Source organism: Triticum urartu, chromosome 7 (assembly GCF_003073215.2).
Source record: "Triticum urartu cultivar G1812 chromosome 7, Tu2.1, whole genome shotgun sequence".
Classification (NCBI taxonomy): domain Eukaryota; kingdom Viridiplantae; phylum Streptophyta; class Magnoliopsida; order Poales; family Poaceae; genus Triticum; species Triticum urartu.
Genome location: NC_053028.1, coordinates 446,041,769 through 446,113,857, shown reverse-complemented (window position 1 = coordinate 446,113,857; position 72,089 = coordinate 446,041,769). Strand labels below are relative to the sequence as shown.

The 72,089-nt window shown below is 46.3% G+C and overlaps 1 protein-coding gene across 2 annotated transcripts; it reads left to right on the top strand.

Annotated features, from left to right (window-relative positions):
• Positions 1 to 44,547: 44,547 nt before the first annotated feature.
• On the top strand, positions 44,548 to 48,037 carry LOC125523645 (beta-1,6-galactosyltransferase GALT31A-like). 2 transcript variants are annotated; one of them, XM_048688695.1, is made up of 11 exons: positions 44,551 to 44,789; positions 44,949 to 44,988; positions 45,071 to 45,129; positions 45,205 to 45,410; positions 45,487 to 45,550; positions 45,645 to 45,723; positions 45,800 to 45,920; positions 46,002 to 46,089; positions 46,477 to 46,602; positions 46,695 to 46,804; positions 47,591 to 48,037. In XM_048688695.1, the coding sequence occupies exons 1-11, from the start codon at positions 44,680 to 44,682 to the stop codon at positions 47,743 to 47,745; spliced, it is 1,158 nt and encodes a 385-aa protein (XP_048544652.1). In that variant the 5' UTR covers positions 44,551 to 44,679; the 3' UTR covers positions 47,746 to 48,037. The 2 variants fall into 2 exon arrangements, with proteins under 2 accessions (XP_048544651.1, XP_048544652.1); XM_048688694.1 differs by having other exon boundaries at positions 44,548 to 44,789; positions 45,800 to 46,089.
• Positions 48,038 to 72,089: the final 24,052 nt, after the last annotated feature.

The following is a 72,089-nucleotide window of genomic DNA, read 5'->3' as shown; positions in this document are numbered from 1 at the left end:
CCTAATGTATTCCAACTTCTCTGTGGTTTATAAACTCTTTTACTAGCCACAGATTCATCAAAATAAGCAAACAACACACGAAAAACAAAATCTGTCAAAAACAGAACAGTCTGTAGTAATATGTAACTAACGCAAACTTATGGAACCCCAAAAATTCTAAAATAAATTGCTGGACGTGAGGAATTTATCTATTAATCATCTGCAAAAAGAATTAACTAAATATCACTCTCCAATAAAATATGGCAGCAATTCTCGTGAGTGCTAAAGTTTCTATTTTTTACAGCAAGATCAAAAAGACTTTCCCCAAGTCTTCCCAACGGTTCTACTTGGCACAAACACTAATTAAACACAAAAAACACAACAAAAACAGAGGCTAGATAATATTTTTATTGAATAATAGCAAGGAAAATATTGGATTGTCTCCCAACAAGCGCTTTTCTTTAAAGCCTTATAGCTAGGCATAAGATTTCAATGATGCTCACATGAAAGACAAGAATTGAAGCACAAAGAGAGTGTCATAAAACACATGACAAACACATCTAAGTCTAATATACTTTCTATGCATAGGCATCTTATAGGCAAACAAATTATCAAGGCAAGCAAAAACTAGCATATGCAAGGATCGGAAAGAAACAGTAGCAATCTCAACATAACGAGAGGTAATTTAGTAACATGAAAATTTCTACAACCATATTTTCCTATCTCATAATAATTACATGTAGGATCATAAGAAAATTCAACAATATAGCTATCACAAAACATATTCTTAACACGATCCACATGTATGCAAAGTTGACACTCTTCCAAAATAGTGGGATTAACATTAACTAAAGTCATGACCTCTCCAAACTCACTTTTATCAAAAATTTCATAAGATTGAACATTATCCAAATATGTGGGATCTAAAGTTGACACTCTTCCAAACCCACTTTCAATAATATTGCAAACATTATTATCAATCTCATATTCATCATGGAGAGTAAATAAATTTTCAAGATCGTAAGAAGAATCACCCCAATCATGATCATTGCAACAAGTAGTGGACATAGAAAAACTAGCATCCCCAAGCTTAGGGTTTTGCATATAAATAACACAATTGACACTAAGATAATTTATAATAACATCATTGCAATCATGCTTTTCATGGAAGGAACTATCAAGTATGGGTGCAATAGCAACGATCTCATGTTTAACATAAGGAACTATAGCAAACTCATCTTCATAAATAGCGGCATCATGGTCACAAGAATAGCAAGCATCATGTTCATCAAGGGATATTTCAATCAAATCATCGGAATCATAATTATCTATAGATTCATGCATATCATTATTTTCTTCCAAAGCAACGGTCATTCTTTCAGTAAATTCTTTGACATACACATTATGAGCATAGTTTTCATAGCAATATTTAAGTATATCCAAATTTTCAGATTCGTAGAGAGTAATATCGTACTTTTAAAACAAAGAAGCAACTTCATAAGCACCCTTAACAGCAACAAATTCTTTCAATTTGTTTGATATCGTAGTAACTATAAACACCCTTTGCATAAGAAGATAAGGTTTCATTATCATTAAACTCACATAGGTAGGGGAGCTGTTTTTTAGGGTTCTTAGAGCAACAAGTAAGATCAATAATTTCACAAAGATTCCAAGAATAACATAGCAATCTTTTTATTTGATCTCATAAGAGTCTCCCTTTTTCAGAAAAACAGTGACGCACAAAATGAGCATGCTCATCTAAAGATTTCCCATCAACTAGGCTAGTTGGGGTTTCAGCACGAGCACATAAGGATCGAAGATGATCCAAGTAGAACACTTTAAGTGGATCCATATCAATAGATTTTTAGCAAGGAAAGATGCAAGCAAAAAGAAGGCACATGGAAACACAAAGAAACATACATATGGGAAGAAGGCGAACGGAAAAAATGGCAAATAAAACGGCAAGGGAGAAGTGGGGGAGAGGAAAACGAGAGGCAAATGGCAAATAATGTAATGCGAAGGATAAGAGTTGTGATGGGTACTTGGTATGTCTTGACTTGGCATAGATCTCCCCGGCAACGGCGCCAGAAATCCTTCTTGCTACCTCTTGAGCACTGCGTTGGTTTTCCCTTGAAGAGGAAAGGGTGATGCAGTAGAGCAGCGTAAGTATTTCCCTCAGTTTTTGAGAACCAAGGTATCAATCCAGTAGGAGACCACGCGCGAGTCACCTCGTACCTACACAAACAAATAAGAACCTCGCAACCAACACGATAAAGGGGTTGTCAATCCCTTCATGGCCACTTGCAAGAGTGAGATCTGATAGAGATGATAATAATAAGATAAATATTTTTGGTATTTTTATGATATAGATTGAAAGTAAAGATTGCAAAATAAAGTAGATTGGAAACTTATACGATGAAGAATAGACCCAGTGGCCATAGGTTTCACTAGTGGCTTCTCTCAAGATAGCATAAGTATTATGGTGGATGAGGGAGTCCTGGATTAGGGGGTATCTGGACAGCCGGATTATATCCTTTGGCCGGACTGTTGGACTATGAAGATACAAGATTGAAGACTTCGTCCCGTGTCCGGATGGGACTCTCCTTGGCGTGGAAGGCAAGCTTGCCAATACGGATATGTAGATCTCCTTCCTTGTAACCGACTCTGTGTAACCCTAGCCCCCTCCGGTGTATATATAAACTGGAGGGTTTAGTCCGTAGGACGAACATACAATCATACCATAGGCTAGCTTCTAGGGTTTAGCCTCTCTGATCTCGTGGTAGATCAACTCTTGTACCACTCATATCATCAAGAACAATCAAGCAGGACGTAGGGTTTTACCTCCATCAAGAGGGCCCGAACCTGGGTAAACATCGTGTCCCCTGCCTCCTGTTACCATCCGCCTAGACGCACAGTTCGGGACCCCCTACCCGAGATCCGCCGGTTTTGACACCGACATTGGTGCTTTCATTGAGAGTTCCTCTGTGTCGTCATTGTTAGGCTTGATGGCTCCTTCAATCATCGATAGTGATGCAGTCCAGGGTGAGACTTTTCTCCCCGGATAGATCTTTGTATTCGGCGGCTTCACACTGCGGGCCAACTCACTTGGCCATCTGGAGCAGATCGAGAGTTATGCCCCTGGCCACCAGGTCAGGTTTGGAAGCTTAAACTACAAAGCCGATATCCGCGGAGACTTGATCTTCGACGGATTCGATCCCCTGCCGAGTGCGCCACACGGTCACGATGAGCATGATTTAGCTATACCATCAGACAGTGTTCAGGAGATCGCACCGGCAACCGCTCCGACGCTCAATTCGGAGCCAATTACGCCATCCATGGACAGGTGGATAGACCCCGCCATGGAGGCCGCATTCTCAGCGGTGATCGAGCCGAGTATCGACCTTACCCTTCACGGGAGCCGTGACGCCGAACTGCCGGATTCTTCCCCGGCCACGGACTCCGAACCACCTGCGCCCGTGCCTATCAAATCCGACTGGGCACCGATCATGGAGTTCACCTCCGCGGATATCTTTCAGCACTCGCCCTTCAGCGACATACTGAACTCATTAAGGTATCTCTCCTTGTCAGAAGAGTCCTGGCCGAACTATGTCCGGCAGGATTGGGATGCGGATGACGAAGAAATTCGCCGCCCACCCACCACCCACTTAGTAGGCACTGTCGACGATTTGACCGACACGCTCGACTTCGACTCCGAAGACATCGACGGTATGGACGATGATGCGGGAGACGAACAGGAACCACTGCCCACAGGGTACTGGACAGCCACCTCATCATATGATATATACATGGTGGACACACCCAAAGAAGGCAATGTCGACGGGACAGCGGAGGATGACCCCTCCAAGAAGCAACCCAAGCGCCGACGTCAGTGGCGCCGCTCTAAGTCTCGCCAAAGCAAAAGCGGTGATACCAGCACAGGAGATAATAGCACTCCGGACAATGCCGAAGATGACAACAATCCCCTCCAGCAAGATTTAGAGCAGGAGGATGGAGAAGCCAGCCCCCCCCCCCCGAGAGAGCGGCAGATGGATAGGCGGAGGATGATAATTACATGCCTCACTCCGAAGACGAGGCAAGCCTCGACGATGACGAATTAGTCGTGCGTGAGGATCCCGTCGAGAAAGAGCGCTTCAAGCGCCGGCTTATAGCCACAACAAATATCCTTAAGAAAAAGCAACAGCAACTTCAAGCTGATCAAGATTTGCTAGCTGACAGATGGACTGAAGTCCTTGTGGCCGAGGAATATGAACTCGAAGTCCAGGTTGCTACCCCGACTGGAGGAGGAAGCATTAAAACCTACATCTCCAACGTATGACGCGGCTGATCGGCCACCTCGTGGCCGCGACAGAGAGGCATTTCAGCCAAAAGCTCAGCCCGCGCCCCGATGCCACTCAAATAAAAATGTCAAGGCACAGGGAAACATGCTAGACCTGCGAGACGTATTGGAGGACAAAGCAAAACACGCAAGATCGATCTATGGATCGCGAGGGCGCGCCACTACGCGAGACGATAACCGTCACACCGGATACAGTAAAAGTAAATCCGGCCGGGCCGAAGACAGCGGACAAGACTCATTTGAGTTGCATCGTGACATAGCCCAGTACAGAGGCGCCGCACACCCCCTATGCTTCACAGATGAAGTAATGGATCACCAAATCCCAGAGGGTTTCAAACCCGTAAATATCGAATCATACAACGGCACAACAGATCCTGCGGTACGGATCGAGGACTTCCTCCTGCACATCCACATGGCCCGCGGTGACGATCTACACGCCATCAAATACCTCCCACTTAAACTCAAAGGACCAGCTCGGCATTGGCTCAACAGCTTGCCAGCAGAATCCATTCGCTATTGGGAAGATCTGGAAGCCGCATTCCTCGACAACTTCCAGGGCACTTATGTGCGACCACCAGATGCCGATGACTTGAGCCACATAATTCAGCAGCCAGAGGAATCGGCCAGGCAATTCTGGACCCGGTTCCTGACAAAGAAAAATCAAATAGTCGACTGTCCAAATGCAGAGGCCCTAGCAGCTTTTAAGCATAACATCCGCGATGAGTGGCACCTTGGCCAGGAAAAGCCGAAATCTATGGCAGCCCTCACGACACTCATGACCCGCTTTTGTGCGGGAGAGGACAGCTGGCTGGCTCGCAGCAATAACATATCAAAGAACCATGGTACTTCGGATACCAAGGATGGCAATGGCAGGTCACGTCGCAACAAACACAAGCGCCGCATCAACAGCGACAATACCGAGGATACGACAGTCAATGCCGGATTCAGAGGCTCTAAACCCGGTCAGCGGAAAAAGCCATTCAAAAGAAGCACTCCGGGCCCGTCCAGTTTGGACCGTATACTCGATCGCTCGTGTCAAATACACGGCACCCCCGACAAGCCAGCCAACCACACCAACAGGGAATTGGGTGTTCAAGCAGGCCGGCAAGTTAAATGCCGAAAACAAAGATAAGGGGTTACATAGCAATGACGAGGAGGAGCCCCGGCCGCCGAACACCGGAGGACAGAAGAGGTTCCCCCACAAGTGCGGACGGTGAACATGATATACGCAACCCACATCCCCAAGAGGGAGCGGAAGCGTGCGCTTAAGGGACGTATATGCGTTGGAGCCAGTCGCCCCAAAGTTCAACCCATGGTCCTCCTGTCCGATCACCTTCGATCGCAGGGACCACCCCACTAGTATCCGTCATGGCGGATTCGCCGCACTGGTCCTAGACCCAATCATCGACGGATTTCACCTCACTCGAGTCCTTATGGACGGCGGCAGCAGCCTGAACCTGCTTTATCAGGACACAGTGCGCAAAATGGGTATAGACCCCTCAAGGATCAAACCCACAAAAACGACCTTTAAAGGCGTCATACCAGGTGTAGAGGCCCATTGCACAGGCTCAGTCACACTGGAAGTGGTCTTCGGATCCCCGGATAACTTCCGAAGCGAGGAGTTAATCTTCGATATAGTCCCGTTCGCAGTGGCTATCATGCACTGCTCGGGCGAACCGCATTTGCGAGATTCAATGCGGTACCGCATTATGCATACCTCAAGCTCAAGATGCCAGGACCTCGGGGGGTCATCACAGTCAATGGAAACACAGAGCGCTCTCTCCGCACGGAGGAGCACACTGCGGCCCTCGCAGCAGAAGCACAAAGCAGCCTCTTCAGGCAATCCACCAGTTCGTGATTAAACACCCGGACACCGTCAAGCGCGCCCGGAGTAATCTGCAACAAGACCGCCTGGCACGTTCCGAGCTCGCATAGCAATGCGGCCCCCACCCCAGTCCCAGCCAAACGGCGAAATCGTGCCATGCGTACATAATTACGCATTGAAAATACCATGGGCATAGGTGGGGGCACGACTAGGCACGCCCCAAAACGCGGCTCAACCGCACTAGGGGCTTCCCGCTTTGTTATTTTTTCTCTCTTTCAGGACTTTACTCTCTGGAAACCCCGTCCGGCAGTACGATTGCCGGACACACGATACAACAACCAAGGAGGCAGAAAGCTACGTCGCACCATGGACTCCCAGGTGGTCTCTGATAACGAGTGAAATACCTGCTTTAAATACCATTCCTCAGCTTGCCCTTGGAGGGGACATGTCAAATAGTCCTACTTTTTGCTTATCGCACTACTTGTATCATTATGCTTCGACGCACCTTTTTGAATAAACAATGCATAGCACTAGACTATTATCGCATTCTCTATTCTTTTTTATATATATGTTCATTCATGACATTCAGCACCCGTACACTCTGGTACGGCCAATACGCTAGGGGCTTAAGCATACCCCATAATAGGCATGAGAAGTCCGAACACTTTCGACAGTGCGGCACCCCGAACTTATAGCATTATATGCATCAGCTCCGAATCATGTCTTGGGTCAATAGTTGGGTTTGCCCGGCTCCCATGTTTTGGTACCTTACGTTCCGCTATATCGGCTAAGGTAGCACTGGGAGAACTACTGCGATTGTGCCCCGGTTCATCTGGGCAAAGCACCTCAGTAGAGAAAGCTAAAACTGACTGTCATGATAAGGCGAGAGCTGGTCGCTGTTCGAGAGGTCTCGAGTCCCTAAAGACTTATGCCGCTTAGAGCGAGGAGTCGGCTTTGTCCGGCTTAAGGCGTGTATAGCGCCCCGAATTCGGCCTTCCGAATACTAGGGGCTTCGCCAAAATTTAAAATTGTAGACTTCTATGGCTAAGTGAGAGTGATAAAGCATTATAGTCTGATTGCCTTGTTCGTTGTGCTGAGCACCTCCCTCGAAGGACCCAACAATGGGAACAAGAGTGCTCAGATTATCCGAACACCCCAGCACTCATGGCATGGGGGCAGAAGCCGACGACTGGCCATCTCTCAGATTTAATAAACAGCCGCATAGAAGGTAATATTTTAAATTCAAACAAGCGTTGCATAGCGCATATGAACAAGTTTTCATAATACAGGATCACACGAGCAAGTTCATTCAAAAATTACATCCTTCGCACACTCGTCCGCCACAAGACGGGCACCCTTCAGGACACCCTCATAATACATTTCGGGGTGGCGATGCTCCTTGCCCTGCGGCGGCCCCTCCTTCACCAGCTTCTCGGCGTCCATCTTGGCCCAGTGCACCTTCGCACGGGCAAAAGCCCGGCGTGCACCTTCGATGCAGACGGACCGCTTTATGACTTCCAGCCGTGGGCAGGCATACAAGCCGCCTCACCAGGCCGAAGTAGCTGTTGGGAAGGGAGTCGAGGCCACATCCGGACTATAAGGCCCCTCATGGCCTGTTCGGCCGCCTTGTGCAGCTCGACCAGTTGCTTCAGCTGGTCGCTCACAGGCATCGGGTGTTCGGTCCCAGTATACTGAGACCAGAACAACTTCTCCGTCGAGCTTCCCTCCTCGGCCTGGTAATACTTTCGCGGCATCCGACACGCTGCGGGGCAAATCTGCGAATGCTCCTGGAGAGCTCCGGACTCGGGTAAGTAACAAGTAATTTACTTTCACATGCTTGCTTTGCATATTGAAGGCCTTACCCCGCTATCTTCCTCATCGCCTCAATTTCCTGGAGGGCCTTTTGGGCTTCAGCCTTGGCATGCTTTGTGCTCTCGAGGGCCGCGGCAAGCTCGGACTCTCGCGTCTTCGAGTCAAGCTCCAAAGCCTCGTGCTTCTTCACGAGAGCCTGGAGCTCTTGCTGCACCTCGCCCACCCGTGCCTCTTGTTTTTCCCGCTCGGTGCGCTCCTTGGCCGCTTTGTTTTCGGCCTCGGACAGCGCTTGCTTCAGGGTCGCCACTTCGGTCGTGGCCCCTGGCACATCCATGATGATCCTGTCATTTTGCAACCGCATCTTATATATATATATAATATATATATAGGACAACACTATTCTAATCCCAGGATTAGAATAGTTATTTGGATCACTGCGTCCTGATATAGGCGCGAGTAGATTCTCCCGAACTCCCGAACCGGCAGCGACAAAAAAAAATTCCAACCCAGCTCGATCCGCCACCTTCCCCGACCCTGATGCCCCACCTTCAGCATCTCCTGACCCAACCAGCGACATGCTCCCCGCCCCGCCCCAACCGCCGTCGCCGCTGCCACTTGCCCCCTTACCTGCGACACAGTCGACGCCCCGCCCCCAATCGGAGACGCCGCCGCTGCCCCAGGATCCCACCACCGCCGCCGTTGCCCCGGCCACCAACCGCGCCGCCTCCGCGTCCTTCCTCCCCCTGCTTCAACCGCAGCAGCAACCTCCCTTCCCCTTGCTTCAACGACGGCGGCGTCTCTTCATCCCCGACGACGCGCGACGACGGCTCTTCGTCCCGGACCGGCACGGCGGCTGCCCCCATCCCACCCGTGAGATCTGCAGCAGATGCCCCCATCCATCCAGCGGGATCAGCCGCCATCGGAGCCGCGTGCGCCCTCCTTCCTGCCCCGAGTTGCATCCCCCGCTTCGGCGCATCGCTGCCTTGGACCACCCTGGTGATTAAGGGCTTTGCCATGTCACCGACCCCTACACGGGGACCTCTGCCGATGGGTATGTAGATGCCTGCACGATGGGATGCAGCAGGTTAATGCAGCCCCTCCATGCCATTCAGCTCCTACAGCCAGCTCACTCAAAAGCCGACAACGACCTCCATCGAGTGCATGTGCTACGTCCTCTCCTCTGCTTCCATCAACCTTGCTCCAAGCAGGGCTCCACCTCCCGCCGCCAACAATGGTGAGACTCCTTCCCTCATTGTCCTTAATCTGTTGCATCACTGATGAACAACCGACAAAGAGGGTCACCACACCTATCCTCGTCCCGGTTTGCTCGGGGATCCAGCACCTCGATCCCCGACTCCATCGTCTCAACTGATGAGAAGTTCAAAGACAGCGCCGCGTGCAGGAATTTCTCATCACAAGCGATGAGAAGTTAAAAGACAAGGTCGCGTGCAAAAATTGCTCATCACAAGCGACGAGAAGTTCAAAGCCAAAGTCACGTGCAAGAATTTCTCCTCGCCGGCGACGCGTTTGGGGCAGACTACCCAGACGCCGCCAGCTGCTGCACCAACAGCCGAGTGCGCCGCCAACTGCAGCGCCAATAGATGCACCCCTACAATCTCTCAATCACCGATGTTCCAATGTGCCGGTGACACTTTCTGTCATCCAGTTCATTTTTTAGTCGACAAGTGCTGGCCCGTTAGTCTGATGAATTCCTAAACGGTTGTAGTTTCTAGAATCTGGATGGTGTTGATCAAGTGTGCAATTTGCCGGGTGTAGATGGTATTCATGTGCGATCCATGTAGCTACATGGAATTATTTGTCAGTGTATTCTCTGCATTTGCTATCTCGCTCCTTGCTAAAACTGATGCAGGTGATGAGTAAAATTTGGTAACGCTAGAGTTGCTTTGGCATAGTGTTGAGTATATGCATGCAGTGCATACCCTAATGCATTGACCAAAAATGTTGGATGGCCTTAAGGCCCATTTATTTAGCGTAAAAGAAATTAGTTTTAAAAATTTCAAGAAGTTCTACTCAGCAAGTCTAGAGACGTACAGTGAAGTTCTACTAAAAAAATATGCCACGTACTATGGCTATGCGTTGGTGAAGTTCTACTATGACTGTGTGCCAAGCTCAACTACATGTATATGCTAAAAGACATCATTAGACAAAACTACAGGACGCAACCGTGCCCCTCCGCAGCACAGCCCATCATTATGCCCGTACACAGCCAGCCACCAAGCAACTCCTCCAGCGCAGGTGCAGCACCACTGCTGCTCACATCCTCGGCCCCATCGTTGCCGTCTTCCAAACTCTGGGTGTTCGTCGTGGCAGGCAGCGAGAATTATGCGCTACAAATGTTTGGAAATTTAGAGAAGGAATTGAGAGAAAAGTTCAATTTTTAAGTGGATTTTCCCTGTTTTGAAAAAAAGCTAGTGGTTCAAATTTAAATAACGGAGAAGTTCAATATTTATTACAAAACCAAGATGGTTAAAAAAAGAACAACGCATCTCAATATTTATAAAAAACTGAGGTCAAAATTTTCAACAATCAATTCAACAAAGTTTATAAAAATGGGGTTTTTCGAGGTTGATTATAAAACCAGAGTTCAAATTTAAATAATTGAGTGCTTCGATGTATATTACATAACTTAGATTTTCCATGTTACTAAAAGAATAGCCCAAGGAAGTTTGAATTAAAAATAGAGCAGTTAAAAAACTTAAATGCATTTTCCCTTTAAAAAACTGGAGGTTCAAGATTAAACAACGGAGAAGATTAAATGTTTATTACAAAACCAAGAAGGTCAAATTAAAAAAAGTGCAGTCCAACATGAAAACAACCGGAAGTTTTGCTACTACACAGTGTGTGTATCATATTAGATAAAAAATAGGACAACATTATTATGGTCATGAGATTAGAATAACTATTTGTTGCTATCAGAAGTTCAACGTGAAAACATGAGGAAGTTTAACTACTACACTGAATGAATTTCTGATGAAAAACTTTTAAAACCGTCGCGAGTATGAAAAAATGATCAGAAGTTCAAAATTTGGGAGCAATTTGATTTCAGAAAGCAAATAAAAAACTCAAATTATAAAAAGGAAAAAGTTGTACTACATGGTGTGTGTTTAATATGAGAAAATGAATAAAAGGGCAAGGTCCAAATTTTTTGTTGCTATAAGTTCAAGTCCTCAGTCGGAGAAAGTTAAAAAAAATTAAGAGAGGTTTGTACAAAAAAATACCATTAAAAAATATGGAGTTCAAATTAAAAACAAAATCTAAAATAAGAAGTTCAAATTAAAAAGACGAAGAAGTTCAATGCTTGTTACAACCCAAAAAAAGGTAATTAAAAAAAGCATCTTCAACAATTTTATTAAAAAAGTTTTTCTCTCTTAAAATAAACGTAGAAGTTCAAATTTTGAAACGGAGCGGCTCGATGTATTTTTTCTATTACTAAAAGAAATAAAAACAATAAGTCCAAATTAAAAAGATGGAGAAGTTCGATGATTATTGACACTCGGATTTTCCTCATTATTAAAGAATGGAAACAAGAAGTTTAAAAATTAAATAACAAGAAGTTCAACATTTAATAATAGAGCGCTTCAAAATTTCATTAAAAAGATGAAGAAATAAAACCAGGAAATCCATATTAAAAAGATGGAGAGGTTCGATGATTATAGAAAAATCAGATTTCCTCATTATTAAAGAATGGAAAAAAGAAGTTCAAAATTAAAATAACAAGAACTTCAACTTTTAAAAATAGAGCGCTTCAGAATTTCATAAAAAAGCATTAAGAAAATCAGATTAAAAATTCATAAAAAAACTCATATATTTTCACGTAACCAAGAGAAGTTCAGATTCATAACTGCCAGAAGTTCACGTACTACACGGTGCGCATTTTGTATTAAAAATGAATAAAAAAGCAAAGGCTAAATTTGTTGTTGTTATGAGTTCAAGTCCTCCATCGGAAAAGTAAAAAAATTATTGTCAGAAAGGTTTGTACAAAAAGAATATCATTTGTGTAACACTGACGAATGGATAAGAAATTACAAATGAAAATACGTCACAGAAGTTCAACGTGAAAACAGCAGGAAGTTCAGCTACTATAGTGAATGAATTTCAAATGAAAATTTTTTAAAATTGTCGCGAGTATGAAAAAATGACCAACACGGGAAAGTTGTGTGTTTACAGTAGCTTTCCACCGGTATATTATTTGCTCAATTCCGGTGAGTGTTCCGACGAGTGGATGAAGAGCTACGGAAAAAAAGCACGTGAAAAACAGAGTGAAGTTCAAGTAAACATGCTGAGAAGTTCAAGTTCTTCAGGCGGTGCATTTTTGAAGAATCTGTTTCGCGATAAAGGCAGAACGAATGATCCTGCCGTTTTTGAAATTACTTGAAAACGGCTAGGAATCAGAGAAAACCATCAGCATGAAAAAGTTTCGCATTTTCCATAGCTTTTCAACGGTATATTATTTGCCCCATTCCGATAAAGTTTGTAGAAATTACGGCAAAAATACGTTTTTAACCATTTTCAAAACTGACATAAAACCGTAATGAATTAGGAGAAACAATATATACAAAAAAAATCGTGTTTCTTCAAACTTTCCAACGCCATATCATTTGCTGCATTTGGACGTACGGTTAAAAAATTAGCTCGAAAATACGAACTCGGTGGATCTTGTACCGTTTTCTAAATTACTTTTAAACCGTTAAAAATTAGAAAAAACTTTTAACATGAAAAGGTAGCGCATTTTCATAAGCTTTCTAACGCCATATTATTTGCCTCAATTGGATTAGCCGTTTAGAAATGGCATCGAAAATACAAACTCGGCTGTTCGATTTGCAAAATTCTACGATTTTCCAAATTACTCTTTAACCGTAGGGAATTAGAGAAAACTTTCAACATGTGGAAGGAGCGGTTTTGCAGCAGCTTTCCAATGCCATATTATTTGCCTCATTCCGATAAACAGTTTAAAATGCGATCGAAAATACAATTCACGTTTTTTGTATGAAGAAAAAACGGTTTTCAAAACTGCTCTTAAACCGCTTACATTTTGCCAAAAATTTAACTTGGGTCATGATACTGATGTCAATAGCTATCCAATGATATATCGCAAGCCCCATTTGGACACCTTTTAGCTGAAGTTCAACCTAGTACTCGGGGAAGGTCAGGTGCGTTACTCGGGAAGTTCATGTTGTGATCAGAATATTATTCTGATCCCGTGATCAGAATAGTGTGTATGTGTGTATGTATATATATAGACAAGGCATTACTTACCTTTGTTCTCCTCGAGCTGCCTCTTGGCAAGACCGAGCTCTTTCTCAGACCGCTCGAGGTTCTGCCTCGGTGCAGCGACCTCCACAGTCAGTGCGGCAGAGGTCAGCAACGAAGCCTGCATACACATATAGACATACTTATATTAGACTCCTGCAGATATTATTTGATCCTCTATTCGGCTTTTCTTTGAACACCAAACAGAGCATCGGGGGGCTACTGTCTATGCGGTAATATTTTCCTATATTTTAAATACTTACCTCAAAGCCTGTTAGAAGGCTGGCACAGGCTTCAGTCAGTCCGCTCTTGGCGGACTGAACCTTCTTGATCACCGCACTCATAATAGTGCGGTGCTCTTCGTCGATGGAAGCGCTGTGAAGCGCTCCCAGCAGGTTGTCCGGTGCCTCTCGATGGACAGAGGTCACCGGCACGGGCGTCTTGCCCCTCTTGGAAGGGGGCCGCCTGCCGGAGTCCAGAACCATTGGAGGTTCCGGTGCGGCGTTCGGCTGGGGGCCGAAGTTGGAGCCCTTGGGAGTCTTGCTCCCTTCGCGCCTGGAGTCCGGAAGGTCGCCTTGAGGCACCTCCGGGACTGTCTCCCCCCGGCTCGGTGCCCCTTGAGACAGTACCTCGACATCGTCCGTAGGGCGAGGAGAGGAGGCGGTTGGAAGTGTATCACTATCCATATCCGATGAGTCCAAGGAACCGTCCGACGAGGATACGTCGATACGGGCTCGGGGCGGACTGCATAATCATATTCGATGTTAGGAGAAGCAGTGCAACAAAAGTATGCTATGAGTTACTCTGGTATCCAAATACTTACGACTTCGCTAGGGGCTTGGCCCTGAGTAGCCACTCATCTTCGCCGTCGGTGGCGGTAGTGGAACAGTCCGGAAGGAGAGTCCTTCCCTTCTTGGACCCTTCGGCCTCCCCGGTTGGGGCGGCCTCCCTTTTCTTGTCTCCCCCGGCTGGAGGGGGAGAATCTTCATCTTCCTCCTCCTCATTTTCACAGGAGGAGTGTGTCTCGGAGTTATCGGACGATGTGTCCGATACCACCTGGCGCCGGGAACTCTTTTGGGTTCCCGTGGCCTTCTTCTTGGTCTTCTCCGGCACCTCATAAGGAGTCGGAGTCCGCATCTCCGTCAGGAGAGCGTCTGCAGGGTCTTCGGGCAGAGGGGCCGGACAGTTAATCTGCTCCGATGTCTCCACCCAGTCCTGTCAAATGCATGGGAGCTCAGACCCTGCACATGGTTAAGCTATGGGAAATAAATACCCTACCAGATGTACAGAACTTACTGGATTCGCAAGGCGCTTCACGCTTAGCCCGCGGTCCTCGGTAAGAGAAGGGGGGACCTCGGCGCCCTTGAACAGCACCTTCCAGACGTCCTTATGCGTCGTGTCGAAGAGCTCGCATAGAGTTTGGTGCTGGGCCGGGTCAAACTCCCATAAGTTGAAAGCCCGTTGTTGACACGGGAGGATCCGGCGGAAGAGCATGACCTGGACTATGTTGACAAGCTTAAGTTTCTTGCTTATCATGTTCCGGATACACTTTTGGAGTCCGTCCAGCTCCACCACTGAGCCCCAGGACAGGCCCTTCTCCTTCCAGGAAGTGAGCCGCATGGGGATTCCGGATCGAAACTCGGGGGCCGCCACCCAGTTGGTGTCACGCGGCTCGGTGATGTAGAACCACCCCGATTGCCACCCCTTTATGGTCTCCACGAAGGAGCCCTCGAGCCATGTAACATTGGGCATTTTTCCCACCATGGCTCTGCCACACTCTGCTTGTTGGCCGCCTACTACCTTCGGCTTGATATTGAAGGTCTTCAGCCACAGGCCGAAGTGGGGCCGGATGCGGAGGAAAGCCTCGCACACGACGATGAACGCCGAGATGTTGAGGATGAAATTTGGGTCCAGATCATGAAAGTCCAGCCCATAATAGTGTTGCGGAACGTTGCAGAAAACAAAAATTTTCCTACGGTTTCACCAAGATCCATCTAGGAGTTCATCTAGCAACGAGTGATTAGATGCATCTACGTACCTTGTAGATCGCGAGCGGAAGCGTTCAAAGAACGGGGATGATGTAGTCGAACACGACGTGATTCAAATCACCGATGATCTTAGCACCGAACGGACGGTGCCTCCGCGTTCAACACACGTACGGAACGGATGACGTCTCCTCCTTTCTTGATCCAGCAAGGGGGGAAGAGAGGTTGATGAAGATCCAGCAGCACGACGGCGTGGTGGTGGATGCAGGGCGTCACAGTAGCAGGGCTTCGCCTATACTGCGAGAGAGAGACGTAACGGGGAGAGAGGAAGCACCAAAGCCTGAGGTATGAAATCCCTCCTCTCCCCCAGTATATATAGGAGGGCCAAGGGGGGGTGGTGTGCAGCCTAGGAGATCTGATCTCCTAGGTGCGGCGGCCAGGGGAGGGTTTCCCTCCCCCCCAAGGCACCTCGGGGTGCCTTCCACCACTTGGACTCCTCCGTGGTGGAAACCCTAGGCGCATGGGCCTAGTAGGGCTGGTGCCCTTGGCCCATATAGGCCAAGGCGCACCCCCTACAGCCCATGTGGCCCCCCGGGACAGGTGGCCCCACCCAGTGGGCCCCCGGGACCCCTCCGGTGGTCCCGGTACAATACCGATAACCCCGAAACTTGTCCCGATGGCCGAAACAGCACTTCCTATATATAATTCTTTACCTCCGGACCATTCCGGAACTCCTCGTGACGTCCGGGATCTCATCCGGGACTCCGAATAACATTCGGATTACTGCATATACATATCTTCATAACCCTAGCGTCACCGAACCTTAAGTGTGTAGACCCTACGGGTTCGGGAGACAAGCAGACATGACCGAGACGACTCTCCGGTCAATAACCAACAGCGGGATCTAGATACCCATGATGGCTCCCACATGCTCCACGATGATCTCATCGGATGAACCACGATGTCGAGGATTAATCAACCCCGTATGCAATTCCCTTTGTCAATCGGTATGTTACTTGCCCGAGACTCGATCGTCGGTATCCCAATACCTTGTTCAATCTCGTTACCGACAAGTCACTTTACTCGTACCGTAATGCATGATCCCGTGACCAACCACTTGGTCACATTGAGCTCATTATGATGATGCATTACCGAGTGGGCCCAGAGATACCTCTCCGTCATACGGAGTGACAAATCCCAGTCTCGATCGTGCCAACCCAACAGACACTTTCGGAGATACCTGTAATGCACCTTTATAGTCACCCAGTTACGTTGTGACGTTTGATACACCCAAAGCACTCCTACGGTATCCGGGAGTTACACGATCTCATGGTCAACTAAGGAAAAGATACTTGACATTGGAAAACTCTAGCAAACGAACTATACGATCTTGTGCTATGTTTAGGATTGGGTCTTGTCCATCACATCATTCTCCTAATGATGTGATCTCGTTATCAATGACATCCAATGTCCATAGTCAGGAAACCATGACTATCTGTTGATCAACGAGCTAGTCAACTAGAGGCTTACTAGGGACATGTTGGTGTCTGTTATTCACACATGCATTACGATTTCCGGATAACACAATTATAGCATGAATAAAGACAATTATCATGAACAAGGAAATATAATAATAATGCTTTTATTATTGCCTCTAGGGCATATTTCCAACAGTCTCCCACTTGCACTAGAGTCAATAATCTAGTTACATCGTGATGAATCGAACACCCATGGAATTCTGGTGTTGATCATGTTTTGCCCTAGGGAGAGGTTTAGTCAACGGATCTGCTACATTCAGGTTCGTGTGCACTTTACAAATCTCTATGTCTCCATCTTGAACATTTTCACGAATGGAGTTGAAGCGACGCTTGATGTGCCTTGTCTTCTTGTGAAACCTGGACTCCTTGGTAAGAGCAATAGCTCCAGTGTTGTCACAGAAGAGCTTGATCGGCCCCGACGCATTGGGTATGACTCCTAGGTCGGTGATGAACTCCTTCACCCATATTGCTTCATGCGCTGCCTCCGAGGCTGCCATGTACTCCGCTTCACATGAAGATCCCGCCACGACGCTCTGCTTGCAACTGCACCAGCTTACTGCCCCACCATTCAAAATATACACGTATCCGGTCTGTGACTTAGAGTCATCCAGATCTGTGTCGAAGCTAGCGTCGATGTAACCCTTTATGACGAGCTCTTCGTCACCTCCATAAACGAGAAACATTTCCTTAGTACTTTTCAGGTACTTCAGGATATTCTTGACCGCTGTCCAGTGTTCCTTGCCGGGATTACTTTGGTACCTTCCTATCAAACTTACGGCAAGGTTTACATCAGGTCTGGTACACAGCATGGCATACATAATAGAACCTATGGCTGATGCATAGGGGATGACGCTCATCTCTTCTATATCTTCTGCCATGGTCGGACATTGAGCTGAGCTCAATTTCATACCTTGTAACACAGGCAAGAACCCCTTCTTAGATTGATCCATATTGAACTTCTTCAATATCTTATCAAGGTATGTACTTTGTGAAAGACCTATGAGGCGTCTCGATCTATCTCTATAGATTTTGATGCCTAATATATAAGCAGCTTCTCCAAGGTCCTTCATTGAAAAACTCTTATTCAAGTAGGCCTTGATGCTATCCAAGAGTTCTATATCATTTCCCATCAAAAGTATGTCATCTACATATAATATGAGAAATGCTACAGAGCTCCCACTCACTTTCTTGTAAACGCAGGCTTCTCCATAAGTCTGTGTAAACCCAAACGCTTTGATCATCTCATCAAAGCGAATGTTCCAACTTCGAGATGCTTGCACCAGCCCATAAATCGAGCGTTGGAGCTTGCATACCTTGTCAGCATTCTTAGGATCGACAAAACCTTCCGGCTGCATCATATACAATTCTTCCTTAAGGAAACCATTAAGGAATGCCGTTTTGACGTCCATTTGCCATATCTCATAATCGTAGAATGCGGCAATTGCTAACATGATTCGGACGGACTTTAGCTTCGCTACCGGTGAGAAAGTCTCATCGTAGTCAACCCCTTGAACTTGTCGATAACCCTTAGCGACAAGTCGAGCTTTATAGATGGTCACATTACCATCCGCGTCTGTCTTCTTCTTAAAGATCCATTTATTTTCTATGGCTCGCCGTTCAACGGGCAAGTCAGTCAAAGTCCATACTTCATTTTCATACATGGATCCTATCTCGGATTTCATGGCTTCTAGCCATTTGTCGGAATCCGGGCCCGCCATCGCTTCTTCATAGTTCGAAGGTTCACCGTTGTCTAACAACATGATTTCCAAGACAGGGTTGCCGTACCACTCTGGTGCGGAACGTGTCCTTGTGGACCTTCGAATTTCAGTAGGAGCTTGATCAGAAGTATCTTGATCATTATCATTAACTTCCTCTCTAGTCGGTGCAGGCACCTCAGGAACATTTTCTTGAGTTGCGCCATTTTCCGGTTCAAGAGGTAATACTTCATCAAGCTCTACTTTCCTCCCACTTACTTCTTTCGAGAGAAACTCTTTCTCTAGAAAGGACCCATTCTTGGCAACAAAGATCTTGCCTTCGGATCTGAGGTAGAAGGTGTACCCAATAGTTTCTTTTGGGTACCCTATGAAGACGCATTTTTCCGACTTGGATTCGAGCTTTTCAGGTTGAAGTTTCTTGACATAAGCATCGCATCCCCAAACTTTTAGAAACGACAGCTTAGGTTTCTTCCCAAACCATAATTCATACGGTGTCGTCTCAACGGATTTAGACGGAGCCCTATTTAAAGTGAATGCGGCAGTCTCTAAAGCATAGCCCCAAAAAGATAGCGGTAAATCGGTAAGAGACATCATAGATCGCACCATATCTAATAGAGTGCGATTACGACATTCGGACACACCGTTACGCTGAGGTGTTCCAGGCGGCGTGAGTTGTGAAACTATTCCACATTTTCTTAAGTGTGTGCCAAACTCGTGACTCAAGTATTCTCCTCCACGATCTGATCGTAGAAACTTGATTTTCCTGTCACGTTGATTTTCAACCTCACTCTGAAATTCCTTGAACTTTTCAAAGGTTTCGGACTTGTGTTTCATTAAGTAGATATACCCATATCTACTTAAATCATCAGTGAGCGTGAGAACATAACGATAGCCACCGCGAGCCTCAACACTCATTGGACCGCACACATCAGTATGTATGATTTCCAATAAGTCGGTTGCTCGCTCCATTGTTCCTGAGAACGGAGTCTTGGTCATCTTACCCATGAGGCATGGTTCGCACGTGTCAAATGATTCATAATCAAGAGACTCTAAAAGTCCATCTGCATGGAGCTTCTTCATGCGTTTGACACCTATGTGACCAAGGCGGCAGTGCCACAAGTATGTGGGACTATCATTATCAATCTTACATCTTTTGGTACTCACATTATGAACATGTGTAGTATCACGTTCGAGATTCATAAAGAATAAACCATTCACCATAGGAGCATGACCATAAAACATATCTCTCATATAAATAGAACAACCATTATTCTCGGATTTAAATGAGTAGCCATCTCGAATTAAACGAGATCCCGATACAATGTTCATGCTCAAAGCTGGCACTAAATAACAATTATTAAGGTTTAAAACTAATCCCGAAGGTAGATATAGAGGTAGCGTGCCGACGGCGATCACATTGACCTTGGAACCATTCCCGACGCGCATCGTCACCTCGTCCTTTGCCAGTTTCCGCTTATTCCGCAGCCCCTGCTTTGAGTTACAAATGTGAGCAACTGCACCGGTATCAAATACCCAGGAGCTACTACGGACACTAGTAAGGTACACATCAATTACATGTATATCACATATACCTTTTGCTTTGCCGGCCTTCTTGTCTACTAAGTATTTAGGGAAGTTCCGCTTCCAGTGACCGCTTCCCTTGCAATAAAAGCACTCAGTCTCGGGCTTGGGTCCATTCTTTGGCTTCTTCCCGGCAGCTTGCTTGCCGGGCGCGGCAACCTCCTTGCCGTCCTTCTTGAAGTTCTTTTTACCCTTGCCTTTCTTGAACTTAGTGGTTTTATTGACCATCAACACTTGATGTTCCTTCTTGACTTCTACCTCCGCTGATTTCAGCATTGAGAACAACTCAGGAATGGTCTTTTGCATCCCCTGCATGTTGAAGTTCATCACAAAGCTCTTGTAGCTTGGTGGAAGCGACTGGAGGATTCTGTCAATGACCGCATCATCCGGGAGATTAACTCCCAGCTGAGACAAGCGGTTATGCAACCCAGACATAGTGAGTATGTGCTCACTGACAGAACTATTTTCCTCCATCTTACAGCTGAAGAACTTATCGGAGACTTCATATCTCTCGATCCGGGCATGAGCTTGAAAAACCATTTTCAGCTCTTCGAACATCTCGTATGCTCCATGTCTCTCAAAACGTTTTTGGAGCCCCGGCTCTAAGCTGTAAAGCATGCCGCACTGAACGAGGGAGTAGTCGTCAACACGTGTCTGCCAAGCGTTCATAACGTCTTGGTTCTGTGGGACGGGAGCTTCACCTAGCGGTGCTTGTAGGACATAATCTTTCTTGGCAGCTATGAGGATGATCCTCAGGTTCCGGACCCAGTCCGTATAGTTGCTGCCATCGTCTTTCAGCTTGGTTTTCTCTAGGAACGCGTTAAGTTGAGGACTACGTGGGCCATTTGATCTACAAGACATATTGTAAAATATTTTAGACTAAGTTCATGATAATTAAGTTCATCTAATCAAATTATTAATGAACTCCCACTTAGATTAGACATCCCTCTAGTCATCTAAGTATTACATGATCCGAGTTAACTAGGCCGTGTCCGATCATCACGTGAGACGGACTAGTCAACATCGGTGAACATCTTCATGTTGATCATATCTTCTATACGACTCATGCTCGACCTTTCGATCTTCTGTGTTCCGAGGCCATGTCTGTACATGCTAGGCTCGTCAAGTCAACCTAAGTGTTTGCATGTGTAAATCTGTCTTACACCCGTTGTATGTGAACATCTGAATAAAACACCCGATCATCACGTGGTGTTTTGAAACAGCGAACTGTCGCAACGGTGCACAGTTAGGGGAAACACTTCTTGAAATTATTATGAGGGATCATCTTATTTACTACCATCGTTCTAAGTAAACAAGATGCAAAACATGATAAACATCACATGCAATCAAATAATAAACGTGACATGATATGGCCAATATCACATAGCTCCTTTGATCTCCATCTCGGGGCTCCATGATCATCTTGTCACCGGCTTGACACCATGATCTCCATCATCATGATCTCCATCATCGTGTCTCCATGAAGTTGCTCGCCAACTATTACTTCTACTACTATGGCTAACGCGTTTAGCAATAAAGTAAAGTAATTTACATGGCGTTTCTCAATGACACGCAGGTCATATAAAAGAATAAAGACAACTCCTATGGCTCCTGCCGGTTGTCATACTCATCGACATGCAAGTCGTGATTCCTATTACAATAGCATGAACATCTCATACATCACATATAGATCATTCATCATTCATCACAACTTTGGCCATATCATATCACAAACCACTTGCTGCAAAAACAAGTTAGACGTCCTCTAATTGTTGTTGCAAGTTTTACGTGGCTGAATTAGGGTTCTAGCAAGAACGACTTCTTACCTACGTTAAAGCCACAACGTGATTTTTCAACTTCTATTTACCCTTCATAAGGACCCTGTTCATCGAATCCTCTCCAACTAAAGTGGGAGAGACAGACACCCGCCAGCCACCTTATGCAACTAGTGCATGTTAGTCGGTGGAACCGGTCTCACGTAAGCGTACGTGTAAGGTTGGTCCGGGCCGCTTCATCCCACAATGCCGCTGAAGCAAGAAAAGACTAGTAGCGGCAAGAAAGTTGACAAATCTACGCCCACAACAAATTGTGTTCTACTCGCGCAAGAAGAACTACGCATAGACCTAGCTCATGATGCCACTGTTGGGGAACGTTGCAGAAAACAAAAATTTTCCTACTCGTTTCACCAAGATCCATCTAGGAGTTCATCTAGCAACGAGACATCGGATGCATCTACATACCTTTGTAGATCGCGTGCGGAAGCGTTCAAAGAACGGTGATGATGTAGTCGTACACGACGTGATCCAAATCACCGATGACCAAGCGCCGAACGGATGGCACCTCCGCGTTCAACACACGTACGGGACGGGAGACGTCTCCTCCTTCTTCATCCAGCAAGGGGAAGGAGAGGTTGATGAAGATCCAGCAGCACGACGGCGTGGTGGTGGATGCAGGGCGTCACAGTAGCAGGGCTTCGCCTATACTACGAGAGAGAGACGTAACGGGGAGAGAGGGAGGCGCCAGGGGCTGGTGTGTCAAGTCCCTCCTCTCCCCCACTATATATAGGAGGGCCAAGGGGGGGTGGTGCGCAGCCTAGGAGATCCAATCTCCTAGGTGCGGCAGCCAAGGGGAGGTTTCCCTCCCCCCCCAAGGCACCTAGAGGTGCCTTCCACCACTTGGACTCTTCCTTTAAGTGGAACCCTAGGCGCATGGGCCTTTGGGGCTGGTGCCCTTGGCCCATCTAGGCCAAGGCGCACCCCCTACAGCCCATGTGCCCCCCGGGACAGGTGGCCCCACCCGGTGGGCCCGCGGGACCCCTCCGGTGGTCCCGGTACAATACCGATAACCCCGAAACTTGTCCCGATGGCCAAAACAACACTTCCTATATATAATTCTTTACCTCCGGACCATTCCGGAACTCCTCGTGACGTCCGGGATCTCATCCGGGACTCCGAACAATATTCGGGTTACTGCACATACATATCTTCACAACCCTAGCGTAACCGAACCTTAAGTGTGTAGACCCTACGGGTTCGGGAGACAAGCAGACATGACCGAGATGACTCTCCGGTCAATAACCAACAGCGGGATCTGGATACCCATATTGGCTCCCACATGCTCCACGATGATCTCATTGGATGAACCACGATGTCGAGGATTCAATCAACCCCGTATGCAATTCCCTTTGTCAATCGATATGTTACTTGCCCGAGATTCGATCGTCGGTATCCCAATACCTCGTTCAATCTCGTTACCGGCAAGTCACTTTACTCGTACCGTAATGCATGATCCCGTGACCAGACACTTGGTCACTTTGAGCTCATTATGATGATGCATTACCGAGTGGGCCCAGTGATACCTCTCCGTCATACGGAGTGACAAATCCCAGTCTTGATCCATGTCAACCCAACAGACACTTTCGGAGATACCCGTAGTCTACCTTTATAGTCACCCAGTTACGTTGTGACGTTTGGTATACCCAAAGCACTCCTACGGTATCCGGGAGTTACACGATCTCATGGTCTAAGGAAAAGATACTTGACATTGGAAAACTCTAGCAAACGAACTATACGATCTTGTGCTATGTTTAGGATTGGGTCTTGTCCATCACATCATTCTCCTAATGATGTGATCTCGTTATCAATGACATCCAATGTCCATAGTCAGGAAACCATGACTATCTGTTGATCAACGAGCTAGTCAACTAGAGGCTTACTAGGGACATATTATGGTCTATGTATTCACACGTGTATTACGATTTCCGGATAATACAATTATAGCATGAATAAAGACAATTATCATGAACAAAGAAATATAATAATAATGCTTTTATTATTGCCTCTAGGGCATATTTCCAACAAATAGAACATACGGCCATGGACGAAAGGATGGAGGGAAAACCCCAGTCCGCGGACGAAGTGGGGGAGGAAAACCACCCTTTCGTAAGGTTCCGGGGTAGGGACGATCTGCCCCGCGGCTCGCAGCCCGTGCGCGATATCCGTGGCTAAGTATCCGGCCCCACGCAGTTTTTTGATGTGTCCCTCCGTGACGAAGGAGACCATCCACTTGCCTCCCGCTCCGGACATGTTCTCATAGTAGTAGATATATACATGATCATACCTAGATATTCTCATAATTTTTCGCTTTTCTATCAATTGCCCGACAGTAATTTGTTCACCCACTGTCGGAAGCGGGAGGGACACATCAAAAAACTGCGTGGGGCCGGATACTTAGCCACGGATATCGCGCACGGGCTGCGAGCCGCGGGGCAGATCGTCCCTACCCCGGAACCTTACGAAAGGGTGGTTTTCCTCCCCCACTTCGTCCGCGGACTGGGGTTTTCCCTCCATCCTTTCGTCCATGGCCGTATGTTCTATTTGTTGGAAATATGCCCTAGAGGCAATAATAAAAGCATTATTATTATATTTCTTTGTTCATGATAATTGTCTTTATTCATGCTATAACTGTATTATCCGGAAATCGTAATACACGTGTGAATACATAGACCATAATATGTCCCTAGTAAGCCTCTAGTTGACTAGCTCGTTGATCAACAGATAGTCATGATTTCCTGGCTATGGACATTGGATGTCATTGATAACGGGATCACATCATTAGGAGAATGATGTGATGGACAAGACCCAATCCTAAGCATAGCACAAAGATCGTGTAGTTCGTTTGCTAGAGCTTTTCCAATGTCAAGTATCTTTTCCTTTGACCATGGGATCGTGTAACTCCCGGATACCGTAGGAGTGCTTTGCGTGTATCAAACGTCACAACGTAACTGGGTGACTATAAAGGTGCATTACAGGTATCTCCGAAAGTGTCTGTTGGGTTGACACGGATCGAGACTGGGATTTGTCACTCCGGATAACGGAGAGGTATCACTGGGCCCACTCGGTAATGCATCATCATTATGAGCTCAAGGTGACCAAGTGGTTGATCACGGGATCATGCATTACGGTACGAGTAAAGTGACTTGTCGGTAACGAGATTGAACAAGGTATTGGGATACCGACGATCGAGTCTCGGGCAAGTAACATACCGATTGACAAAGGGAATTGTATACGGGGTTGATTAATCCTCGACATCGTGGTTCATCCGATGAGATCATCGTGGAGCATGTGGGAGCCATCATGGGTATCCAGATCCCGCTGTTGGTTATTGACCGGAGAGTCGTCTCGGTCATGTCTGCTTGTCTCCCGAACCCGTAGGGTCTACACACTTAAGGTTCGGTGACGCTAGGGTTATGAAGATATGTATATGCAGTAATCCGAATGTTGTTCGGAGTCCCGGATGAGATCTCGGACGTCACGAGGAGTTCCGGAATGGTCCGGAGGTAAAGAATTATATATATGAAGTGCTGTTTCGGCCATCGGGACAAGTTTCGGGGTTATCGGTATTGTACCGGGACCACCGGAGGGGTCCCGGGGGCCCACCGGGTGGGGCCACCTGTCTCGGGGGGCCACATGGGCTGTAGGGGGTGCGCCTTGGCCTATATGGGCCAAGGGCACCAGCCCTACTAGGCCCATGCGCCTAGGGTTTCCACCACGGAGGAGTCCAAGTGGTGGAAGGCACCCCAAGGTGCCTTGGGGGGGAGGGAAACCCTCCCCTGGCCGCCGCACCTAGGAGATCAGATCTCCTAGGCTGCGCACCACCCCCCCTTGGCCCTCCTATATATAGTGGGGGAGAGGAGGGATTTCATACCTCAGCCTTTGGTGCTTCCTCTCTCCCGTTACGTCTCTCTCTCGCAGTATAGGCGAAGCCCTGCTACTGTGACGCCCTGCATCCACCACCACGCCGTCGTGCTGCTGGATCTTCATCAACCTCTCTTCCCCCCTTGCTGGATCAAGAAAGGAGGAGACGTCATCCGTTCCGTACGTGTGTTGAACGCGGAGGCACCGTCCGTTCGGTGCTAAGATCATCGGTGATTTGAATCACGTCGTGTTCGACTACATCATCCCCGTTCTTTGAACGCTTCCGCTCGCGATCTACAAGGTACGTAGATGCATCTAATCACTCGTTGCTAGATGAACTCCTAGATGGATCTTGGTGAAACCGTAGGAAATTTTTTGTTTTCTGCAACGTTCCCCAACAGTGGCATCATGAGCTAGGTCTACGCGTAGTTCTCTTGCACGAGTAGAACACAAAGTAGTTGTGGGCGTTGATATTGTTCAATATGCTTGCCGTTACTAGTCTTATCTTGATTCGGCGGCATCGTGGGATGAAGTGGCCCGGACCGACCTTACACGTATTCTTACGTGAGACAGGTTCCACCGACTGACATGCACTAGTTGCATAAGGTGGCCAGCGGGTGTCTGTCTCTCCTACTTTAGTCGGATCGGATTCGATGAAAAGGGTCCTTATGAAGGGTAAATAGCAATTGGCATATCACGTTGTGGTCATTGCGTAGGTAAGAAACGTTCTTGCTAGAAACCCATAGCAGCCACGTAAAACATGCAAACAACAATTAGAGGACGTCTAACTTGTTTTTGCAGGGTATGCTATGTGATGTGATATGGCCAAAAGGATGTGATGAATGATATATGTGATGTATGAGATTGATCATGTTCTTGTACAAGGAATCACGACTTACATGTCGATGAGTATGACGATCTACAAGGATGATCATGGAGCCCCAAGATGGAGATCAAAGGAGCTATGTGATATTGGCCATATCATGTCACTATTATTATTTGATTACATGTGATGTTTATCATGTTGTGCATCTTGTTTACTTAGTACGACGGTAGTAAATAAGATGATCCCTTACAACAATTTCAAGAAGTGTTCTCCCCTAACTGTGCACCGTTGCTACAGTTCGTCGCTTCGAAGCACCACGTGTTAATCGGGTGTGATAGATCCTTTCATTCACATACAACGGGTGTAAGAAGTTTTACACATGCAAAAAACACTTAGGGTTAACTTGACGAGCCTAAGCATGTGAAGACATGGCCTCGGAACACAGAGACCGAAAGGTCGAACACGAGTCGTATGGAAGATACGATCAACATGGAGATGTTCACCGACGATGACTAGTCCGTCTCACGTGTTAATCAGACACGGCTTAGTTGACTTGGATCGTGTAACACTTAGATGACTAGAGGGATGTCTAATCTGAGTGGGAGTTCATTAATAATTTGATTAGATGAACTTAATTATCATGAACTTAGTCTAAAATCTTTACAATATGTCCTGTAGATCAAATGGCCAACGTTGTATTCAATTTCAACGCGTTCCTAGAGAAAACCAAGCTGAAAGACAATGGCAGCAACTATACGGACTGGGTCCGGAACCTGAGGATCATCCTCGTAGCTGCCAAGAAAGATTATGTCCTACAAGCACCGCTAGGTGATCCACCCGTCCCACAGAACCAAGACGCTATGAACGCTTGGCAGACACGTACTGATGACTACTCCCTCGTTCAGTGCGGCATGCTTTACAGCTTAGAGCCGGGGCTCCAAAAGCGTTTTGAGAGACATGGAGCATATGAGATGTTCGAAGAGCTAAAAATGGTTTTTCAAGCTCATGCCCGGATCGAGAGATACGAAGTCTCCGATAAGTTCTTCAGCTGTAAGATGGAGGAAAATAGTTCTGTCAGTGAGCACATACTCACTATGTCTGGGTTACATAACCGCTTGACTCAGCTGGGAGTTGATCTCCCGGATGACGCGGTCATTGACAGAATCCTCCAGTCGCTTCCACCAAGCTACAAGAGCTTTGTGATGAACTTCAATATGCAGGGGATGGTAAAGACCATTCCTGAAGTATTTGCTATGCTGAAATCAGCAGAGGTAGAAGTCAAGAAGGAACATCAAGTGTTGATGATGAATAAAACCACTAAGTTCAAAAGGGGCAAGGGTAAAAAGAACTTCAAGAAGGACGGCAAGGAAGTTGCTGCGCCCGGCAAGCAAGCTGTCGGGAAGAAGTCAAAGAATGGACCCAAGCCTGAGACAGAGTGCTTTTATTGCAAAGGGAAGGGTCACTGGAAGCGGAACTGCCCCAAATACTTAGCGGATAAGAAGGCCGGCAACACCAAAGGTATATTTGATATACATGTAATTGATGTGTACCTTACCAGTACTCGTAGTAACTCCTGGGTATTTGATACCGGTGCGGTTGCTCATATTTGTAACTCACCACAGGAGCTGCGGAATAAACGGAAACTGGAAAGGGACGAGGTGACGATGCGCGTCGGGAATGGTTCCAAGGTCGATGTGATCGCCGTCGGCACGCTACCTCTACATTTACCTACGGGATTAGTTATAAACCTCAATAATTGTTATTTAGTGCCATGTCTGAGCATGAACATTGTATCAGGATCTCGTTTAATACGAGATGGCTACTCATTTAAATCCGAGAATAATGGTTGTTCTATTTATATGAGAGATATGTTTTATGGTCATGCTCCGATAGTCAATGGTTTATTCTTAATGAATCTCGAGCGTATTAATACACATGTTCATAGTGTGAGTACCAAAAGATGTAAGATTGATAATGATAGTCCCACATACTTGTGGCACTGCCGCCTTGGTCACATAGGTGTCAAACGCATGAAGAAGCTCCATGCAGATGGACTTTTAGAGTCTCTTGATTATGAATCATTTGACACGTGCGAACCATGCCTCATGGGAAAAATGACCAAGACTCCGTTCTCAGGAACAATGGAGCGAGCAACCAACTTATTGGAAATCATACATACTGATGTGTGCGGTCCAATGAGTGTTGAGGCTCGCGGTGGCTATCGTTATGTTCTCACCCTCACTGATGACTTGAGTAGATATGGGTATGTCTACTTAATGAAACACAAATCTGAAACCTTTGAAAAATTCAAAGAATTTCAGAGTGAGGTTGAGAATCAACGTGACAAAAAAAATCAAGTTTCTACGATCAGATCGTGGAGGAGAATACTTGAGTCACGAATTTGGCACACACTTAAGAAAATGTGGAATAGTTTCACAACTCACGCCGCCTGGAACACCTCAGCGTAACAGTGTGTCCGAACGTCGTAATCGCACTCTATTAGATATGGTGCGATCTATGATGTCTCTTGCCGATTTACCGCTATCTTTTTGGGGCTATGCTTTAGAGACTGCCGCATTCACTTTAAATAGGGCTCCGTTGAAATCCGTTGAGACGACACCGTTTGAATTATGGTTTGGGAAGAAACCTAAGCTGTCGTTTCTAAAAGTTTGGGGATGCGATGCTTATGTCAGGAAACTTCAACCTGAAAAGCTCGAACCCAAGTCGGAAAAATGCGTCTTCATAGGATACCCTAAAGAAACTTATGGGTATACCTTCTACCTCAGATCCGAAGGCAAGATCTTTGTTGCCAAGAATGGGTCCTTTCTAGAGAAAGAGTTTCTCTCGAAAGAAGTAAGTGGGAGGAAAGTAGAACTTGATGAAGTATTGCCTCTTGAACCGGTAAATGGCGCAACTCAAGAAAATGTTCCTGAGGTGCCTGCACCGACTAGAGAGGAAGTTATTCATGATGATCAAGATACTTCTGATCAAGCTCCTACTTAAATTCGAAGGTCCACAAGGACACGTTCCGCACCAGAGTGGTACGGCAACCCTGTCTTGGAAATCATGTTGTTAGACAACGGTGAACCTTCGAACTATGAAGAAGCGATGGCGGGACCGGATTCCAACAAATGGCTAGAAGCCATGAAATCCGAGATAGGATCCATGTATGAAAACGAAGTATGGACTTTGACTGACTTGCCCGTTGAACGGCGAGCCATAGAAAATAAATGGATCTTTAAGAAGAAGACAGACGCAGATGGTAATGCGACCATCTATAAAGCTCGGCTTGTCGCTAAGGGTTATCGACAAGTTCAAGGAATTGACTACGATGAGACTTTCTCACCGGTAGCGAAGCTAAAGTCCGTCCGAATCATGTTAGCAATTGCCGCATTCTACGATTATGAGATATGGAAAATGGACGTCAAAACAGCATTCCTTAATGGTTTCCTTAAGGAAGAGTTGTATATGATGCAGCCGGAAGGTTTTGTCGATCCTAAGAATGCTGACAAGGTGTGCAAGCTCCAACACTCGATTTATGGGCTGGTGCAAGCATCTCAGAGTTGGAACATTCGCTTTGATGAGATGATCAAAGCGTTTGGGTTTACACAGACTTATGGAGAAGCCTGCGTTTACAAGAAAGTGAGTGGGAGCTCTGTAGCATTTCGCATACTATATGTAGATGACATACTTTTGATGGGAAATGATATAGAACTCTTGGACAACATCAAGGCCTACTTGAATAAAAGTTTTTCAATGAAGGACCTTGGAGAAGCTGCTTATATATTAGGCATCAAGATCTATAGAGATAGATCAAGACGCCTCATAGGTCTTTCACAAAGCACATACCTTGATAAGATTTTGAAGAAGTTCAAAATGGATCAGTCCAAGAAAGGGTTCTTGCCTGTTTTGCAAGGTATGAAATTGAGCTCAGCTCAATGTCCGACCACGGCAGAAGAGATAGAAGAGATGAGTGTCATCCCCTATGCCTCAGCCATAGGTTCTATTATGTATGCCATGCTGTGTACCAGACCTGATGTAAACCTTGCCGTAAGTTTGGTAGGAAGGTACCAAAGTAATCCCGGCAAGGAACACTGGACAGCGGTCAAGAATATCCTGAAGTACCTGAAAAGGACTAAGGAAATGTTTCTCGTTTATGGAGGTGACGAAGAGCTCGTCGTAAAGGGTTACGTCGACGCTAGCTTCGACACAGATCTGGATGACTCTAAGTCACAAACCGGATACGTGTATATGTTGAATGGTGGAGCAGTGAGCTGGTGCAGCTGCAAACAGAGCGTCGTGGTGGGATCCACATATGAAGCGGAGTACATGGCAGCCTCGGAGGCAGCACATGAAGGAATATGGGTGAAGGAGTTCATCACCGACCTAGGAGTCATACCCAATGCGTCGGGGCCAATCAAACTCTTTTGTGACAACACTGGAGCTATTGCACTTGCCAAGGAGCCCAGGTTTCACAAGAAGACAAGGCACATCAAGCGTCGCTTCAACTCCATTCGTGAAAATGTTCAAGATGGAGACATAGAGATTTGTAAAGTACATACGGACCTGAATATAGCAGATCCATTGACTAAACCTCTCCCTAGGGCAAAACATGATCAACACCAGAATTCCATGGGTGTTCGATTCATCACAATGTAACTAGATTATTGACTCTAGTGCAAGTGGGAGACTGTTGGAAATATGCCCTAGAGGCAATAATAAAAGCATTATTATTATATTTCTTTGTTCATGATAATTGTCTTTATTCATGCTATAACTGTATTATCCGGAAATCGTAATACACGTGTGAATACATAGACCATAATATGTCCCTAGTAAGCCTCTAGTTGACTAGCTCGTTGATCAACAGATAGTCATGATTTCCTGACTATGGACATTGGATGTCATTGATAACGAGATCACATCATTAGGAGAATGATGTGATGGACAAGACCCAATCCTAAACATAGCACAAGATCGTATAGTTCGTTTGCTAGAGTTTTTCCAATGTCAAGTATCTTTTCCTTAGACCATGAGATCGTGTAACTCCCGGATACCGTAGGAGTGCTTTGGGTGTACCAAACGTCACAACGTAACTGGGTGACTATAAAGGTATACTAAGGGTATCTCCGAAAGTGTCTGTTGGGTTGACACGGATCAAGACTGGGATTTGTCACTCCGTATGACGGAGAGGTGTCTCTGGGCCCACTCGGTAATGCATCATCATAATGAGCTCAAAGTGACCAAGTGTCTGGTCACGGGATCATGCATTACGGTACGAGTAAAGTGACTTGCCGGTAACGAGATTGAACGAGGTATTGGGATACCGACGATCGAATCTCGGGCAAGTAACATATCGATTCAAAGGGAATTGTATACGGGGTTGCTTGAATCCTCGACATCGTGGTTCATCCAATGAGATCATCGTGGAGCATGTGGGAGCCAACATGGGTATCCAGATCCCGCTGTTGGTTATTGACCGGAGAGTCGTCTCGGTCATGTCTGCTTGTCTCCCGAACCCGTAGGGTCTACACACTTAAGGTTCGGTGACGCTAGGGTTGTGAAGATATGTATATGCAGACCCGAATGTGTTCGGAGTCCCGGATGAGATCCCGGACGTCACGAGGAGTTCCGGATGGTCGGAGGTAAAGAATTATATATAGGAAGTGCTGTTTCGGCCATCGGGACAAGTTTCGGGGTTATCGGTATTGTACCGGGACCACCGGAGGGGTCCCGGGGGCCGGGTGGGGCCACCTGTCCCGGGGGGCCACATGGGCTGTAGGGGGTGCGCCTTGGCCTAGATGGGCCAAGGGCACCAGCCCACAGGCCCATGCGCCTAGGGTTTCCACTGGAAGAGTCCAAGTGGTGGAAGGCACCTCTAGGTGCCTTGGGGGGGAGGGATTCCTCCCCCTGGCCGCCGCACCTAGGAGATCAGATCTCCTAGGCTGCGCACCCCCCCCCTTGGCCCTCCTATATATAGTGGGGGAGAGGGAGGACTTCATACACCAGCCCCCTGGCGCCTCCCTCTCTCCCCGTTACGTCTCTCTCTCGTAGTATAGGCGAAGCCCTGCTACTGTGACGCCCTGCATCCACCACCACGCCGTCGTGCTACTGGATCTTCATCAACCTCTCCTTCCCCTTGCTGGATCAAGAAGGAGGAGACGTCTCCCGTCCCTTACGTGTGTTGAACGCGGAGGTGCCGTCCGTTCGGCGCTTGGTCATCGGTGATTTGGATCACGTCGTGTACGACTACATCATCACCGTTCTTTGAACGCTTCCGCACGCGATCTACAAAGGTATGTAGATGCATCCGATGTCTCGTTGCTAGATGAACTCCTAGATGGATCTTGGTGAAACGAGTAGGAAAATTTTTGTTTTCTGCAACGTTCCCCAACACCGCTCCCTACAGCCGCTGGAAAATAGAGGAGGGCAACGAGCTGAGCGGCAGTTGGAGCGGACGTAGTAGCGGTACTACCGCTAATAAGCGGTAGTACCGCACCCTACTGCCGTCCCTACTACCGCTCCCCTGCGTGGTCCTTTACGGAAAGCCGACACGAAAAATCGATACCACAGCAGGGGCGGTAGTACCAGCGGCACTAACAAGCGGTACTACCGCCCTGACCGCGGTACTACCGCTTAGCACTCAACACCCCTTGTTTTGCACAACACGGATACTCCAAAGAAGCAGGAAGGAGGCAAGGGTGCAAGGAGAGTGTGTATGTGATGATTCCACCCATACTCTTCCGAAGCGGATCCCCTCTTGATAGTACGTTTATCTCTACGACTCAATTCCATCGAAAAGAAACGAGGGAAAATAATCTGTCTAAAATGAAGTCCTCGAGGGGAAACAATCTCATAGTGCCCTTATATTAGATAACCTGGAAAGCTTAATGCACACGATTAGCCCGCAAAAGTATTGTCATCAATCACCAAAACAAACCAGGGAAAATTATGTCCTAACACTATATGGGCCTAATGGGCCAAGAGAGGGACAGAACAGCCCCTAAGGGGCTGGTGAGCCCCCTATAGGCCGAAATAAGGGGGAAAGGAAAGGAGGGAAGGGAGAAGGGAAGGGGAGGATTCTGCCTCCCCCTCTGACACTTATGGAAGGGGGGAGGCAGACTTGTAGGAGGCGCCCAAGTAGGATTCCTCCTACTTGGGGCGCCTTTTGCTGCCCCTCTCCCTCTCCCACCTATATATATGTGGGGGGCACCGCTAGAACACACAATATTGATTCCTAGCCGTGTGCGGCGCCCCCTCCATAGTTTACGCCTCCAGTCATATTATCATAGTGCTTAGGCAAAGCCCTACGCGGATCACTTCACCATCACCGTCACCACGCCATCGCGCTGACGAAACTATCCCTCGACACTTTGTTGGATCAAGAGTTCGAGGGACGTCATCGAGCTGAACATGTGCAGAACTCGGAGGTGCCATACGTTCGGTGCTTCATCGGTCGGAATAAGAAGAAGTTCGACTACATCAACCACGTTGTCAAACGCTTCCGCTTTCGGTCTACGAGGGTACATGGACACACTCTCCCCCTCTCGTTGCTATGCATCTCCTAGATAGATCCTGTGTGAGCATAGGAATTTTTTGAAATTGCATGCTACGTTTCCCAACAATCCTTGTCGGAACTCTAAGTCTCTGTCACCTCCAGCGTTCCGGCCAGATTCCATCCCGCTTCTCCTCCATCGCCGTTCAACCCCTGTCCTCCGATCGCCCTGCTAGGTACCATCTACTACTCCTGTGCTCACCACGCCCGGCAACTGTTCAATGAATTGCCGAAGCTAAAAGCAGTTTCCATTCTTTCTAGCAATTGTGGCAGGCACCGAGAGGCTATTGGCAATCTCAGAAGTAAGAGGGTGGCAAGGTTTGCTTGGATCTCTTGACTGCATGCATTGGAAATGAAAGAACTGTCCAAAGGCTTTATAAGGGAAATATCAGGGTCATGTTAAGAAGCCCACCATCATTATTGAAGTTGTTGCGTCACATGATCTTTGGATTTGGCGCGCTTTCTTTGGCATGCCTGGGTCTCACAATGACATCAACGTGCCGCAGGGATCACCATTGTTTCCGAGGTGACTGACGGTGTCCTAGACTAGGGGGTACTCACCACGTCATCTCCCGATCTGTTAGATTGGGCCGAGGACCCCCATGGCCGTATACTCATGGACCAGTTCGGACAGCTGCCGCATACAAGGAAGATTCCACAAGACTTGGCGATCAAGACAAGGACTCCTCCCCACCGGCGTATTCGGCTAGGACTCTTGTTATCCTAGGCCTCTGGTGCATTATATAAACCGAGGCCAGGCTAGTCGATAGATCATATACATACAATCATACCATAGGCTAGCTTCTAGGGTTTAGCCTCTTCGATCCCGTGGTAGATCTACTCTTGTACTACCCATATCATCAATATTAATCAAGCAGGACGTAGGGTTTTACCTCCATCAAGAGGGCCCGAACCTGGGTAAAACTTCGTGTCCCTTTCCTCCTGTTACCATCCGGCCTAAACGCATAGTTCGGGACCCCCTACCCGAGATCCGCCGGTTTTGACACCGACATTGGTGCTTTCATTGAGAGTTCCGCTGTGTGATCGACAAAAGGATCGATGGCTCGCCTGCACAACTGCGACTTCGGCATCTTCGTCACCAGCTCAACTGGTCACCTTGGTTCGACCAAGAACCGCGCCCCGTGTTCGAATCACCATGTTCGGACGACGGCCTTCATCAACACCAACTCCGATCTCTATCAAGATCATGGAGGAATCATCCATGGAGCTCGGGGGCTCATCGTCAACATTGCCCTCGGGCGACCGTGCTGTTTATCCGGACAGCGAACGCGTATCCGCCGCCACCGTCTCCTCGAGTGTTGCTTTAACGATCGCTTTGGTGGAATTGTGCGTAATCGAATCTACAACAACCCTGGAAAATTTCGTCGAGTTCCGATGGAGGAATCTCTGGCAATCTATGATATACCGGAGCCCTGTCAAATCTGGACGGGAATCTGGACGAGTTTAGGGCGTGGTGTCCAGCTTCTAGCTCGGACGTCCTTTGAAAGATCCAACCGTTGATCGGCTGCGAAATTCCTATATCTACCACCTCTCAAAATTTCAGCTCGATCCGACCGTCCAAACTCCGGGAACCTTCCGAATAGTGAATCATTTTTCGGATCTGTTTTCTGCGCGAAAACGAATCCGACCCGAGTTCGTCTTTTTTATGAACAGGATTTCGGACATCCCTTTTGAAGGAAGTTTTGTATGGGGTATTGTGTTTTGTTTCCGAACACACCCCACTAACTTTAAGATCTTTTGAACATGATCTTCAACATCATGCTGGTGTCAAACCAGTCCGGCAATATTGCTCCACGGTTGCCGACCTGCGCTAGACACGTCGTCACTTTGTTGAGCCGAGCTCAGCTTCTTCGAATCATCATCTCGGCAAGCCGAACAAAAGTCCGGCATCGCGAAGGATAAATCATCACCAACATCGCCGCCCCACGGATTACACGGAGCGGGCATACCGGCATCACCGCATGGTCGCTTCATCAAGCCGGCATCGACCACGTCATGACCTGCATCGGCAGGGCCGCACTATTGCTTCTTCAAGCTGGTGTCCATCACGCCAACCTACTTCGACTCATCGGCTGACATCGAGACTTCGACATCTCGGCTGGACCGGGGGCTTCGCCATCTCTTCATCAACCTACTTTGGACACTTCGGCGTCACTAGCCGACCAGCTCCGTCACGTTAGCTGGGCCGAGGGCTTTGCCTCGGCGAGCCAACCTTTGCCAGCATTGCCATGCCGTCGTTTTATCGCCCATCAGGCAATGGGTGTGCGGATCGAGTCCCAATTTTGGGAATCACCTTCCTTCAGATTGATACAACAAATAAACCTGGTGCTATTAATCCCGGTATTTTTTGCTTGTTTGGGTTCATTTTTCCCAAGTAATTATTACTCCGGTTTGTCCATCATATGTACACAGGTCTATCAAATGGTGGCCGCATTGACGACAGTCGCATGGTGGTTCGGTCAGTTTCCGTACATAGTCCGGCGAACGCCACATCCGGAGCTCGGATCGACATGCGAATTCAGGCTTAGCCACGCTTTTACCGCATCACGCCGACGCCCTGCATCGACATTGACTTTGGCGCCAGGCCATATTTCTTTTATTACTCACTTTGCATAAATTATTTATTATGCAACGATTTTTTTAGTTATCATAATTACTATTATCTCCGGTTTGCACTATTTTTTGTGCACAGGAAAATGATCCGGGGACTTCGGCGTCACTCTGCCGGTCTGCATTGACCGTGCTATGTCACCACTTCGCCGTGTCGAGCTCTCCGCTCCGCCACCTCGGGACCGGCTTGGGGGATGGAACCTTGCCCTGCATCAAGCTCAGACCGCGTCATCAATACCGAACACATTAACCAGCTAAGTCGCTTTCATGCTCAAATCTTTAATTTCTAACTTGTGTTTGGTTCGACCAAGCATTATACTTTTTTGGAAAAAAATTGCTTGTAAAAAATTTCCTTGTCCAGACTTTCTTTGTGACGCATAAATTCAAATACCCAATTCATTTGGGGGCTTCCTTCATGAAGCTTTTCCCCTTGCATATGATTATACTTGTACGGCTTCGTTCCTTGTTCGTGTATTACGCCACAATATGCACCATATTGACTTAAGTGATTTGCAAGCTGGGTTGCCTCGCTCCTGTGTTTACCCATACGTTCCCGATTGTTCGGCTAGGGAGTAAAGGGAGCACCTCTGCGATTGTCACGATCGGGTCACCCGAGCCGGACCTCAGACTGGGTGAAGCCGAAAGCTAGCGCTATTATAGTTTTCAATGATGGTCGGCACACAATGGAACTCATGAGTACAAAAAATCTATTGCACAAGTCTCATAATAACAATGAGCACCGAAGAAAGGTATCGGTGGGGGTACTATTTTCTTCGAAGATGCTTCTTACACTTCGCAGTAATATAGCATAAGTTCCCTGAGCACGCTTTGTCTGTTACAACCTTATGGCCTGATTGCTTGGTTATTGGAAACACCGTCGATATTCTCTCCAGATGGAGTACATAACACTTTTCGGTCCTTGACCGAAGAGGGAGAAGCCGACGGTCGGTTAAGACGCGTTTAAAGTTCGGTTGAACATAGATATGATATAAGTACTTGGGTACATGCAATCATTCTTTTACCCAAGTCACTTGGGGGATCTTAAATTTATATGAGCCGTTTTATGGTAAGTGTTCTTCTTCTTAGTCATTGCAAAGTTTTATTATTATTATTATCTATCACTCCTTTTTTCGACACGAGCGAGTGGTCACTAGCCGGGGAGCCTAATTTCTCTCTCAAAGCCGCTAGAGTTTAGTTTGCTAAACTGGCCTAATGAGAAGTACTCCGCCCTCGGGATAGGAGGTTGAAGCCGTAGGCTGACCCGCTTGAAGTCTTGAGATAGGATGTATCATGTTAAAGCACGACAGAAGCAGTTCTTTTGCTAAGGCCAATTTTCGGATTGGCACCGAACACTTGATCTTGTTCGGATGTCAAGTTTTTACTGATGTTTTTTGGCTTTTCGAGCCTATGGCACTTTTAAACTATTTGTGCTTTTCCAGCATTAGTCTCGCAGTGCAACGCCGGACACCTTTAGGAATTCGGCAAAAACATTCTCGGATATTGGTATACATGCATCGGTTTCGAATTGTGTCTTCGGTCAATAGTTGGGTTGCCCGGCTCCTGTGCTTTCCTCCTACGTTCCGCTTTGTTCGGCTAGGTGTGCAAAGGGAGAACCACTGCGATTGTGCTTCCAGCTCGCATGGTCAAGCACCTCAGTGGAGAAAGCCGAAAACTGACTATCACAATAAGCGTAAACTGGTCAGCGATCCGATGACTATGTTAAATGATGGGCCGTTCATAACATTGGCCGAAGTGTTTACGGCTTGACCTCGACTGTCGCCGAACACTACCGGGGGCTATTAACTGGCCTCCTAAACTAAATCCTTGATATTTTGCTCTTACATTCGAGCTGAGGTTTCATGATCATGCTTAGCATGACAACCCAAAGAAAGGAACCGATAGCGGGACTATTTTCTTTGGAAGACATTTCTTCTGTTAAACATTAATATAACATATCTCTCTGCGTACCTTTGTTTATAAAACCGTGTGGCCAGATTGCCTTGTTTGTCGTAAATCTTTGCCCTCATAAAGGCTTTATAAAGTAGGACGAACACTCCTCGGCTACTGGCCGAGGAGGTGGAAGCCGATGGTCGGTCAAAAAAGTTTTGTACAATGCGGATCCGAGCATTAATGACGTAAAGTACTTGAATACATAGAGTCATTACACATAATTTGTGATTTTACTATGGATATCGATCCTTAATTCGGCCACCCGTGCCCGCATTAAGGCTCGGGGACTACTGGGCTTCGGGCTTATTATTTACAAATATTAAAGGGGCACATCGATCCCCTGATCTGATGTTGCCACCCGACCAGTGTCTCGGGGGCTACTGCATTGCCGGTTCAATGCAGAAAATTTTATGTCCAATATAGTTTCCGAGGAGATTTTGATCCTCAGGTTGGTCGGCCGCACCCAACCTGAGTCTCGAGGACCGAGCACGCCGCTTTTAGTGTCCCGAAGTATTCTGCCGAGCTAGGACTTGATCCTTAGGCCGATTTTGCAAATCAACTTGAGTCTCAGCGGCTACTGGGATCAGCGGTCTTATGGCATCCTTCATGTGCATCTCGGGTTTTAGACCGATACCCACCTTGAGGGCTACTGGCTATATATCTCGGCAGAGAATAAATTGCACCAATCAAAAATATTGACAAAAATCGGCCCACATTCGGGGTGATGCACCACCTCGGAAGCAGTCCGGCATAAAGCTCGGGCGCTAGTGGCTGGCTCCATAGAGGGCATTTCCGGCATTAAGCTCGGCTAAACTCCTTCAAACTTCTTTGAACCAAGGTGATTTACGACACCTCGGATACAGTCCGGCGTTGGAGCTCGGATACATAGTCCAGCGTTGGAGCTTGGATACATTCTGCCGCCCGGGAACGACTTCAAACCCGAGGTGTGGCATAAAAATAACAAGGCATTGATAAAGGCCGGAAACTTAAAGGGGCTCCTCGGATACCCGACGTGTAAACTCGTCGAATGCATTTCGGCGATCCTCAAGATCGAGGATGAGAAGATTTGTTGAACCAGTTTTCAAGACCCACGACCGAAGATGAAGAACGGTTCGGAAGAATCGAGGAGCGTCCCTAACTTGAAGACCGGTTCAGGGGGCTACTGACGGTGTCCTGGACTAGGGGGTACTCACCACGTCATCTCCCGATCTGTTAGATTGGGCCGAGGACCCCCATGGCCGTATACTCATGGGCCAGTTCGGACAGCTGCCGCATACAAGGAAGATTCCACAAGACTTGGCGATCAAGACAAGGACTCCTCCCCACAGGCGTATTCGGCTAGGACTCTTGTTATCCTAGGCCTCTGGTGCATTATATAAACCGAGGCCAGGCTAGTCGATAGATCATATACATACAATCATACCATAGGCTAGCTTCTAGGGTTTAGCCTCTTCGATCTCGTGGTAGATCTACTCTTGTACTACCCATATCATCAATATTAATCAAGCAGGATGTAGGGTTTTACCTCCATTAAGAGGGCCCGAACCTGGGTAAAACTTCGTGTCCCTTGCCTCCTGTTACCATTCGGCCTAGACGCACAGTTCGGGACCCTCTACCCGAAATCCGCCGGTTTTGACACCGACAGTGACTGAAGGAAAAGCTCCTCCTTGCCACTATACTCTCAATGAACATGAGTACAACATTAACTATTATCTGGTTGACGGTATATATCCTCCGTGGGCTATCTTTGTCAACACCATCTCTAACCTGGTTGTCCACAAAAAAGCTCACTTTGCCTAGAGATAAGGAAGCAATTAGAAAGGATGTTGAGAGGGCATTTAGAGTTCTGTAGACACATTCTGTAGTTGTTCGTGGACCTGCTAAACAATGGGATTCGAAGACCGTGTGGGAAGTGATGACATGTTGTGTGATCATGCACAACATGATCGTTGAGGATAAGGGTGAGGATGCCACACAACTCTAGAATTTAAGGACATGGATGATATCAACCTTGAGTTGTGATGTAATTTGATTATGTAGGATCTGATTACAGCCCATTTGAAACAAACGCATGTAACACTTCAAAGACTGTTACCGGGCGTCAGGCCGAGCGAGTCGCTCGCGTTCAGGCTCTCCCATACACATCCCCTGCCCCAACAAGATCCGTGGCAGCTGGTTCGCATCAGAACTAGAGAATCCATGGCCAGAAACACAAGGGAACTAACACGGTCGTCGTTGCTGCAAGTCACGACGATCAAGCTCACGACTCTCTTGAGGTCCTTAGCTGCCGCCGCTGTCACATGACGCCGAGTAGTCGAAGCTGTTCGAGGCTCCGAGTTGTTGTTCTTGACATAGTTAATGCATCATCCCTTTATCACAGAGAGGGTCTGGGCACGCAATTACGGGGGCACGCAGGTCCCTCGCGCGTGTTTTTTATTTTGGCTTTTGATTTTTAAACTTTCGTAACTTTTGAATAAAAAGTTCAAATTCAGTTATGTTTTCATTTCGTGTTTCTCGTGACAAGGGGTTTTAAATAAGATCTATGTTGAATGAGTTTTGATTTAAAAATAAATGTTAAGTTTCAGCTGTTGAAACTTAATATGGGCGACTGATAAAATTATGATTTGTGTGCCTATGATTAACAAAAAAATTGTCTTAAAATTTTATCTATGAAACTTTGCAAGAGCGAGCGAGAAAATTGCAAGATTTAGATGAAAAATCATAAGTTCCAACGATTGAAACTTAAAACTTATCGTGCGCCTACTGTGCCCTCGTGCGGAATCCAACTATTTCAGAAATCGCAAGGCAACCGAGCGGGCAGACAGGGCTTGGTAGGTGCGTGCCCCCCGCACCTGTATGCCGGTGTGAGTTTTCGCCCTTTTCCGTGGTGATTACCGCCTTGTGCTGATGCCCTTGTGATGCGGCATTGTCAAGGGGCGACATGTGACACTGAAAATCCATTCGTTGTTGGCATGTCATTGTGATTCATTCCATTATACATGGAGATAAACCAAGCATGTTTCTGTCTTAGGCCTCGCTAGGATTGTCGGTTAGCTCTTAGATACCCGCATAACCGAAACAGACCTCGAGTCGCTGTGTTTATTTCAAATGGAAATCATGCTACGACAGGTAACACACCTGTAAACTAAATCCGGGTGTATAAACTTACACCGATTCAAGCGTGACTTTGTACCAATTAGCACATGTGCGTCTACGGTGAACCAAACACCGCCATAGCAGTACCGCATCTGAGAACGTAGAGGGAGGGACAAATATTCAAACGTGCACTTTACGTGCGACACGGGATTCAATATATGACACGAGGCCGAACCACTTTTCTGTAACAGACTATGCTGAAAACCCCCCACATCGACATCGGTTGTATGTATCCCAGTGTCAGTATGCAGTTTCGATCGTACAGGCGTGAAGAGAGAGAGAGAACCAAAGTGCTAAAAGCTGCACGTACTCCATGCCGCTGTCACAGTAATTACTCACTTTACCCAAGCACAGTAATTACCTCGCAAAAAAGCTATTGAGCATTTATTATCTTTCAAACCCTCCAATTCAAAACTCGCATGTATTAAAGAAGAGGAATTAAATGAGGAGAGAGATGACTAATACATATTTTAGTAGGTTTTTTATGACTAAAAATTTTTAGCCTCAAAACTAGTCCTAGCCTCTTTTTAGTCAGGGATGCTTGAAACTTTAGCCTTTAAAAAAGACTATTTTTAATCAGACTAAAAATAATCCTTTAGATCCAAACACCCTCCATCGGTTAAACAAGGAGGGTCATCAAGTACGCTCCGCTGCAAAACCGCAGCTGCGCCACAAACACCAACCAATGGCGGTGGGCCCGGCAAAACAAATTCCTCCCCCTCCCCCCACTGCCGAAAAGGGTGCCTTTACTGTAGAGTCCAAAGGACGTGCGCCCGGCGGTGGCCCGCGTGGATTCGTGCCACGGCATTTTGCGGGGGGCGAGCGGCTGCCCCACGAACCTTCCGCCGTGGACCTCGTGCACCGGGCCGGCGCCGGCACACCTGGCGGTGTCCTTGCCCTCGGGGCCGGGGGGGGGGGGGGGGGGGGGGGGGGGGCGCTCGTCGCCGCCTCGTCGGTGCGGCCCGTCGGTCCGGTCCTGGAGCGCCGGGTCCAGCGACGCGCTTTCACCCGCCGCGGCAGAGGACATGACCGTTTCGAGCTACGCGTACAGAATGGAGGCAGGGTTGCTGCGATGATTAATGCTGCTGTCCCTCGTATGGACCCGGTGCATAGATAGAGTGATGGAAATCTCTTTCCTCGGTGTTTCGTTTAGATCGTTAGAAGAGTACGTCTTGGTACTTGGGTACTGGACTACTTTCAAGTTAAAGGAAAAAAAACCCGTACTAACGGTACTTGACTATTGTGGCTTATGGGGTTTCTCATTGTTTTCTTGCTTATGGGTTTTCTCTTACTTTGCTTGTAAGCTTCAGCATTTTTAGACAGACGAGTAAAGAGTCTCGAGCACAATGAACATTTTTACAAACAGAATACTGGATCTTGTAAATCATAGCAATTTTTACCAATTCGTTTCATTGTACCGTAGAGAAAACATAGGACTCATACCGTAGAGAAAACATAGGACTCATGATTTAGACTTTGAGCACTGATATGTGTGGAAGTATATGGCATGAGCACGTAAGAATAAAACACATTGTATCAATCTTGCAAAAGTAAAAATGACATGTGCCATTTTGCTAATTTTGTAAGCGCGTTATAAGTGGAATCCTATTCAACGTCATGCATTGGAAACTATGAAAAAAATACCCGTGACTTTTATGCTTCTAAGTGTGACTAGTGACAGTGCAGGGCCCATTTTACTAACATACTTTTTTTTATTGACAAAAAAATAACTAACATACTCGAAAGATGAATCAAGGACATTTTCTTAACATCCACATGTATATTTTCTTAACGTAATCAAAATTTGTTTATATAAAATCATGTACATCTCAAGATCAATGACATTATTTTTGCATTGAAGAAATATCACACAGAAACATCAATAACATGTGACAAAATGAAATTAGGGCATAGTCAGGAGATAATACAATATAGTTAAAATACTATATAAGTAGTACGTAAGGATTCATTGTGCACGACCATTTGATTAAAAAATATGATACTCTTATTTGAGTAAAAAAAATAGGACGAGTCAAATCAAGAGTAGTTCAACTTAGCTCGTGCCCGTTTCGAAAAAAAAACTTAGCTCGTGCCGCGAACTTAGTGTATCTCAAATGGTTAGGTTTCTTGTGGTGAAACCAATGCACCAGGGTTGGAAGTCCTAAACTTGGCATTGGTGGTCGCATTTTCCTTGATTTATTTCAGTCATTTCAACGATGTGCTTCGAGTAGAAAGAGATGTTCCCGTTGACTGTGAAGCTGTCTGCGGCGACTTCGTCAATCTTAAGATGATATGTCGGCTGAGTCTCTTAGATATGCTAATAGGGGTAGGGTATACGTGCGTGCGTTAATAGGTGACAAGTGTGTGTATATATATGAGCGGTTGCATCTGTAGTTGTTACAAAAAAATTTAGTTCATGCCACTCATATTGGTAGAGATATGATATAAAAGTGTTTTAAGTTTTTTCAGTTGTTTCAACAAGTATAGAAAACCACATACCCGAAATATAAAGGATCTCATTGCCTTTAAATAAATAATCGACATTTACCCCTATAAATAAAAAACTTATAATTCGACAGAAAGCAACCAGTACACTTTCCGCAAGCTCGAGGAGACAAAAATCACGGAGGGGCATATGAGCCGAGTCCACGGAGCACTGAGCGCCACTGCATTGCAGGTGAGCAGAGCAGACCAAGGCAAAAGCTCGCTCTCTCTCTCCCTCTCCCTCTCCCTCTCACACGGCTTTCCCTCTCTCTCCTCCCGTTCGAACTAGGAATCCGAGGGCGACCACGGGCAAAAGCGATGGCCGCGTCCAGGCCGCAACACCGGGCGCCGCCGGGGCGCGTGCCCACGAGGTGCGTCGCCGCGCTCTGCGCCGCCTGCTTCCTCCTCGGCGTCTGCGTCGTCAACCGGTTCGCATTCAGCCCCCCCACCCACCAAATCCGCTGTTTCTCCCGGATTTCTCGCTCTCTGCGCCTTACCTGCCCCCAATCTCTTCCTCTCGCCCCGAGCTGCTCCAATGCTCGTCGATTTCGTGAGCGGAGGTGGTGACGTTTGCTCTACTTTTGCAGCTACTGGGCGGTCCCCGAGCCACCCGACTGCCGAAGCAAGGTAATGCGCCGCTCCGATTCAATCCCCTCTCTTCCGTTGATGTTTATCTGGCTGCGCATTGCCAACCGGCCCGGTTTTGCAGGCGAATTCTGGCCGTTCGAGGGCCATGCTGAGCCAAGCACAAACCCGCGAAGTCGTCATGTAATGTCTGAACCTTGAGCGGCCATGAATCTTTCCTTCTCGTTTGGATTCGCTTATTCTGCTTCTGTTTGGCAGCGCGTTGGACAGAACGATATCGGACATCGAGATGCGCCTGGCTGCCGCTAGAGCTGCGCAGATGAGGAGCCAAGGCGTGTCGCCGAGTGATTCAGCCGCTGACCAGGGAAACATGCGACCTAGATTGCTTTTCGTCATGGGTATCATGACCACGTTCAATAATCGGAGGCGCAGAGACTCTATCAGGAAGACGTGGATGCCAGAAGGTAGAGCCTGTAAGACATGGTACTTCCAATTGTTTATGTTTCATTCATACCAGTTTTCACAGTGCTCTGTCTCTAGGTGAGGGTTTGCGAAGGCTGGAGAAGGACAAGGGCATTGTCATGCGTTTTGTTATTGGACGAAGGTATGATATCGCTGAGTTTAAAAATCTGGGAAAGAGATACTAGTCAATGTTCCTGCTTGACACGCTACTGAGTTTTGGTGCTTACATCTCGTAGTGCAAACCCTGGTCCTGACAGTGAAGTGGAGCGTGCCATGGATGCAGAAGATAAAGAATACAATGATATTCTTAGACTTGTATGCTGAGTCGACTACTTTCAACTACTTTAGCTTTTACCTTACCAATGACTATCAATATTGACGCCCTTTGCAGAATCACGTTGAAGGCCAGGATGGGCTTCCTTTGAAGATTCAGATGTTTCTTTCAACTGCTCTGTCCACGTGGGATGCTGATTTCTATGTCAAAGTTGACGATGATGTTCATGTCAACATCGGTATGCCTACACAGAACCCTTTGTTGCTGGTAAATGTTTCGCCGGTATTCTCATGCACTGAGGTTTTCTCTCTTAACACAGGTATTACCAGATCGATTTTGGCACGGCATAGGTCAAAACCTCGGGTGTACATCGGCTGCATGAAATCCGGACCTGTGATTGCTAACAAGTAATACTCAAGAACCCATATTGCCTCCAATTGATTAAAATACTAAACATATGGAGAAATGTGTCAGGCGAGAGCTCCCATTTTTTTTGAATGATAATGCAAACTTGTGATATGAACTGTCGAGTAGTGTGGGGAAAGAAGTATCATCCGTCCGATAGTGGAAGTTAGTCATGTTATGAGCTAGCAAAGCAATTGTTTCATTTTCAGATTATTCATTCCTATTCTGATCGGATAATGAAGATAATGAGTTTTGCATTCTCTTATTTACAAATTACTACAAGGACAGGTCTTACTAGAGATGCTCCCAAATAGATGGTTTCATTTTACTGACATTTCTTCTAAAACATGGAGTAATATAATGTGATAATGCCTGCTTAATGTTCACAGTGAATCTAAATATTACGAACCAGATCATTGGAAGTTTGGGACTGCGGGTAACAACTACTTTAGGCACGCAACACGGCAGCTGTATGCTATAACAAGGGACTTGGCGACCTACGTATCAGCAAACAAGTGAGTCCTAAATTTCTGATGTGGATATGCAATGCCTGATAAAATGGATTACATTACTGCTTCATCTCATATCTGTTTGACATCATTTTCAGGCATATCTTGCACAAATATACAAATGAAGATGTATCATTTGGTTCTTGGTTGATTGGGTTGGATGTTGAGCATGTTGATGAGAGAAGCCTTTGTTGTGGTATTCCTCCAGGTTGGCATCTCGCTTCTTTATTGTTGATTTTCCATTTTGCTTCAGCATACTGTCCTATTTTATCTAGATAATTATTGCATGCTCATTACGACATCGCTTAACCTGGAAGTTATATGCTTTACAGTACTAAGTAGTTGAGTCAATCATTTTGAATTTTGTACTGAGAAAAAGATGATCCAATTGTCTTATACCAACTACAGTGTTTGTTAGCACATAAATTCAAGACTTGCCTTTACCACCTTTCTGTCCCCCAGCTCCCCAGAAGTTGCTCTTTACACCAAACATGTCGGCACATCACATAAGTATTTCATTCATCTGAATGTTACCATCACTTAGTGGTTACTACTTGATTACTTTTAACCTGAATGACCTCAGAATAAGACAGAGGCGAGTGCCTGTTGCTCGCAAATCTAGTGGGTGTTGATCTATCTTCTCTCTCAGTTACTCTTTTGTCTCTTGCACTTCAGTAGGCATGGACACAACACATGGCTCTATCTTTGTACGATGTGGCGAGTGACCATAAGTACAGTATTTTGTTTTAGACCATCAGTACGTCGTTCTTATATCTCTAACTCTGGGGATATATTTACTTCACCAACCATCATTGCCAGCCCTGGTATGTGTTGTGATAATGTGATGCAAAGTCTACCTGGCATTTGCTACCATCCAACATCAGTCAACCTGGCATTTGCTGCAATTGCAAAGCACTTCTGCTTGCTGTTCAGATTGTGGAAACATAAGGCAGGTGACGCACATTTTCATGTGTCATCTTCTCTGATCATGCAGACTGCGAATGGAAGGCGCAGGCTGGGAACCCATGTGGGGCATCCTTCGACTGGAACTGCTCCGGCGTCTGCAATCCAGCAGAGAGAATGGAGGAGGTGCACCGGCAATGCTGGGAACATCGCGAGGCTGCTCTGCCACAAGCGCAGGAGTCTTGACAACCAAGGGGTGGTGGCATCCTTGTGCTGCTCCATGTAAACTCATGTAATTATTCAGTAGACGGCTAGACGCAGACGTAGCAGCTGTCGTGCCGTGGTCTGGGTTGGAGCTACAAATTTTTGCCTTCCGACACCATTTGCATGAATTGGAGGGAAAATTTGAACAGAGCTACTGCATAGTGAAGGTTTTGCATCGTGTATGTAAGATATCCGATATGTGAAGATGAATGCAGGAAAGCTCTGCAAATTGTGTCTGTCATGATTAAATGGACACAATATCCCTGAAACGGAACACCTTTACCCAGCTTTTTGATGAAACTAGCATATGCATGCAAAAATGTTGAATTTTTTGGTTCAAATTTATATACTTGACTACACAATTTGAAAATCCATATTGTCCAGGAAGAGTGCATGGCTTGGCAAAGGACAACATGTGACATGGCTTGTACAAGAGCGGATCTGGCTCTGTTACACGTAGTTTTTGCTAATAGGTTCACGATGCGGGCCTGGCTTGGACACAGGTATTTTTTGCCAATAGGTTCCTGAATTCTGCGAAGATAGAGTATGAAAAGAGCGTAACAGCAACTCTAGCTTACTACATCCCGTAAAAAAATGAGGCTCCATCATGAAGAGCAAAGCCGCGTCGCCCCCGGGCGACACGGGGAACCCTAGCGCCGCCGCCGCTAGGTCCCCCTTGCCCCCTCCCTCGCTTCGCCGCCGCTGGAGGGGCTGCTGGCGAAGTCCGCGCGCGCTTAGGGAAGGTGGTGGCGGGGCGTTTCCCCTCTCTGTGGCGTTGCGCGCGCATGCGCTGCCTGCGTCACCTCGGGCGCAGGCGAGATGCAGGGCCGCGGGAGTGGCTTCAGCGCGGGGAGAGGCCGGATCCTGGCCGGGCTTGGCCGGATCTAGCTTCTCCGCCCCCGTTGGCCGCCCTTGATGGGGCTCGGTGGCTTCGTTCCGGCGGCCAGTGAGGGGCTGGATCTTGGGGCGGCGGCCACGGACGGCGGAGGATGTGTCGGCGGCTGTGGACTCACGATGGGCGACGCGGCGGCCGCGGTGGTGGACGATCCGTGCACAAGACGCTTGGTGTAGGCCATTGGAAAAGATCTGGGTGAAGACCTGCTCGCGGCTGCTGCCGAGGCCGGCGATGGCGGCACTATTCGGTGTCGTTCCCTTGTTGAAGGCATCGTTGTTGAGAAATTCCAGACCACTATCTGTTACCTCTGGGGGAAACCCTAAATCAGTAGATCGGATGACGACGGCATTATTGTGTCGCTTCCCTCTTGTGGCGTCATTGTTGGAGGTATACACGGGCTCGAGGGGCCAGTGGACGGAATAATTGGTGGAGCGGTCATTCATCCTGCACATTAATGGTGGCGATTCTCGGCGACGTGGCGCAGTGGAGACTCGGCGCCCGATGTGTGGCATGGGACTCGCGCAGGAGGGTGACGCTATCAGGCGTCGTGGTGGCGTTGATGGCAGAGAGGCCGGGCAAGGTGGTGCAGCAGTAGAACACAGAAGATGGATTGGTGGCAGGTAGCTGCGGCGGCCTCATACCCGGTAGGCGTCTTGGTTGAGGAGTGCGCCGGACTCGTAGGTGCTGTTGGGGAACGCAGTAATTTCAAAAAAATTCCTACGCACACGCAAGATCATGGTGATGCATAGCAACGAGAGGGGAGAGTGCTGTCTACGTACCTACGCAGACCGACTGCGGAAGCGTTGACACAACGTAGAGGAAGTAGTCGTACGTCTTCCCGATCCGACCGATCCAAGCACCGTTACTCCGGCACCTCCGAGTTCTTAGCACACGTACAGCTCGATGACGATCCCCGGGCTCCGATCCAGCAAAGCGTCGGGGAGGAGTTCCGTCAGCACGACGGCGTGGTGACGATCTTGATGTTCTACCGTCGCAGGGCTTCGCCTAAGCACCGCTACAATATGATCGAGGTGGAATATGGTGGCAGGGGGCACCGCACACGGCTAAGTACCGATCTCAAGGATCAACTTGTGTGTTCTTTGGGGTGCCCTGCCTCCGTATATAAAGGACTAGAGGGGGGGAGGCTGGCCGGCCAAGGGAGGGCGTGCCAGGAGAGTCCTACTCCCTCTGGGAACATCTCATATGGTCCATGACGTTCAAAACGTCTTTGAAGTCCCGATTCTAAGCCGTTAAGTATGGTGCACTAAACTATCAAGTAGTCATCATATTGAGCTAGCCAAACGTTCATAACGTCTGCATCTGCTCCTGCAATAGGTCTGTCACCTAGCGGTGCATCAAGGACATAATTCTTCTGTGCAGCAATGAGGATAAACCTCAGATCACGGATCCAATCCGCATCTTTGCTACTAACATCTTTCAACACAATTTTCTCTAGGAACATATCAAAATAAACACATGAAAGCAACAATGCGAGCTATTGATCCACAACATAGATATGCTAATACTACCAGGACTAAGTTCATGATAAATTAAAGTTCAATTAATCATATTACTTAAGAACTCCCACTTAGATAGACACCCCTCTAATCTTCTAAGTGATCACGTGATCCAAATCAACTAAACCATAACCGATCATCACGTGAAATGGATTAGTCTTCAATGGTGAACATCATTATGTTGATCATATATACTATATGATTCATGCTCGACCTTTCGGTCTCCGTGTTCCGAGGCCATATCTGCATATGCTAGGCTCGCCAAGTATAACCCGAGTATTCTGCGTGTGCAAAACTGGCTTGCACCCGTTGTAGATGGACGTAGAGCTTATCACACCCGATCATCACGTGGTGTCTGGGCACGACGAACTTTGTCAACGGTGCATACTCAGGGAGAACACTTCTTGATAATTAGTGAGAGATCATCTTATAATGCTACCGTCAAACAAAGCAAGATAAGATGCATAAAAAAGATAAACATCACATGCAATCAAAATATGTGACATGATATGGCCATCATCATCTTGAGCCTTTGATCTCCATCTCCAAAGCATCGTCATGATTTCCATCGTCACCGGCATGACACCATGATCTCCATCATCTTGATCTATATCAATATGTCGTCACCTGGTCGTCTCGCCAACTAGTGCTCTTGCAACTATTGCTATCGCATAGCGATAAAGTAAAGCAATTATTTGGCGCTTGCATCTTATGCAATAAAGAGACAACCATAAGGCTTTTGCCAGTTGCCGATAACTTCAACAAAACATGATCATCTCATACAACAAAAATTTATATCTCATCACGTTTTGACCATATCACATCACAACATGCCCTGCAAAAACAAGTTAGACGTCCTCTACTTTGTTGTTGCAAGTTTTACGTGGCTGCTACGGGCTTAAGCAAGAACCAATCTTACCTACGCATCAAAACCACAACGATAGTTTGTCAAGTTGGTGCTGTTTTAACCTTCGCAAGGACTAGGCGTAGCCACACTTGGTTCAACTAAAGTTGGAGAAACTGTCACCCACAAGCCACCTATGTGCAAAGCACGTCGGGAGAACCGGTCTCGCGTAAGCGTACGCGTAATGTCGGTCCGGGCCGCTTCGTCCAACAATACCGCCGAACCAAAGTGTGACATGCTGGTAAGCAGTATGACTTATATCGCCCACAACTCACTTGTGTTCTACTCGTGCATATAACATCAACACATAAAACCTGGCTCGGATGCCACTGTTGGGGAACGCAGTAATTTCAAAAAATTTCCTACGCACATGCAAGATCATGGTGATGCATAGCAACGAGAGGGGAGAGTGTTGTCTACGTACCTACGCAGACCGACTGCGGAAGCGTTGACACAACATAGAGGAAGTAGTCGTACGTCTTCCCGATCCGACCGATCCAAGCACCGTTACTCCAGCACCTCCGAGTTCTTAGCACACGTACAGCTCGATGACGATCCCCGGGCTCCGATCCAGCAAAGCGTCGGGGAGGAGTTCCGTCAGCACGACGGCGTGGTGACGATCTTGATGTTCTACCGTCGCAGCGCTTCGCCTAAGCACCGCTACAATATGATCGAGGTGGAATATGGTGGCAGGGGGCACCGCACACGGCTAAGGAACGATCTCAAGGATCAACTTGTGTGTTCTTTGGGGTGCCCTGCCTCCGTATATAAAGGACTAGAGGGGGGAGGCTGGCCGGCCAAGGGAGGGCGCGCCAGGAGAGTCCTACTCCCTCTGGGAGTAGGATTCCCCCCCCCCCCAATCCTAGTTGGAATAGGATTCCTTGAGGGGGGAAAGAGAGAGAGGGGGGCCGGCCACCTCTCCTTGTCCTAATAGGACTAGGGGAGGGGGGAGGCGCGCAGCCCTCCTTGGGCTGCCCCTTTCTCCTTTCCACTAAAGCCCACTAAGGCCCATATAGCTCCCGGGGGTTCCGGTAACCTCCCGGTACTCCGGTAAAATCCCGATTTCACCCGGAACACTTCCGATATCCAAACATAGGCTTCCAATATATCAATCTTTATTTCTCGACCATTTCGAGACTCCTCGTCATGTCCATGATCACATCCGGGACTCCGAACAATCTTCGGTACATCAAAATGCATAAACTCATAATAACTGTCATCGTAACGTTAAGCGTGCGGACCCTACGGTTTGAGAACAATGTAGACATGACCGAGACATGTCTCCGGTCAATAACCAATAGCGGGACCTGGATGCCCATATTGGCTCCTAGATATTCTACGAAGATCTTTATCGGTCAGACCGCATAAGAACATACGTTGTTCCCTTTGTCATTGGTATGTTACTTGCCCGAGATTCGATCGTCGGTATCCAATACCTAGTTCAATCTCATTACCGGCAAGTCTCTTTACTTGTTCTGTAATACATCATCCCGCAACTAACTCATTAGTTGCAATGCTTGCAAGGCTTAAGTGATGTGCATTACCGAGAGGGCTCAGAGATACCTCTTCGACAATCGGAGTGACAAATCCTAATCTCGAAATACGCCAACCCAACATGTACCTTTGGAGACACCTGTAGAGCTCCTTTATAATCACCCAGTTACGTTGTGACGTTTGGTAGCACACAAAGTGTTCCTCCGGCAAACGGGAGTTGCATAATCTCATAGTCATAGGAACATGTATAAGTCATGAAGAAAGCAATAGCAACATACTAAACGACCGGGTGCTAAGCTAATGGAATGGGTCATGTCAATCAGATCATTCACCTAATGATGTGATCCCGCTAATCAAATAACAACTCATTGTTCATGGTTAGGAAACATAACCATCTTTGATTAACGGGCTAGTCAAGTAGAGGCATACTAGTGACACTTTGTTTGTCTATGTATTCACACATGTATTATGTTTCTGGTTAATACAATTCTAGCATGAATAATAAACATTTATCATGAAATAAGGAAATAAATAATAACTTTATTATTGCCTCTAGGGCATATTTCCTTCAGGTGCCCCATACCCGGCAGGCGTCCTGGTTGGGACCTCAGGTCTTAGATGTTTAGGTTTAGCTGCGATGTCTGTTTGGTATTAGGCCCAGACTATCAGCGCCCCTTTATCAATTGAATATGAGTAGCGACAGTTGTTGCTTAGATGGTGGCTTTAGTCTTATTGTTGTATGACTTTGTAAGGTCTTGTAAGAATAATTAATAAAGTGGCTGTATGCATCGCCCAGATGCAGAGGACGAAGGTCCTTCTCCTTTTCTAATAAAAAAATTAATAATAAAAAGCAACTCTATTAGAGTCACCATATGGGATATGGAGGCAGCGACAGTGGTGCGAAAACACATAGTCATCATCAGTGGCGGAGCTACAACATATAAATTTGGCGGGCCAAACTGAAGGTCAAGCCTAAGTTTTCTATCCGCATGGGCCCACTTTTACCATTAGGCTCAATGTTTTAGTACAAACCTGGGTGGGCCATAGCCTTGTTTTTGTTTCAACGTATCTCCGCCACTGGTCATCGTAATGTGTCCTTCATATTTATCATGCATGTAGGACACATCTGCCATTGAGTCATCTGTTGTTTCTAGCATATTTATAACAATTTAGATCAAATAATGAGCATAATTCAACAAATATTATTATAAACCATTTATCCTACAAAAATAATCTAAATGCAACAAATTATCTGATCAAATAATTTGTTAAAGCAAAAAATGAATGGAATTTAAAGAAATTTAAGCATCCCTTCTTCCAGCTAGCCATGAATGATGGTCAATGAGATCCTCCTTCAACAATGATAAGAGGCCCATTCTTTAGTCTTCCAGTACGCCTCAAGAAATGCTTGAATGCGTTTCGGGTTCCTCCGAGGCCCAACTGGTTTCCATTACGTTCATAGTCAATGGAGCCTAGCATATCCTTGTCATCCTCTATTATCATGTTGTGTAAGATAACATAATATGTCATGATATTTGCCAAGATAACCTTGTTCCAGAAACGAGCAGGCCCCGGATAATTTCTACTAACCTTGATTGCAACACTCCAAATGCCCTCTTGATGTCTTTCCTCTGAGCTGCTCTCAGGCTTAGAAATTGTTTTCACAAAGGTAGACCAAGATGGATAGATGCCATCAGCTAGGTAGTAGCCTTGATCATACTAATGGTCATTCACCATGAAGTTGTAAGGTGGAGAAGTACCAGCAGCCAACCTTTTGAAACAGATGAGATCTTTGCAAGACATTGATGTCATTGTGAGATTTAGTCAACCCAAAGTAGTAATGCCAGACCCACATATCTTTGAAGGCAACAACTTCCAAAATTATTGTTGGATCCTTCCAAAATTCTGTCACTTCCAATGCATACAGTCAACACTCCGTAGCATCCCATGCCAGCTTTTTGCTTCATGCATCTCTAGAGGCATGGTTCTGTCCTTAGCATAGAGTGCTCGTAGAAACCACTCTCCATAAACCTTCATTACAGTTTCAGTGACCCGACAAAAAGTAGTCTTGCATCAGTCATTTGTGGCCTCTGATTTTGTCCCGACAAAATATCGCACGACTGAGCTGCGATCATGCATGCTTCCTCTTCTTTCTGGTGGATACTATCCATTCAACGATCATCAACATGACCATGTCTTCTTCCACGTCCAACATTTCTCTCTTCGAATCGGAGCTCGAAATCGAGGACGAGTCATCAAAGAACATAAGCTCCCCCATCGGATCCATCTACACATGAGTCGCTAAACTATATCTATGAGAAAAGGCTGGGGAAGTTTACCTACGGGCGATGGCGGAATGGGTGACAATGGAAAGAAGGCCCGATGGCAGAAGTCTAGGAATGGCTCGGGCGAAGGCTACTGTGGCCAAATCATGGTGACCTGGGTGACAACGATGGCACCAAATGAAAGAGGCACAGAGATGTAGGCGGCGACAGAAGGGAGTGTGTGCCCTGAAATGTTAGTGGGACCAATATTTGGATGGATGGACGACGCGCCATATCGCCTCAGCCAACCTCCAAATATGGCGTCTCATAGGCTCGTTTTGCAGTGTCTTCCATAATTTATGGCGATGGGGGGCCGTATGGCGACTCAGGTAGAGTGACACTTAGGCCCAAAATCACCATATTGACGATTATTATGGTGATCGGGCGGATATGGTGACTCTGCTATAGTTGCTAAGTGAGAGGGTTATGTAGCCATGGCATTAAGGACTAGATCTCACACTGAATTGTAGCAAGGTTTTGGCCCAAATATTTATGTCTTGATAATATATGCCTTCAAATCAACCCAAATTGATGAAATCACATATTTTTGACAACTGCCATCATGATTAAATCATCACAATGTCTCCAAAATGGTATAACTTTTTTCGGGATTCTCGACATAGTTGATGCTATTTTCATGGAAAGTGTTCTACATTTATAGTTTGATATTTTGCTCTTGGCTTTCTATGGTACTAAAAAATGATTTATCGTATGTTGCAAAACAAATGTTACACATTTTATCTTGCATATTAAAGAAACAGGGGAGAAACCATTTTAATCATAGAGCCCGTGCAACATAAGGAGGCTCTTGACGGCCAACAACCGTTTGCCCATGGAAAAGCTTGATTAGTTATTCATGCCTCCATTATTTCAAGGTAGAAACCATGGGTAGAGCTTGGGCAGTTGCGCATGGTATCTGGGTGGTGGCTCTGCCATTGCCAAAAACAATGTCACGAACTCGTGATCATTTGCTTTTTTATATATTTCAGAGTGAGGATTGGACTACATAGATAGGGATTTGGAAAAGAAACTACAATGCTCGAGGAACCAACATACGGTCAGATAGTTAAGAGGGTTGTGGTACCCCCAACTCATGAGCGGTCAAATGACATGTTTGCCGCTTTATGTTAGTAGTGAGACACTTGTGGTGACATCAACAATCTTGAAGCTTCACTACTCTCATCCAGACAAGGGTAGCTCATGATGGAGTTCTAAACCGTTCCAAACAAAGCCAATGTGCATGCATGGAGAATGCTCGATAATGGCCTCGCTGTGGGTGATGATCTACATAGACATTGATACGTCTCCAACGTATCTATAATTTTGATTGTTCCATGTTGTTATATTATCAATCTTGGATGTTTTATAATCATTTTATAGTCATTTTATATCTTTTTTGTACTAACCTATTGACATAGTGCCAAGTGCCAGTTGATGTTTTCTGCATGTTTTTTTACATCGCAGGAAATCAATATCAAACTGAGTCCAAACGCAACGAAACTTTACAGAGATTTTTTTTGGACCAGAAGAAACATAATGGGCCTTGGCGGCGCCTGGGGGGGGGGGTGCTCCGAGGAGAGCACAACCCACTAGGGCACGCCGGGAGGCCCAGGCGCGCCTTGGTGGGTTGTGCCCACCTCGGGTGCCCCCCGGACCACATCTTTGCTCTATAAATGCCCCAATATTCTCAAAACCCTAGGGGAGTCGACAAAATATTGATCCAGCCGCCGCAGAGTCCAGAACCACCAGATCCAATCTAGACAGCATCTCAGATGGGGTTCACCGCCTCCATTGGTGCCTCTCCGATGATGCGTGAGTAGTTTTTTGTAGAGCTTCGGGTCCGTAGTTAGTAGATATATGGCTTCCTCTCTCTCTCTTGATTCTCAATACAATGGTCTCTTGGAGATCCATATGATGTAAATCTTTTGCGGTGTGTTTGTTGGGATCGATGAACTTTGAGTTTATGATCAGATCTATCTTTTTATATCCATGAAAGTATTTGAGTTTCTTTAATCTCTTTTATGCATGATTGCTTATAGCCTCGTATTTCTTCTCCAATATTTGGGTTTTGTTTGGCCAACTTGATCTATTTATCTTGCAATGGGAAGAGGTGCTTTGTAGTGGGTTCGATCTTACGATGCTTGATCCCAGTGATAGAAGGGGAACCGACACGTATGTATCGTTGCTACTAAGGATAAAATGATGGGGTCTATCTCTACATAGATAGATCTTGTCTACATCATGTCATCGTTCTTATTGCATTACTCCATTTCTCCATGAACTTAATACACTAGATGCATGCTGGATAGGGGTTGATGTGTGGAGTAATAGTAGTAGATGCAGGCAGGAGTCGGTCTACTAATCTTGGACGTGATGCCTATATAATGATCATTGCCTAGATATCGTCATGAGTATTTGAAGTTCTATCAATTGCCCAACAGTAATTTTTTCACCCACTGTTCGCTATTTTTCTCGAGAGAAGCCACTAGTGAAACCTATGGCCCCCGGGTCTCTTTCTCATATATTTGCCTTTGCGATCTACTTTTCCTTTGCTTTTATTTTCAGATCTATTAAACCAAAAATACAAAAATACCTTGCTGCAATTTATTCTTATTTATTTTATTTGGCGTTCGATCTATCAATCTACTAGAATTTTATCTGACGTCCGTTTGCCTATCTCGAGGCACCGTACCCGGAAGGGATTGACAACCCCTTTAACACGTCGGGTTGCAAGGACTTGTTATCTGTGTGCTGGGGATGTTTATGTTGTGTTGCTTGGTTCTCCTACTGGTTCTATAACCTTGGTTTCATTTCTAAGGGAAATACCTACCGCCGCCGTGCTGCATTATCCCTTCCTCTTTGGGGAAATACCGACGTAGCTTCAAGCGACATCAAAAGGAATTTCTGGCGCCGTTGCCGGGAAGGATCTTCAACATATACCAGGTTCCTAATCACAAATCTCATCTCCTCGCAATTTACATTATTTGCCATTTGCCTCTTATTTTCCTCTCCCACACTTCACAAAAATTTGCCATTTCATTCGCCCTCTTTTTCGTTCACCGTTTTCTCGTCAGATCTTTTGTTTGCTTGTGTTGCCATGTGCCTTCTATATGCTTGCATCTTTGCTTGATAAAAATCAATTGACATGGATCCCCATCCACTAGCTAATCTTTTTAAAAGATCCAATCACGATGAATCAATTGCTAGTGAGTTGAGTGCACTAGATTATCTTTATGAAGTTTTGCTTGAGATTCGTGAATCTGAAATGTGATGATGAAATTTATGAAGTGATTCATGATAGCTCCTTGAATGAAAAGCATGATTGCAATGATTTTATTATATATTGTATTAATGTCAATTGTGCTAACAATATGCAAAACTCCAAACTTGGGGATGCTAATTTTGCTATGTCCACTACTTATTGTAATGATCATGATTGGGGTGATTCTTCTTATGATCTTGAAAATTTATTTGAGCCTCATGATGAATATGTTTGTGATAATATTGAAAGTGGGGTTGGAAGAGTGTCAACTCTAGGTAATAATGATCCCACTAATTTGGAGAGTGTTCAATCTTATAATTTTTTGACAAAAGTGGGTTCGGAGAGGTCATGACTTTATTTGATGATAATCCCACTATTTTGGAAGAGTGTCAACTTGTCAACTTTGCATGCATGTGGATCATGAAGAGAATATTTTGCGTGATAGTTATATTGTGGAATTTGAATATTATCCCACATATAATTATTATGAGAGAGGAAAATATGGTTGTAGAAATTTTCATGTTACTAGATTACCTCTCGTTATGTTGACATCGTTAATGTTTTGTTCCACTTCTTTGCATATGCTAGTTTTTGCTTGCCATGATAATTTGTTTGCTTATAAAATTACTATGCATAGGAAGTATATTAGACTTAAATATGTTTGTCATATGTTTCATGATGCTCTCTTTGTGTTTTAGTTCTTATCTTTCATGTGAGCATCGTTGAAATATTATGCCTAGCTAAGGGCGTAAAACTATAGCGCTTGTTGGGAGGCAACCCAATGAATAAAATTTATTTTTGCTTTTTGCTTTCTGTTCTTGAGTGTTAGAACAATTATGCTACTGTTATGATTGTGTTTTTTTATGTTTTAATTATTTTTTGTGCCAAGTAAAGCCTTTAGGATCTTCTTCGGTGATAGTTGTTTGATCTTGCTGAAAAAACAGAAGCTTTTGCGCTCACGAAAAAAATTCTCATTTTTTACCAGAGAGCGATAAAATACCCATTCCTATTGCAGTAGATCAATATACAAATTTCTCAGGTCTTCCTAATTTTTCAGAATTTTTGGAGTTACAGAAGTATTCGCAATAGTCCGATTTCTACAGACTGTTCTGTTTTGACAGATTCTGTTTTCTTTGCGTTGTGTGATTGTTTTGATGGCTCTATGGTTTTCTTTGATGAGTTTTTGCCATAGAAAAGGTTGAATACAGTAGATGTAATGCAAGAACAAAATATGAATTGGTTTTATACAACACTTATAGTAGTGATTTATTTTCTTATACTAACCGATCTCATGAAGGTTTTGTTGAGTTTTGTGTGATTGAAGTTTTCAAGTTTTGGGTTATCTTACGATGGATGAAGGAATAAGGAGTAGAAGAGCCTAAGCTTGGGAATGCCCTGACATCCCAAGCTATTATCCAAAAATGAGCAACCAACTAAGCTTGGGGATGCCCCCGAGTGGCATCCCCTCTTTCTTCTAACGACCATCGGTATTTTAGTCGAAGCTATATTTTTATTCGTCACATACCATGTGTTTTTCTTGGAGCGTCTTGTATGATATGAGTCTTTGCTTATTTTATTTTGTGTTTTAAGTCTTGATTCCTTGCTGGACACACCTATTTGAGAGAGCCAAAATTATGTCATGACTTGTTAGAATTGCTCTCTATGCTTCACTTAAATTTTTTATGAGCTATGGACTTGTTCTAGTGCTTCACTTATATCTTTTTGAGCACAGTGTGCTTTAGTATTTTTGAAGAAATGCTCTCTTGATTCACTTAGATTTATTTGATAGTTAGTAAAATTTTCAAGAAATTCTCTCTTGCTTCACTTAAATTAATTTGTGAGAAAGAAAAAAATATTATGCTCATGATCTTCACTTATATTTGTTTGAGCTTATGAAAAGCAACACATGACAATTAGTCCCAAATTGATAGATATTCAAGAAGGATATAATAAACACTTTCATGAAGATTCTTGGACAAAATAAACTTGATTCTTAGTAATAGTTTTGAGATATGATGATGTGATATGTGAGTTATGTTGATGACTAATTATGCTTTAGTAAGAATATTGGTGTTAAGGTTTGTGATTCCCTATGCAAGCACGAAAGTCAATATTCATGCAATGAAATTATATCCTACTTGTGGTGCATTATTCAGTGTTAATTATGCTTAATTCTTGCTTATGAGATTATCCGTTTCTTGGTTGGTCGCTTCTCAATCTTTTGCTAGCCTTCATTTTCTAGTAAGTATGATCTCTACTTGTGCATCCAAAATCCTTTAAACTAGTTTTGCCACATGAGTCCACTATATCTACCCATATGTGGTATTCTTTTGCCGTTCTAAGCAAATTTGCATGTGCCATCTATAATTTTCAAAATAAACTTCTCTTTTGTGTGTTCGTTTCGCTCGCGGAGCGGTGAGGGGTGGCTAATATTTTCCATGCTAGATGTGTTATTCTCATGAAGAGTGTTTATTCACTTGTCATTGCACGAGAGTAAGGCAAGGGTATTAGGGATGCCCAGTCCCAAAATGAAAAAATGAATTTACTTTATGTTGTCAAATAATAAATTCCTTGGAAAGTGTTGGTATGGAAGGCACCTGTGGATACAGTTAGCCATGGAAAGTGAAAGTATGATGGAAAAAGGAATAAACTTTATTTTCTGTTTGGGAACCGCCTATGATATATCAAGCATGGAAAGTGTTGGGAACTCTAAGTCGTTTTCGTTGGTGGGATGGATACACCTCCCAAAATGTTTTTATCTCTAAGTTTTTCGCTTTGAGCTCTGGCACCTCTACAAATCCCTACTTCCCTCTACGAAGGGCCTTTCTTTTACTTTATGCAATTTTTATTTTGAATTTGAGTCCTCATCTTCTCTTATAAAAGCATCAACTAGGAGGCAATATGATCGTACTTGAGTATTGGGTGTAGTTAATATGCGAGTGTGTTTCATGAATGGATCAATGGTTGATGGGCTAGGGATAACTTATTTTAGCGTTGATATTTTGAAAGACATGGTTGCTTGTTGATATGCTTGAGTATTTAAATTATCATGTCAAAACTAGACTATTGGTTTGAATAATATAAAAGTCCAAATGTCCATGCTATAAATAAAGAATATGATATGACATGTTAGGCATCATTCCACATCAAAAATTCTGTTTTTATCACTTCCCTACTCGAGGACGAGTAGGAGTTAAGCTTGGGGATGCTGATACGTCTCCAACGTATCTATAATTTTGATTGTTCCATGCTGTTATATTATCAATCTTGAATGTTTTATAATCATTTTTTTATTATATATTTTTATATCATTTTTTGGTACTAACCTATTGACATAGTGCCAAGTGCCAGTTGCTGTTTTCTGCATGTTTTTTACATCGTAGGAAATCAATATCAAAAGGAGTCCAAACGCAACGAAACTTTACGACGATTTTTTTGGACCAGAAGGAACATAATGGGACTTGGCTGCGCCTGGGGGGGGGTGCTTCGAGGAGAGCACAACCCACCAGGGCGCGCCAGGAGGCCCAGGCGCGCCCTGGTGGGTTGTGCCCACCTCGGGTGCCCCCCGGACCGCCTCTTTGCTATATAAATACCCCAATATTCCCAAAACCCTAGGAGTTGACAAAATATTGATCCAGCCGTTGCAGAGTCCAGAACCACCAGATCCAATCTAGACACCATCTCGGATGGGGTTCACCACCTCCATTGGTGCCTCTCCGATGATGCGTGAGTAGTTCTTTGTAGACCTTCGGGTCCGTAGTTAGTAGCTAGATGGCTTCCTCTCTCTCTTGATTCTCAATACCTGGTCTCTTGGAGATCCATATGTGTAAATCTTTTGCGGTGTGTTTGTTGGGATCGATGAACTTTGAGTTTATGATCTGATCTATCATTTTATATCCATGAAAGTATTTGAGTTTCTTTGATCTCTTTTATGCATGATTGCTTACAGCCTCGTATTTCTTCTCCGATATTTGGGTTTTGTTTGGCCAACTTGATCTATTTATCTTGCAATGGGAAGAGGTGCTTTGTAGTGGGTTCGATCTTATGGTGCTTGATCCCAGTGACAGAAGGGGAACCGACACGTATGTATCGTTGCTACTAAGGATAAAATAATGGGGTCTACCTCTACATAGATAGGTCTTGTCTACATCATGTCATCGTTCTTATTGCATTACTCCGTTTCTCCATAAACTTGATACACTAGATGCATGCTGGATAGCGGTCGATGTGTGGAGTAATAGTAGTAGATGCAGGCAGGAGTCGGTCTACTAATCTTGGACGTGATGCCTATATAATGATCATTACCTGGATATCGTCATGAGTATTTGAAGTTCTATCAATTGCCCAACAGTAATTTGTTCACTCACCGTTTGCTATTTTTCTCGAGAGAAGCCACTAGTGAAACCTACGGTCCCCGGGTTACTTTCTCATATATTTGCCTTTGCGATCTACTTTTCCTTTGCTTTTATTTTCAGATCTATTAAACCAAAAATACAAAAATACCTTGCTGCAATTTATTCTTATTTATTTTATTTGGTGTTCGATCTATCAATCTACTACAATTTTATCTCACGTTCGTTTGCCTATTGAGGGAGTCCTGGATTAGGGGGTCTCCGGACAGCCGGACTGTTGGACTATGAAGATACAAGATTAAAGACTTCGTCCCATGTCCGAATAGGACTCTACTTGGCGTGGAAGGCAAGCTAGGCAGTACGGATATGGATATCTCCTCCTTTGTAACCGACCTTGTGTAACCCTAGCCCCCTCCGGTGTCTATATAAACCGGAGGGTTATAGTCCGTAGGACAACATACAATCATACCATAGGCTAGCTTCTAGGGTTTAGCCTCTCCGATCTCATGGTAGATCAACTCTTGTAATACTCATATTGTCAAGAATAAATCAAGCAGGACGTAGGGTTTTACCTCCATCAAGAGGGCCCGAACCTGGGTAAAACATCGTGTCCCCTGCCTCCTGTTACCATCCGCCTTAGACGCACAGTTCGGGACCCCCTACCCGAGATCCGCTGGTTTTGACACCGACAATGGTGCTTTCATTGAGAGTTCCTCCGTGTCATCGCCGTTAGGCTTGATGGCTCCTACGATCATCGATAGCGATGCCGTCCAGCGTGAGACTTTTCTCCCTGGACAGATCTTTGTGTTCAGCGGCTTCGCACTGCGGGCCAACTCGCTTGGCCATCTGGAGCAGATCGAAAGTTACGCTCCTGGCCACCAGGTCAGGTTTGGAAGCTTAAACTACACAGCCGATATCCGCAAAGACTTGATCTTCGATGGATTCGAGCCCCTGCCTTGTGCGCCACGCGGTCACGATGAGTACGATTTAGCTCTACCATCGGACAGTGTTCAAGAAATTGCACCGGCAGCTGCTCCGACCCTCAATTCGGAGCCAGTTGCGCCATCCATGGACGGGTGGATAGACCCCGCCACAGAGGCCGTATCCTCTGCGGCGATCGAGCCGAATATCGACCTTACCCTTCACGAGAGCCGTGTTGCCAAACTGCCGGATCCTTCTCCGGCCACGGATTCCGAACTGCCTGCGCCCGTTCCTGTCGAATCCGATTGGGTGCCGATCATGGAGTTTACCTCCGCGGATATTTTTCAGCACTCGACCTTCGGCGACATACTGAACTCATTAAGGTCTCTCTCCTTGTCAGGAGAGTCCTGGCCGAACTACGTCCGGCAGGATTGGGATGCGGATGACGAAGAAATTCGCCGCCACCCACCACCCACTTAGTAGCCACTGTCGATGACTTAACCGACATGCTCGACTTCGACTCTGAAGACATTGACGGTATGGACGACGATGCGGGAGGCGAAGAGGAACCACTGCCCACAGGGCACTGGACAGCCACCTCATCATATGACATATACATGGTGGACACACCCAAAGAAGGCAATGGCGACGGGACAGCGGAGGATGACCCCTCCAAGAAGCAACCCAAGCGCCGGCGTCAGCGGCGCCGCTCTAAGTCCCGCCAAGGCAAAAGCGGTGATACCGGCACCGGAGATAATAGCACTCTGGACAGTGCCGAAGGCAACAACAATCCCCTCCAGCAAGATTTAGAGCAGGAGGATGGAGAAGCCAGCCCTCCTGAGAGAGCGGCAGATGGAGAGGCGGAGGATGATAATTACATGCCTCCCTCCGAAGACGAGGCAAGCCTCGACGATGATGAATTCGTCGTGCCAGAGGATCCTGTCGAACAAAAGCGCTTGAAGCGCCGGCTTATAGCCACGGCAAATAGCCTTAAGAAAAAGTAGCAGCAGCTTCAAGCTGATCAAGATTTGCTAGCTGACAGATGGACTGAAGTCCTGGTGGCCGAGGAATATAAACTCGAGCGCCCCTCCAAGAGTTACCCAAAGTGCAGGTTGCTACCCTGACTGGAGGAGGAAGCACCGAAACCTACATCCCTGGCGTATGACGCGGCTGATCGGCCACCTCGTGGCCGCGACAGAGAGGCATTCCAGCCAAAAGCTCAGCCCGCACCCCGATGCCATTCAAATAAAAACGCATGGGGAAATACGCCAGACCTGCGAGACGTATTGGAGGACAAAGCAAAACATGCAAGATCGGTCTACGGATCAAGAGGGCGCGCCACTATGCGAGACGATAATCATCACGCCGGATACAGTAAAAGCAAGTCCGGCCAGGCCGAACACAGTGGCTAAGACTCATTCTAGCTGCATCGCGATATAGCCCAGTACAGAGGCGCCGCACACCCCTTATGCTTCACAGACGAAGTAATGGATCATCAAATCCCAGAGGGTTTCAAACCCATATATATAGAATCATACGACGACACAACAGATCCTACGGTGTGGATCGAGGATTTCCTCCTGCACATTCACATGGCCCGCGGTGATGACCTACACGCCATCAAATACCTCCTACTCAAACTCAAAGGACCAACTCGGCATTGGCTTAACAGCTTGCCAGCAGAGTCCATTGGCTGTTGGGAAGATCTAGAAGCCGCATTCCTCGACAACTTTCAGGGCACTTATGTATGACCACCAGACGCCGATGACTTGAGCCACATAATTCAACAGCTAGAGGAATCGGCCAGGCAATTCTGGACATGGTTCCTAACAAAGAAAAATCAAATCGTCGACTGTCCGGATGCAGAGGCCCTAGCAGCTTTCAAGCACAACATCCGCGACGAGTGGCTAGCCCGGCACCTTGGTCAGGAAAAGCCGAAATCTATGGCAGCCCTCACGACACTCATGACCCGCTTTTGCGCGGGAGAAGACAGTTGGCTGGCTCACAGTAATAACACATCAACGAACCATGGTACTTTGGATACCAAGGACGGCAATGGCAGGTCACATCGCAACAAGCATAAGCGCCGCAGTAACAGTGACAATATCGAGGATACGGCAGTCAATGCCGGATTCAAAGGCTCTAAACCCGGTCAGCGGAAAAAGCCATTCAAAAGAAGCACTCCAGGCCCGTCCAGTTTGGACCGTATACTCAATCGCTCGTGTCAAATACACGACACCCCTGACAAGCCAACCAACCACACCAACAGGGACTGTTGGGTGTTCAAGCAGGCTGGCAAGTTAAATGCCGAAAACAAAGATAAGGGGTCACATAGCGATGACGAGGAGGAGCCCTGGCAGCCGAACACCGAATGACAGAAGAGGTTCCCCCCACAAGTGCGGACGGTGAACATGATATACACAACCCACATCCCCAAGAGGGAGCGGAAGCGTGCGGTCAGGGACGTATATGCGTTGGAGCCAGTCGCTCCCAAGTTCAACCCATGGTCCTCCTGTCCGATCACCTTCGATCGCAGGGACCACCCCACTAGCATCCGTCATGGCAGATTCGTCGCACTGTGTAATGCCCTCGATGCGGCTATATCTCCCACGTGTCGAACCACGACTTAGAGGCATAACCGCATTGAAAGCAATGTCGCAAGTGAGGTAATCTTCACACTACCCATGTAATACATAAGGGAAAGAGATACATAGTTGGCTTACACTCGCCACTTCACACAAATACATGAATAAAGCATTACATCATCCAAATACAATCACGGTCCGGCTACGGAACCAAAATAAAAGAAGAACCCCAAATGCGACAAGGTCCCCGATCGACCCTAACTGGGCTCCACTACTAATCAACTAGAACGAAACAACACAAAGGACAAGATCTTCATCGAGCTCCTCCTGAGCTTGGTTGCGTCATCTGCATGGACTCATCAGCACCTGCAAGCTGGTTTTGGAAGTATCTGTGAGTCACGGGGACTCAGCAATCTTACACCCTCGCGATCAAGACTATTTAAGCTTATGGGTAAGGTAAAAGTATGAGGTGAAGCTGCAACAAGCGACTAGCATATATGGTGGCTAAAGCTGCAGCAAGCGACTAGCATATATGGTGGCTAACATACGCAAATGAGAGCGAGAAGAGAAGGCAAAGCACGGTCGATAAAACTATGATCAAGAAGTGATCCTAGAACAACCTACGTCAAGCATAACTCCAACACCGTGTTCACTTCCCAGACTCCGCCGAGAAGAGACCATCACGGTTACACACGCGGTTGATGCATTTTAATTAAGGTTCAACTTCAGGTTTTCTACAACCGGACATTAACAAATTCCCATCTGCCCATAACCACGGGCACGGCTTTCGAAAGTTCAAATCCCTGCAGGGGTGTCCCAACTTAGCCCATCACAAGCTCTCACGGTCAACGAAGGATATTCCTTCTAGCGAAGACCCGATCAGACTCGGAATCCCGGTTACAAGACATCCTCGACAATGGTAAAACAAGTCCAGCAAGACCACCCGCTGTGCCGAACAAATCCCGATAGGAGCTGCAGCATATCTCGTTCTCAGGGCAACACGGATAAGCAAGCTACGAAGCCAACAACCCAAGTTCCCCGAGGTGGCCGCCGCACGGTGCTCTGTTGGACCAACACTTAGACAAGCACTGGCCCGGGGGGTTAATAAATAAAGATGACCCTCGGATGCGTGACTCCCAAGGGAAAAAAGGCTATGGTGGCAAATGGTAAAACCAAGGTTGGGCCTTGCTGGAGGAGTTTTATTCAAGGCGAACTGTCAAGGGGTTCCCATTATAACCCAACCGCGTAAGGAACGCAAAATCCAGGGAACATAACACCGATTATGACGGAAACTAGGGCGGCAAGAGTGGAACAAAACACCAGGCATAAGGCCGAGCCTTCCACCCTTTACCAAGTATATAGATGCATTAATTAAATAAGAGATATTGTGATATCCCAACAAGGAACAAATCCCATGTTCCAACAAGAACAAACTTCATCTTCACCTGCAACTAACAACGCTATAAGAGGGGCTGAGCAAAGCGGTAACATAGCCAAACAACGGTTTGCTAGGACAAGGTGGGTTAGAGGCTTGGTTCAACAATATGGGAGGCATGATAAGCAAGTGGTAGGTATCGCAGCATAGGCATAGCAAAAGAGCGAGCAACTAGCAAGCAAAGATAGAAGTGATTTCGAGGGTATGGTCATCTTGCCTGAAATCCCGCAAGGAAGAAGAACGAGTCCATGAAGAAGACAAACGGACGTAGTCGAACGTCCTCACAAACGCACCGTTACCGGAACCAACCCGAAGAAGCAAACACGGAAAGAAGCACACAACATAGTAAACAACCACAACCAACACATGAACATGGTATGATATGCGGGATGCGGTATACGATGCATATGCATGATTTGCAAAGTAAAGATTGAACCTGGCCTCAACTTGGAAATCCAAGAGTGCCACTAGGAAGGTGAGGTGATTTCGGTTGAAATCGATATAAAGATCACCGGAATCGGATGCACGGTTTGGAAATGGCAAGCAAAACAAATATGGCACCGGTCTGCGATAAACAACAAGTAGCCACCTAAATGCAACAAGTTAAACATGCTACATCACCCAAACATTGCAACAAAATATATGGCAGGGATCCATTCATGATGCTTAACAAAATATGAACACTGAGCTACGGCCAATTCATCCATTAACAGGTTCAAACAAACATGGCAAAAGTGCAATTGGTAAACAGATCTCAGACTTAGTGAAATTAACACTTGTCTGGAATTTCAGATCAGGTAGCACACTTTGGAGCATGAAAAATAGATGCTACGGGAACTTAACATAGCAAAGAAAAGCATGGAATGAAGCTACTCAAAGAGCTTAACAAAATTCCCTTAGTGACCTTGAGCCAAAAGGGATCAGAAAATAAAATTGCAAGCATGTGAACATGGCAAAAACATAATCAGGTTACAGACTTAGAGAAAAACTGGAACATGCAAATCAGATATTAAGTAGGCATGTTTACGAACTCGATGCACTCACTACAGAGCATGGCATGACAAACTAAGCATACAACCAGCAATAATACACATTATATAAGCTAGACATGGCAAGAACAACAACATAGCATGCACGGATCAACAACAACATCCTCGGCAAAATTGCTAACAAGTAGACAATCTGCCCAGATTCACGAAATAGCAAAAGTAGAGCTCGATTGACTCAAACTAGGGTGCTCCATAAATGCAAACAAAGACATGGATGGATAGAGCACCACAAAGTTAACAAATCATCCTTACTGATCATCCTCAAACGAGGCACGGATCACTAGGAAACAAAATAAACATATGGCATATTGATAAAAACATATCAAGGACTTAGTGAGATTGCCAAGTCCCTGAAATCATCATTAACGAATGCGCTACTTTGCAAGCTTGTGCTAGTCACCACACACATCACAAAAATACATGGTAAGCACCTATGGAAAGATGGCATGGCATATAACAAAACTCATGTAGAGCTCAGGATCATATCATGCACACAATAATCATGGCAAAAATGACAAATAGCTATTTGGAGCAGCAGATCTGACAATTAACTCAAATAGCACTCTTCCAACAGCATTTCGGGCATCAGGATGAACCCAAATGAAAATGATGCAATGAGATGAAATGATGTGCTCTCTGAGACGAACATTTTGATATGCTACACGCGCAAAACGGAGCTACAGATGCAAAGTTATGGCATGATGAACATGTGCATTTGAAACATGGAAAACTCGGGGACTTAGTGAAATATCACCCCGCGGAAAAAGTCAACGGCGCGGAATCCGAGGTTCGCCGGAGCTTTAGCCGGAGCTGAAGAGGAAGACGTCGGCGTGGGCGCGGAGCTCGCCGGATCGGAGCCGTGGACGCGCGGATCCGTCGCGGTGGAGGTGCGGGGCGGTGCCAGCGTCTCGGATCTGGCCGGAGACGGGCAAGGGCGGCGGGGCCCCTACGTTCGGTGAGAAGGCCGGCGCCGGCGGGCGCCGGAGTGGCAAAGGGCAGGCCGGCGCGGGCGCGGTTTGGTGCAGGGGGGTTCGGGCCCCGGCGAGGACGTGCTCGCCACGGTGCCTCGCCGGATCGGGGAGAATACGGGGCGGCACGGCGATGTTGCATGGCGGTGGTGGAGCACGCCGGGTGGCGCGGCCGGGGCAGGCGCCGGCGGCGGTGATGCGCGGTAGGAGGAGAAGCTCAGGCGGCGGCACTGCGGTTCGGGCCCGGGCGGGCCGGATCTGGGCGCCACGGGCCCGCGCGGTGGAGGTGCGAGGGTGGCGACGTGGCCGGCTGTGAATGGTCGCGGCGGGCGGCGCTGCTGACGTGGCGACATCTGATTCGTCGGAGTGAGGTGGAGGGCGTGGCCGAACATGTCCGGCGGCGCGGGACGAAATGTCCGGCGGCGCGCGGAGGAGTTTTAGGGTTTCATCTGCGCGAATTTCGGAGGGGATCACACATTTATAGGTAGAGGGAGCTAGGAGAGTCCAAATGAGGTGCGGTTTTCGGCCACGCGATCGTGATCGAACGACCGAGATGATGGAGGAGGCTTAGGTGGGTTTTGGGCCAAAATGGAGGGGTGTTGGCCTGCAACACACCCAAGGCCTTCTCGGTCCCTCGGTTAACCGTTGGAGCATCAAACGAAGTCCAAATGGTACGAAACTTGACAGGCGGTCTACCAGTAGTAAACCAAGGCCACATGACAAGTCTCGGTACAATCCGGAAATGATTAACCCCCAAACATGAAAAGAAGGTAGAAATGACCATCGGAGGAGATAGGAGCGCCGGAATGCAAAACGGACAACGGGGAAAATGCTCGGATGCATGAGAAGAACATGAATGCAAATGAAATGCACATGATGACATGATATGCAATGCATGACACACAAGCAATGACAAGGAAAACAACAACAAATAACTAGAGGACACCTGGCACATCGGTCTCGGGGCGTTACAACACTCCACCACTACGAGAGGATCTCGTCCCGAGATCTAGAATGGCACCGGAGGGACAACGGAAAAGAAAGAGAAGAGGTAAAACGAAGTTGCTCCTTTGACAAACGAGTGAAACCATGAACCTTGTAAAGGTTGAACACATTGAAAGAAAGGGTACAACGGAGATGAACAAAGTTGAAGCACTCCGTTTGGAAAGAAAGGAATTGAATAAGAACTTGATTAGGTGATAGAACTTGAAAAGAGGGACGACACTCCGGTTAAATGGACAATCATGAAAAGAACATGGTCCTGGCAATCCGAGATAATGAGTGAAGAAAGCAACATCACAATGTGTAACGCCCTCGATGCGGCTATATCTCCCACGTGTCGGAGCACGACTTAGAGGCATAACCGCATTGAAAGCAATGTCGCAAGTGAGGCAATCTTCACGCAACCCATGTAATACATAAGGGACAGAGATACATAGTTGGCTTACAATCGCCACTTCACACAATACAAGAATAAAGCATTACATCATCCAAATACAATCAGGGTCCGACTACGGAACCAAAATAAAAGAAGAACCCCAAATGCGACAAAGGTCCCCGATCGACCCCAACTGGGCTCCACTACTGATCAACTAGAACGAAAACAACACAAAGGACAAGATCTTCATCGAGCTCCTCCTGAGCTTGGTTGCGTCAACTGCACGGTCTCATCGGCACCTACAAACTGGTTTTGGGAGTATCTGTGAGTCATGGGGACTCAGCAATCTCGCACCCTCGCGATCAAGACTATTTAAGCTTATGGGTAAGGTAAAGGTATGAGGTGGAGCTGCAGCAAGCGACTAGCATATAAGGTGGCTAACATACGCAAATGAGAGCGAGAACCGAAAGCAAAGCACGGTCGATAAAAGTATGATCAAGAAGTGATCCTAAAACAACCTACGTCAAGCATAACTCCAACACCGTGTTCACTTCCCGGACTCCGCCGGAAAGAGACCATCATGGTAACACACACGGTTGATGCATTTTAATTGAGTTAAGGTTCAGGTTATCTACAACCGGACATTAACAAATTCCCATCTGCCCATAACCGCGGGCACGACTTTAGAAAGTTCAAATCCCTGCAGGGGAGTCCCAACTTAGCCCATGACAAGCTCTCACGGTCAACGAAGGAATAGACCTCCTCCCAAGACGTTCACGATAATGAGTGAAGAAAGCAACATCACAATGTGTAACGCCCTCGATGCGGCTATATCTCCCACGTGTCGAACCACGACTTAGAGGCATAACCGCATTGAAAGCAATGTCGCAAGTGAGGTAATCTTCACACTACCCATGTAATACATAAGGGAAAGAGATACATAGTTGGCTTACACTCGCCACTTCACACAAATACATGAATAAAGCATTACATCATCCAAATACAATCACGGTCCGGCTACGGAACCAAAATAAAAGAAGAACCCCAAATGCGACAAGGTCCCCGATCAACCCCAACTGGGCTCCACTACTAATCAACTAGAACGAAACAACACAAAGGACAAGATCTTCATCGAGCTCCTCCTGAGCTTGGTTGCGTCATCTGCACGGACTCATCAGCACCTGCAAGCTGGTTTTGGAAGTATCTGTGAGTCACGGGGACTCAGCAATCTCACACCCTCGC

Bases quoted from the DNA above. Each gene is read 5' to 3' on its own strand.
- LOC125523645 (XM_048688694.1), top strand. From the start codon at position 44,680: ATGGCCGCGTCCAGGCCGCAACACCGGGCGCCGCCGGGGCGCGTGCCC. The intron at 45,724-45,799 runs GTATGCTGAGTC...CGCCCTTTGCAG, and splicing joins ACAATGATATTCTTAGACTT to AATCACGTTGAAGGCCAGGA. The intron at 46,603-46,694 runs GTGAGTCCTAAA...CATCATTTTCAG, and splicing joins ACCTACGTATCAGCAAACAA to GCATATCTTGCACAAATATA.